Here is a 72,089-nt window from a genome sequence, read left to right as displayed (position 1 = left end):
GGTTAGTAGAAGACAAATAATGGTGGATTTCTATGTTCGCTGTCAATCTAATCTTATGCATAGCTGTGGTTCAATGGCTTCTTGGAATTTATCATCAATTAGAATTCACCCTCCCTGGCTAGTCAGGGGATTAATGCAACAGGCAGTAATTCTATGTCAGAGACACCAGAACTGGCTCACCAATTTTGGGTTATGGGTAATTGGCTGTTGCCGGTACCCCAGAGAATGGGCACAATTTCTTTAGGAACTCACCAGGCACAAATGACAATTGACAACATGCTTAAAAATGAGTATACAGATATATTTCTTTTTTACTTTAGGGAGTTAGAAAAAAGGAGCAGGACAAGCTGGGTGAGGAGCAAAAGGAAAAGATAAAAAAGCAAAAGTGGACCAGAATTGGGGTAATTGGATCACTTGCTACATGATTTACGCAGGGATGCTCATTAATACATATACAGCTTGGGCTTGCTTATTCCCTTTTCCAGTACATGAACATTATTTACATCACCTATGTAAATTTTACAGGGAATGCCTGACCGTTGTATGATTAAAGGTTCAGATTTGCCACATACCCAACATTGCGCTGGGACCTTTTTGACAGCCAACTGTGGATGGAGGTTATGACTCCTGCTTGTGCAGTTTCTGGGGAGAAAGCGGACTGTGGGCATACTATCCAGAATGTTAAAAGTGGGCAGTCCTTTCGTCAGTCAGCCCCACAGCGGTTTTCCACTTTTGTTTGGGGTCCTCTGCTCCTAACCTCAATGAATGTGTGCAATCAGGATAGCTCACGACAATATGTTGTCAGGAAAATTCATCCGCACTCCTTCCTTCCCACCATCTGATGTACTGGGAAGATTTCAGCTATGCTTAGTGGGAGCATGGAAGCTCCACAGGATGCATATGATGCTAAATCTCTGATAATAAAAACTGCCACAGCTATTGAGTAGAGATACTGGCAAAATAAACATATGCATTGAATGAAATGATGGGTCTGTCTTAGCTTCAACCATTAAGGCTGTGATAATCTAACTTCAGTGCTGATGTAGCTTTAAAAAAACCTATATGCAACATCACAGGAAATTTTCAAAACATATCCATAAGTATCACATTTGACATTGAATTAGACCTTATATTTCTCATTCTATACAAACAAGGGGCCAGCTACAGATAACTGCGGTCTTTCTAATAAGCCCCCCAAATAAATCACTGGTTCAATGCTATAGCGTTTGCATTTTTCTCTCCCAAAGAGGTGGAGCAGAATCACAAAGCCAACAAGTAAGAAATGGCTAGACATGTATCTCTAATGTTGCTTATCAGTTTTAGAAATTCAAGTGTAGAATTAACAGAAGAATTGGAAGCCTTGCTTAATTTCCTGATCATTTATATCTAGTGCTTTAACCTTATTTTGCAGAAAGAAAAGAGCAACCAATTAGGCCAACAAATACAGTGAGTACTTGGCCAATATAGTGGAGATTTCCAGAGTTTTGGAGCAAAGGGCAAGGCTGACCGCACGACTCATTTGCACACAAGTGATGAATCAAGACCCACATCACCCTCTCCTTTGTGTTGCTCAAATCCTTGCCTTTAGGTAGGTTCAACTTATTTGATGCAATGGTGAAATTGACGCATTCACCAACGAGCTCTTCTTTGGTCATGTTGGGCTGCAGAAGCAAGGAACAGTTGGGATAATAAAGTCCATCTGGGAAAATCTTCAGGTTTGCCTTGTAATAGACTTTGTCATTTGGCTCGAGGTCCATATTGTCAATCATTTGACCACCACGACAAAGATTTCCTTGGAAGGTTGTGGCTGTGGTTGAGCTTTGAAGTTTGGGAGCACTTGTGGTGGTGGAAGTCTTCTTATTCCGCCTATTTGCAGATCCGCTCACTCGCCGACAGAGACAGACCTCGCTCCATAGGGCTGTCAAAAGGATGGCTACTACCAGAGGTCTCTGCATCATGGTATCTTAAAATGAGAAAAGACATAGTGTTTAGTTCACATCGGATCTTGAAAAGCCAAATCATTCTAAAGGCCAGAAGTGATGCCGCACTGTTTACATGAACTTAAACACAATGTTCATTTAGATTGCATGAACATTGACATTATGTCTTTCAATATTATAATAGGTAACACACAAGAGCGGTCCTACAAAAATCTGAGAAACCAAAAATCACTTACCCTTTTTTGAAGATTGTTTCTGGGGGGCTTTGGCAAGCTCTCTTCCTTTAAAGGGCAGCTTTCTTCATGTGCTCTAAAGTCCACTGTTCTCCCAATTTATAGTGGTCTGTAGGGCCAATCATTTCCCTCGGAACACATTCCATCTCTGTAGTGTGTTAGGTAAAATAAGCATTCCCAGGAGCTTTCTTGCAATGTGGAAAAAAAAAGAGAACAGAACCAAAAAACCCAACAGGAGCCTCATCAAAGGAGCACAGACTTCTGCTAAAAGCCACGGATTCCACTTTAGTTTCTCTGTTTCATTTGCTAATTAGTTTTAGAAACCACAATTGATGCAAAGGGCAATGTGTGATCATGAGGAGAAACGCTGAATATGTTTTTGTGAAATCTATAGAAGTCTAGATAATTCAGAATGAGTCCATAATAGTTCTAGGTAGGAAAGTGGCAAGGAAAGGTGCAGGATGGAATCCTATAAGGAATTCATGGACGCTAAAGTGCTATAGTTGCCGTACTATGCAGTAAATCCCAGTGCCCTCACCCCAATCACTACTTCAGAGAGGGTCTACTTCCCCATCACTTAGAAAGCACTTGGCTGACATTCCCACCCACTCCCATGAGCCATCCCCAATGTGGCAAGCAGAAGCCGGGCTGTGGCGCAGCTGGCTAGTAACCAGCTGCAATAAATCACTACTGACCGAGGGGTCATGAGTTCGATGCCCGGGTCGGGTTAAGTCTCCAACCATTAAATAGCCCGGCTTGCTGTTTACCTAAGCAGCCAGAAAGACAGTTGCATCTGTCAACTAGGAAATTTAGGTACACTTTATGTGGGAGGCTAATTTAACTAATTTACAACACCATAAAACTGCCAGCAGCATCCGGAAAGGAATGAGGAAGTACAGCACTCGGTGTCACTCGTGGATGATGAAGCAACAGCTTCCCCTGTGGCGAGAATCGAGCATACCCTCATGAAGCTGGAAATGTTAAATTGCCTCTGTGTCTATACCAGTGATTCCCAAAGTGGGCACTACTGCCCCCTGGTGGGCGTTGCAGTGATCCAGGGGGCGGTGATGGCACCTATTAGGACACGAGGGCGGGGCCAGGGGAGGGGCGGGGCCTCTTCCCAAGTGCTGGAGACAGGGCTGAGCACCTGAGGTGCCTGTTAGGACATGGGGCGGGGCTAGAGGAGTGGGCGTGGCTTCTTCCCAAGAGCCCGAGACAGGGCTGAGAATCTATAACTCTCCTGAAGCGCTTGTTGGGACACAGAGGGCGGAGCTAGGGAAGGGGGAGAGGCCTCCTTCCAAGAGCCTGAGACAGGGCCGAGCCTCTATATTTCTCCTGAGAGGCCTTTTAGGACTAACGGGCGGAGCTAGGGAAGGGGGCAGGGCCTTCTTCCAAGAGCATGAGACAGGGCTGAGCCTCTATATTTCTCCTGAGAGGCCTTTTAGGACTAAAGGGCAGGGCTGGGGTGGGGGTGGGGCATCTTCCCAAGAGCGTGAGACCGGACTGAGCATCTGAATACCTCCCCTGAGGCACTTGTTAGAACACAGGGGCGGGGTATAGAGGTTCAGCCTCATCAAGCACTTGGGAAGAGGCCACGCTCCCTCCTCTAGCCCCACCTCCTGTGTCCTGGGAGGTGTCACAGGACAGGGATAGAAGCTCAGCCCTGCCTCAGTGCTCGTAACTCTGCCCATCCCAGTCCTGGCTGCCCATTTGTGGCCCCGCCCACCTCCCCCTCCCCCTCGCAGCCCTGCATCTTGGATTAGGGGAGAGGCTCAGCCCCGCCCTCTTGAGCAGGGGCCATTCCCACCCCTCTAAGCCACGCCCCCTTTCCAGGGGGAGCTGAGTCATATTTTTTCTGGAAAGGGGGCGGCAGGCCAAATAAGTTTGCGAAGCACTGGCCTATACTGTATGTTGTTTGTCTGATGGCATTGAATGTTTGCCATATTATATGTTCATTGTAATCCGTCCTGAGTCCCCTTCAGGGTGAGAAGGCTGGAATATAAATACTGTAAATAAGCAAAGCCTCACAATTGCGCCTTACACATTGGACAGCTGCTTCCCAATCTACAGGGGAACAGATGCTGCTGCCTGGTGAGTGGGAACTGGAGGGCTTTACAGTCCTTCTTAAGCCCGATACAGCAAAGCTGCCACTGTAACAGCTGGGAGACCCTTCCCACTTCCATTACAGCATTGGCTTTGATGGAATTGGACTTAGGAGGAATTCATACAGGATGGAATGTTTAAGTACAGTATACGTGTCTGTTCCCAATTGCAATGAATGTGCAATGCTTTCTTTTCCAGATGAGCAACTACAACTTGTAATAATAAAAATAATAAAACTTTATTTATATACCACCCCATCTCCTTGAGAGGACTCAGGGCGGTTTCTAACGTGAACATGAAAACATTCAGTTGTCAAAAAACACCATACAACAAAGTTAAACATAATAAACATAACAAACAACATCACAAGACATAACCAAAACAGCATTTGCAATACATACTTGCATGCATACTTGGACTTGTATATACAGTATGTAGATGATATATGTGTGTGTGATGTCTATTGTGAGAATTAAATGCATTGCCTTTCGGAAAGCCTGCAAAACCTTGCTCTTCCGACAAGCTTTCAATGGGTGAAAAACTCGGGGCCATGTCTGTTTTTATTGTTGCTTTTATTGTTGTTTTTATTGTTATTTTAAAGCCAAGTGTATTGTTTTAATCTATTTCTGTAAACCAAACTGGGAGCCAAACTGGGAGTAGCGGTATACAAGTTTAATAAATAAATAAAAATAAATAAATTCTTATTCAGTTTAAGGGGAAAGAGGGGAAGCGGATGGGACAGAGGAGCAAGAACACTTTACCCTCCTTTACAGTCAACCTGAAGTCTATTTTCCTTGGCATAAAACCTCTTGATTTATTTATTTATTTATCTACCCAAAAAACTAATACAAATGGAAGAATCTACACTATTGGGAAAACCTAAACAGAGGGAACTAAAGCAGAGGAGAGGAAAAGGCAGGCGCAGAGCCAAGATTTCACAGATGGTGAGGAGTCGTAAAGTGCCAGCAGTAGTCCATGTCTTAGAAAGATAATTGGCATCTGGCGTTAGGGTATTTAAAACCCTAATGAGTGATAGTTAGGCCAGCAGCTACAGAGGGAAGCCACGGCTGCAGCAATGACATTGATCAGTAGATGATGTCAAGAGCACTTGCAGGAGCCAGAAGAATGACAGACAGTAATGTGCTGCAAACAGAATGGCGGCCAGGGCCTGGTCTCTTCCCTTTTCTCGGTGATCGCTATTGAAGTTGCAAGATATAGTCTGCTCTTAGCTTCAATGGGCTCCAGGTGGGTGTCCCAGGAGGAATAGGAGCCCCAGGTGTTAAAAGATGTTAAAAGGTGTCATGATTTGCAAAGGCACTGTGCTGTATGTGTTAACTTGGAAAATGAAGTGCATGAAGCCAATTGGATGAGCCTGCAAAGATCTGGGGATTGATTTGATACTGTTTCTGTTTTGCTGCTGCAAAACCTGTTTGGACAAGTTTTCAGTGCTGATTGAGTACTGCTGGTGAAAAGAAAGCAGTGTACTCAGAGAGGCCTTACTCTTTTGAGGCCTGTTTGCTGCTGAGAAAAGAGGGAGAAGAACGAGGACTGTATTCTTCTCTGATGCAGATTTGTGGACTGAGAAAGGACTATTTATAACTGTAGATATCTGTAAGTGATCAGAGGGATCATTGTAAATACTACTGTTTTTTTATTTCTTGTATCAGTAAAGTTCCTGTATGTTAGTTTTGCAAACCTGAGTGGCATACTATTGTTCTGCGGGTGACTCTGGATCGTGGGCACACGTAAGAGCTTTTATTTATTATCATCAAACCACTACAAAAGGGACCTCCAGAGTTCCAGATACTCATTGGGGAGCATCTGGCCAAGATGGCATGGTGGCAGAAGTGACACTCAACCTCTCTTGAAGGACAAGTGACTGTGTTAGTTGATTAAAACCATTTCTGTTCAAAACTTCAGTCCAGTTAATGGGTTTGAAATGTCACTTTAAAGGCTGTCTAGATGCTAAAGAATGCTCAAACTTCTGTACAGTGGCCCTTATTTCCCATGCCAGTAAGGTAATGCTCAAGATCCTGCAAGGAAGACTCCAGCAATACATGGAGCAAGAGTTGCCAGATGTCCAAGCTGGGTTCAGAAAAGGCAGAGGAACCAGAGACCAAATTGCCAATATCCACTGGATAATGGAGGAAGCCAGGGAGTTTCAGAAAACATCTACTTCTGCTTTATTGACTACTAGGCTTGATCGATCCACGAAAAATTTGATTCTAAACTCGTTTCAAAACTAGAGGGGGGCAGCTTTTCGTTTCTGATGGTATTTCTGAATTTGTCCCCCCCAAAAATTCGAAATTAACGAAAATTCGTTATTTTCTAAATTAATTCGTTAATGGCGGACGCGCATGCGCAATTCCTAAAAACAGCACAGAGGGAGAGGACTTTACAGGACTCTCCCACCCTCATTTTTTGAGTGATCTTCTTCCAACTTGGTACAGTGGTAGAACACATTTAACACTGATAGCTCACCAACATTTGGAACGTTTCCCTTATCCTCTGATTTTTGGCGAATTTTCATAGCTTTTATAATAAACCATTTTTTAATAATTGCAGAAATCTGTTCCTGGTTTGAAAGTCTTATTTCCTGTTAAATTGGGTTGTCTTTACTGTGAAAGTCATTGTTCTACTTCAGAAACTTTGTTTTTGTGGCTGAAACTTTGTTAAATTGGTGTGTGTGTGATATATACTGTGTGTATATATATAATATATATATAGTCCCTGCATAATGTGTGTGTGTGTGTGTGTGTGTGTGTATAGGTAAAGGTAAAGGTATCCCTTGACGTTAAGTTCAGTCATGTCTGACTCTGGGGGACTGCTCATCTCCATTTCTAAGCCCAAGAGCCAGTGTTGTCCATAGACACCTCCAAGGTCATGTGGCCGGCATGACTACATGGAGTGCCATTACCTTCCCGCCACAGCGGTACCTATTGATCTACTCACATTGGCATGTTTTCAAGCTGCTAGGTTGGCAGAAGCTGGAGCTAACAGCGGGCACTCACTCTGCTCCCGGGATTTGAACCTGGGACCTTTCGGTCTGCAAGTTCAGCAGCTCAGTGCTTTAACACACTTCGCCATCGGGGCTCATGTATATATAATATACATACACATACACACAATGTGGAGAATATGTGGAAAGGTAGATAGATAGATAAGTTGGGAGCCACAGCGAAGGCACCTTCCTGGGAGCAAGGTCTAATAATAATAATAATAATAATAATAATAATAATAATAATAATAATAATAATAAATCCCTTACAATATCCAAGATGGCTCACTGCTACAGAATCTTGGGAGGTTTAGTTTGATATGGTACCATTATTGGCAGAGAAAGCTAAGCTGTAGGAGTTGAAATCCAATCATTTATCCTCCCTATAGAATCAATTTTATATGCATTTTTAGCTACAGAAAAGCTAAAATCAGGACAGTAAAAGAACAACACCCAGAAAATGGCAATTCCAGACAGGAAACAATCAGGGCCAGCTAATACCTCCCAACAAAGGATTCCCCCAGGTAGGAAGCAGCCAGGCTTTGAAGCTGCAAGGCTATTCAATGCTAATCAAGGTGACCAATTGCAACATTCACACTTGCCTCCCACAGACAAGAGTTCTTTCTCCCACCCTGGACCTTCCACAGATATATAAACCCCACTTGCCTAGCTTCGCACAGACGTCAAAACCTCACCACCGGGCCCCTCTCTGTCTCTCTCGGTCTCTCCATTCCCGGCTCCATCTGCCGCCTTCCCGCCTCACAGAGAGACACCAGGCCTGAGCTGAGGCGAGGCGGCGGCGGCGGCGGCCATTTCCCCCCTCCGTCTTCCTCCTCCTCCTCGGCCTCCTTCCCCCTCGCCCCCTCCCATTGGCTGAGCCCTTTTGCTGAGGGGCAAAAGGAAAGGGCCTGAATGGTGGGAGTTTGGGTGATTTGCAAAAGCTTTTTTTTCCTAACGAAAAAAACGACGACATAACGAAAAACGGCCTCTCGCGATTCGAAACCGCGATATCCAGACGTGTGGACAACCAATGCTTCAAAATTGCTTCAAAACAAACGAAAATAACGAATTAATAACGGTTAACGGGGAAAACGAATTATTTGAGCAAGCCTATTGACTATTAGCTTGGGGACCCGGCAGTGCCCGGGTTATTGGAAAAAGGCATTATTTGTCTTTGAATGTTATGTATTCTGTTTAGACTGTGTGGATCATAATAAACTATGGCATGTTCTTGGTGGTATGGGGATACCAAGTCACCTTGTCTGTCTCCTGAGAAATCTGTATAAAGACCAAGTAGCCACAGTAAGAACAGATCACGGAACAGGAGACTGGTTCAAGATTGGGAAAGGAGTGCGGCAGGGCTGTATAGTATACTATCGCCCTCCCTATTCAACTTGTATGCAGAACACATCATGCGACATGCGGGGCTTGAGGAATCCAAGGCCGGAGTTAAAATTGCTGGAAGAAACATTAACAACCTTCGGTATGCAGATGATACCACTCTGATGGCTGAAAGCGAGGAAGAGCTGAGGAGCCTTATCACCAAGGGGAAAGAGGAAAGTGCAAAAGCCGGGCTGCAGTTAAACGTCAGGAAAACCAAGATCATGGCAACCACACCTATTGATAACTGGCAAATAGAGGGAGAAAACGTGGAGGCAGTGACAGAATTTATATTTCTAGGCACAAAGATCACTGCAGATGCAGACTGTAGCCAGGAAATCAGAAGACGTTTACTTCTTGGGAGGAGAGCAATGGCCAACCTTGACAAAATAGTGAAGAGCAGAGACATCATACTGGCAATGAAGGTCCACATAGTCACAGCAATAGTATTCCCCATAGTAACCTATGGATGTGAGAGCTGGACCATAAGGAAGGCTGAGCGAAGGAAGATAGACGCTTTTGAACTCTGGTGCTGGAGGAAAATCCTGAGAGTGCCTTGGACCTTGGCAAGAAGATCCAACCAGTCCATTCTCCAGGAAATAATGCCCAATGGCTGCTCACTGGAGGGAAGGATAGTAGAGGCAAAGATGAAGTATTTTGGCCACATCATGAGGAGACAGAAAAGCTTGGAAAAGATCACGATGCTGGGGAAAATGGAAGGAAAAAGGAAGAGAGGCCGACCAAGGGCAAGACGGATGAACGGTATCCTTGAAGTGACTGGGTTGACCTTGAAGGAACTGGAGGCGGTGACGGCTGACAGGGAGCTCTGGCGTGGACTGGTCCATGCGGTCACGAAGAGTCGGAGACGACTAAAGGACTGAGCAGCAGATGCAGAAATTATTGCATTTTAAAGATGTCTTAGAATCACTATGAACACTAGGGGGTGTTGCAAACCAGAGGAGGCGTCCTTTTACAAGCCTGCCATTATTTTTCTGTATTTTGTATAGCATTGCATTGCCTTAGTTATATCTTGGCCTTTCCCCTAAACTGGGATGAAAAGAAGCTTGCAAGATACAAAGGCGTACAAGGAAAAACAAACATAGATAAAACATATACAGTAGTATGGGTCAAATGGTACGGAGCAGTCTATAGAACTGAAATCATTTAGTTCAGGCATGGGCTTAAGCGGTTGAGGGGGAAAAGGAAGGGACCTGAGGCTGTTAGGAATGGTGGGAGTTGCAGTTGAAAACACCTGGAGGGCCAAAGTTTGCCCATGCCTGATTTATTGTAACACATTAGGAACAGCAGAGCCCCTGGTGGTGCAGTGGGTTAAACCACTGAGCTGCTGAACTTGCTGACCAAAAGGTCGGAGGTTCGAATCTGGGGAGCGGGGTGAGTGCCCACTGTCAGCCCCAGCTTCTGCCAACCTAGCAGTTTGAAAACATGCAAATGTGAATAGATCAGTAGGTACTGCTCCGGCGGGAAGGTAATAGCGCTCCATGCAGTCATGCTGGCCACATGACCTAGATGACAAATACCGGCGGAGCAGTTACCACCAGTATTGAAGGTGTCTATGGACAATGCAGGCTCTGCAGCTTAGAAATGGAGATGAGCACCAAGCCCCAGAGTTGGACACGACTGGACTTAATGTCAGGGGAAAACCTTTACTTATTAGAAACACCTCTCCTCTCGCAAAACAGTCAGTTCTGATCAGAATAATGGGTCCACCTATTGCTTTAAAAATACTCCAAGGTTTGTAAAAAAATTAAATGTATTAAATTGAATTATTACATCTTTCATTCTCAGAGCAGATGTGGAAAGCTGAGATGTTGCCTGGCTTCTGAGGTTTCTGGTTTTTCTCCAAGGTGCTTTTTGGAACATCTCATTTCCTAATCCATTAGCAGAATGAGAGGCCGGATTCTTCAGCGGCTTCTTAAACATTGGATGCTGTGAGATAAGAATAACAAGTCGAGATATTCGTCATGGTCTGAATGTGCCCCACCTCTTATTCCACTGTGAGAGGATTTTCAGATGCTCAAGAAGAGAGCCTCCAAAAAGACTCCCTGATAACTGTAAGTTACACTTGTGTATATTATGATCACATGGAAAATGTTTAAACTGAAGCATTTTGTGGGGCATATCTGGACGTTTTGGGTCTATATTCAACTACCAGAACAAGCAAGAAGGAAGCTGACAAACAGAAAGGGGGAAAGCCAGTCTTACAATATAACCTTTAATAGTGGATTGAACCATAGATCTTTTTGTAGTAGGCCAGAGAAGCATAAGCAAATTGTACAAATGTCAATATTTACAAATGAATATTGCTAACGGTCAGTGATGCTCTTTTGGGCGTGTCTGCTGTTGTTTTCCCTTTGCTTTGCCGCTCTGCTTTTGTCTCACTGTTTGCAGAGCAAATGTAAGCACGATTTATTACAGGAGACATCCAATATCAAAAACCGCTAAAAAAAAGCCCATTATGGATTTAAACGAGATAAGAACTGAGGAAAGTCAGGTCTCCATTACAAGAGAAAGAGACTTTTTGAGGAGATGAAATGCAAAACTCTGCTTCCCCACTGTTGTTGTTTATTGTTCAGTCGCTTCTGACTCTTCGTGACCTCATGGACCAGCCCACGCCAGAGCTCCCTGTCGGCCGTGGCCATCCCCAGCTCCTTCAAGGTCAAGCCAGTCACTTCAAGGATAAGATCCATCCATCTTACCCTTGGTCGACTCTTTTTCCTTCTATTTTACCAGCATCATTCTCTTCTCCACTACCTTTAGCATAATGGGGAAAGCTGACACCAGCAATGGGAAATATACAGATGTGAAATGTGTTGTCAAAGGCTTTCATGGACGGAATCACTGGGTTGCTGTGGGTTTTCAAGGCTGTATGGCCATGTTCCAGACATTTCACCCACATCTATGGAAGGCATCCTCAGAGGTTGTGAGGTCTGTTGGAAACTAGGCAAGTGGGGTTTATATGTGGAATGTCCAGGGTGGGAGAAATAACTCTTGTCTGCTTGTTGCAAGTGTAAATGTTGCAATTCGCCACATTGATTAGCACTGAATGGCCTTTCAGCTTCAAAGCCTGGCTTCTTCCTGCCTGGGAGAATCTTTGTTGAGCGGTGTTAGCTGGCCCTGATTGTTTCATGCCTGGAATTCCCCTGTTTTCTGAGTGTTGTTCTTTATTTATGGTCCTGATTTTAGAGGTTTTTTTTTAATAACAGTAGCCATATTTTATTAATGTTCATGGTTTCCTCCTTTCTGCTGAAATTGTCCACATGCTTGTGGATTTCAGTGGCTTCTCTATGTAGTCTGACATGGTGGTTGTTAGAGTGCTCCAGCATTTCTGTGCTCTCAAATAATAGTCTGTGTCCAGGTTGGTTCATCAGGTGCTCTGCTATGGCTGACTCCTCTGGTTGACTTAGTCTGCAGTGCCTTTCGTGTTCCTTGATTCGTGTCTGGTGGTCCCTATGTAGGCTTGTCCATAGCTGCATGGTATATGGTAGACTTCTGCAGAGGTGAGAGGATCCCTCTTGTCCTTTGCTGAACATAGCATTTGTTTGATTTTCTGAATGAGTCTATAGATAGTTTGTAGGTTTTGTTTTCAGCAACCCAGAAATGTGGTCCCCCCCCCCCCCAAACCTGCTGGTGTCTCACACTTTGTCAAATTAATAGTTCTGTTGGGATTCTTGAATTTGGATGGGAGAAAACTTACTGTCAGTTGTGATCTTTTCTTTGAGAATGGCATTCTGTACATTCCTGTGATGGTTACAACAACTGCTATTTAATTACACTGATAGGCTCTAAGGACTAAAATTTGCAGCTTTGGAACCCTCTACAATGTAGAATTAATGCAGGTTGTTGACGCTACTTTAACGGCCTTGGCTCATTGCTGTGAAATCATAAGTGTTGTAATTTGGTGAGGCACCAGCTCTCTTAATAACAACAACAACAATAATAAAAATAATAATACACTTTATTTATATTCCGCACTTCTTCCCTAGGGGTGAATTACAACATTTACAGCAGACATAAGCAAACATTCAATGCCTTGCAATCACATACAATGAGACATACAAACACAGGCAAGCCAAAGGCTTCTCCTTTCATTTCCGGCTTCTGAAGGAAACTCCGTTGTCACCTCCTGGTTGTGGGCCGAAAAGACTGCTTGGAGCATCTCTTTGACTTTTCCTGCCAAAGCGATACCTATTTATCTACTCATATTTGCATGTTTTTGAACTGCTAGTTTGGCAGGATCTAGGGCTAACAGCGGAAGCTCACCCCGTCCCACAGATTCGAACTGCCGACCTTCAGGTCAGCAGTTCAGCAGCACAAGGGTTTAGCCCATTGCGCCACTGTGGCTCCATAGACAGAGAAGACTAATAACATGGTTGCCTGCTTTCAAATGTTCCTCTTGGCGTCTTTTTTGTTTCCTTTTTGATGAAACCATGCCACTCTTGTGTTTTACAGGACAACCATGGAGAGGAAGTATGTGGTCCAATGCTCAATAGCATTTGTCTTGATTCTTCTTCAGGTTGATGTCATTGATTCACGAGGATCAAGGGGTGGATCTCGTTCAGGATCTTCAAAAATTAATTTTTGGAGTTCTTCATCCCGATCTGGCAGTTCTCGTTCTACTTCTAGTTCTAGTTCTCATAAGATCAAATCTCACTCTGATTCAAGCCGTTCTGGCTCTTCTTTTAGCAACGGCTCAGGAAAGAGATATTGGTCATATAACAGCCCTGCAGGAAGTTCCACCAGTTATCGCCGACCTACACAGGAACCAAACCTTTACTCTCAAAACTATAGATATTCTTCACGATATCCCTGGGATTCATATGATGCCAAACCATGGAGGCCGAAGCCACCCAAAGCTAAACTAAAGGATGTGGCTGGAGAGGTCATTGTGGGAGCTGCCGGGGGCTTCCTTCTTGGCGGCTCCTTGTCCCACATGGAATTGTATTTTTGGGACCCAAAGGAGGAACGGTGGTGGTACGAACACCGCGATAGCTATCCCGACATGGTTTATTTTCGAAATTACGACCAGCGTCCTGCTCCATTCATGACCTTTATAGAAGACTGTGTGAATATCACTGTGAGTAAGTTTATTGTGAACCAAACCGATGAGATGGAAATCAAGGTTGTGCCACATGTGGTGCGCCAAATGTGCAAAGAGGAGTATATTGAAAATCTATTTAGACCTTCAAGAGAACGCAAACCTGGGGAGATAGCCAAGATGACAAATACCGGCGGAGCAGTTATCACCAGTTTTGAAGGAATCAGTAGTGGTCATGATATGGTTGTGGCTCTAGACACCTCATTTTTGGTGATGCTTTTCTTCCTAACAAAGCTCCTCTGTTATTGATCACTTGTAGATCATGGGCCGCCTGCTACCCTGAGGTTATACACTTCCATACAAGCCTCTGCTTTGTTGTCGATCTCATGATATCTCTTTAAATAATTGCTGTATCTTGGAAGGAAAAACTCTAAAGGGCAAAATATGAGAGTGGGTCCTGATCAGGAGGGGACTAAATGCAAGCTTTGTGTAAGAAGGAAATTAGGGTGAAGAGCTCTCAGATGAAAGATGAGAAAGTGATGGCAAACACAATCATGTTGGAGGATTTCATCTGACGCCACAGGAACCACAGTAGGAAGACCCCAATTTGCCTGCTTCTGTCTTGGATAAAGTGAACATTATTGATGTATTCAAATTGCTAAATTAAAAAAAATCTAGCATAATAAAGACCCTGGAATCTCTGTGTAATGTGATTGATCTAGCAAACATTGAGAAACAACTGGTTCCGACACAACAGATATTCTTGCCCTTGTTTTTCTCACGAAGTGTTTCCCAATGTGCCGAATGTGAACTCTTGCTCTTTTCAAGTCATTTCTGGCACCGTCTTCTGCCAAAGAAGCTCAAAGGCGGTTTTGTGCTAAAGAGACCAAACCACCGTGAAAGCATTTCTCATTCATATTGTGTAAATCCTAATTTAACAGAACGTAATCATGAAAATATAATTGAGAGACTGGAAAATGTCTCTCTTGGTAGCCAATTCTCATTGCACATTTTCTTCCGGGAAACCTCATTTAGCTTGGAGAAAATATGATAATGCTGTAATGGTAAGGAGAGAAAGAAGAACACTTGGATCCTATGTGACCCATTTCTGCATAACTTTATGTGTAGTGAGTTACGCAGCAAAAGAGCTAAGGGACACTTTGCTGCTTTGTGAAGATCCAGAACAGGACACCAGCATGAGCATCTGATGTCCATGACAATGGATGAGCATTGTGCACTTATGTGCAGTTGTGCATGAGTGCACATTGCACCCAGTTCTACATGGAACACTATACATTGCATACTGATATGCATAGGTGTGCACCATGGTACACTGGATACCGATGTGCATTAGGCATCATTGAGTATTGGCAACTTCGCTGGGAATGTATACCTTCCTGTTCTCAGCTCAGCAGAGGGACAAGGAGAGAAGAATCTTACCCTTCTCAGTAGACCCAAGTAAAAGCAAAGTGCTGCAGCCTCCCTCATTCATAACGTTGGCCATCTAGACCACACCCTGATATTTCTTGGCATTCTGGTTTTCATCTCCAAAATGCTGGTAGATTATGATTATTATTTATTTACAGTATGTATACCCCACCCCTTTCACCCCAAAAAGGACTCAGAGCGGCTTGCAGAACACACATACGGCAAACATTCAATGCTGATTATACACTTAACCAGGACAGACAGCACAAACAGAGGTAGAAACAGTTTTTACCATCTTATTCCCAGCATCTTGAAGGCTGTGGTTGACTCCGGCCATGGAGGGTACTGTCGCTCCATTTTCCATGCCGAGGAGCTTTCCTCTGATCGATGTCCTTAAGTAAAGGTAAAGGTTTCCCCTGACGTTAAGTCCAGTCATGTCTGACTCTGGGGTTTGGTGCTCATCTCCATTTCTAAGCTAAAGAGCCAGTGTTGTCCGTAGACACATCCAAGGTCATGTGGCCAGCATGACTTCATGGAGTGCCATTACCTTCCCGCCAGAGCGGTACCTATTGATCTACTCACATGTGCATGTTTTTGAACTGATAGGTTGGCAGAAGCTGGGGCTAATAGCAGGCACTCATTCCGCTCCCCTGATTCAAACCTGCAACCTCTTGGTCCACAATTTCAGGAGCTCAGCACTTTAACACACACTGCTCCACCGGAGGCCCTTTATTACCTCTCTGCTAAAAGTGATATCTATTTATCTACTGCATTTCTGCTTTCGACCTGCTAGGTGGGCAGGTGAGCTGGGGCTAGCAGTGGGTTCTCACCCTGACCTGGGCCCGAACTGCCGACCTTTCAATTGGCAGGATTTTTCTGCAGCACAGAGGTTTGGCCTGCCGTGCTAAACTTGGCCCATTATTTTATTGTATGACACAGCAAACAAGATAGATATGCAGGATTTTGTTTCACAAAATCACAAGTCGAACACTTCCCAAGTGTCTAGGACTGTGTGATGTATTTTCGGATGATGCGTGCAGATCCCAGTAGGGTGGCCTTTTGCAGTTGACAGATCATAATTTTGTCAATGTCTATTGTTTCCATCATTATCATCATCATCATCATCATTTAAGACTGCATGCAGTCAATTGTGTTGAAAGAGGAAGAGAAATGTTCAAACTCCACTTTGGAGTCAAGTAAATAATGCATTGGAAATTGTTTCTGTTGTAAATGGATGAAAGAGAGTCTTAAGTAATGCAAAAAAAAAAGAAATCAAGGATATTAAATGATTCAGTAAATGAGGAAGTTCTAATTCCTTCTTAAATTATGGCGTAATAATGTACAGAGATTCTGTTCCTTCTCTAATAAAGCTGAAACAACAAAAAGGCAAACCGTGACACCAATTCTGGTGGAAAGAGCATGCCTTCACAAATACAGTGATCATGTGGTGAAGATAACTGTACCAAAATAGACTGGTGAGAAGGGGGTCTAAATACGGTAATCCCTACTGTTGTCCTGGGTCTTCTCCTGGGTTTTCTCCCCAATTCTTTCTCTTTTTTGTGTCAGGAGTGACTTGAGAAACTGCAAGTCACTTCTAGTGTGAGAGAATTGGTCGTCTGCAAGGACGTTGCCCAGGGGATGCCCGGATGTTTTGATGTTTTAACCATCCTTGTGGGAGGCTTCTCTCAGCTGGTGCTGATCATAGTATCATAGAATAGTAGAGTTGGAAGAGACCTCATGGGCCATCCAGTCCAACCCCCTGCTAAGAAGCAGGAAATCGCATTCAAAGCACCCCCGACAGATGGCCATCCAGCCTCTGCTTAAAAGCCTCCAAACAAGGAGCCTCCACCACGGCCCAGGGGAGAGAGTTCCACTGTTGAACAGCCCTTCTCACAGTGAGGAAGTTCTTCCTGATGTTCAGGTGGAATCTCCTTTCCTGTAGTTTGAAGCCATTGTTCCGCGTCCTAGTCTGCAGGGCAGCAGAAAATAAGCTTGCTCCCTCCTCCCTATGACTTCCCTTCACGTATTTGTACATGGCTATCATGTCTCCTCTCAGCCTTCTCTTCTGCAGGCTAAACATGCCCAGCTCTTTAAGCCGCTCCTCATAGGGCTTGTTCTCCAGACCCTTAATCATTTTAGTCGCCCTCCTCTGGACGCTTTCCAGCTTGTCAACATCTCCCTTCAACTGCGGTGCCCAAAATTGGACACAGTATTCCAGGTGTGGTCTGACCAAGGCAGAATAGAGGGGGAGCATGACTTCTCTGGATCTAGACGCTATTCCCCTATTGATGCAGGCCAGAATCCCATTGGCTTTTTTAGCAGCCGCATCACATTGTTGGCTCATGTTTAACTTGTTGTCCACGAGGACTCCAAGGTCTTTTTCGCACACACTGCTGTCAAGCCAGGCGTCCCCCATTCTGTATCTCTGATTTCCATTTTTTCTACCAAAGTGAAGTATCTTGCATTTGTCCCTGTTGAACTTCATTTTGTTAGTTTCAGCCCACCTCTCTAGTCTGTCAAGATCGTTTTGAATTCTGCTCCTGTCTCCTGGAGTGTTGGCTCTCCCTCCCAGTTTGGTGTCGTCTGCAAACTTGATGATCGTGCCTTCTAACCCTTCGTCTAAGTCGTTAATAAAGATGTTGAACAGAACCGGGCCCAGGACGGAGCCCTGTGGCACTCCACTCATGACTTCTTTCCATGATGAAGACGATGCATTGGTGAGCACCCTTTGGGTTCGTTCGCTTAGCCAATTACAGATCCACCTAACCGTAGTTTTGTCTAGCCCACATTTTACTAGTTTGTTTGCCAGAAGGTCGTGGGGGACCATCCATAGTATTCCCTGTATCGACCCAACTCATAACTCTATCGAAAAAAGAGATCAGATGAGTCTGGCATGACTTGTTTTTGGTAAATCCATGTTGACTATTAGCAATTACCGCATTTGTTTCTAAGTGTTCACAGACCACTTCCTTAATGATCTTTTCCAGAATCTTGCCTGGTATCGATGTGAGGCTGACCGGACGGTAATTGTTTGGGTCGTTCTTTTTTCCCTTCTTGAAGATAGGGACCACATTCGCCCTCCTCCAATCTGCTGGGACTTCTCCCGTTCTCCAAGAACTCTCGAAGATAATTGCCAGTGGTTCTGAAATAACTTCCGCTAGTTCCTTCAATACTCTTGGATGTAGCTGATCTGGCCCTGGGGACTTGAATTCGTTTAGAGTGGCCAGATAGAGGGAGCTCATCCGTGCTCTCCCCAGGTTGGATTTGAACCTGACAGCTTCAGGTCAGCAACCCAACCTTCAAGTCACAAGGCTTTAACCCACTACACCACCGATATAGATCTTGAGGTTATCATCCAGGGATGACTGCAGATTAGATTCTAACACTCGGCAGGACTCTTTGACATGAGAGTAAGTCTTAATCTAGAAATTTGGTGGGATGAGTATTACCTACAATATTTCCTCTCCTATGATAGGTTTCCTTCAGAGATATTTGGGACTTTATCACATGAAGCTGCTATTCCGTTGCTGACACACAATTACAGATAGCAGATATATATTGGGATGGATATCTTTGATACTGCATGACTTCCATACATGCAGTCCCACTATTTTACCATTCCATGGGTCCTGCGATGGTTCCTTCCACATTCCTTTGTAAATCCAACTTCTTGCATTTCCGCCGCTCTGATGCATAACACAAGTTAGGGATGAACTGGAGAATCCAAATAGGGAATATTCTGGAGGAAGGCACATCTGACTGGCCAGAGCAGTGAATTGGGGCACTGTGCACAGCCACATTTTGTTCCAAGTTTCTTGACTCGCCAAGCTTTTCTTTGTGTTTGTGTCTTCCTTTCTAAGCCTTAACAAGAACAGTTTTCTGAATAGCCAGACTTTTGTAGTTAGCTGTTATAGCCCAATAACTATTTTCTTGAACTGCTTACAAAGAAGTAGAATGAATGTTTGTCATCTATATTTCCATTTACAAATACATAGCTTGTTTAGAAAACCTAAACAATAATATTTAATGGTAATACAGAGCATTTTCCCCATCACACAAAAAGGAGCTGCAGATAGAACTGCTGGGCTTTTGTTTCCAAGGGCTCCCCAAACCCAAGTATACACATACGCTCAGACATTAAAGAAACAAACATTTTGAGAACTGAAACTGTTGGTAATTCCACAAATGACTAAGTGTTTCTTTAATAAATAAAAAGGGGTAAGTGCTTTTTTTTCTTTCTAATTACAAACTTTCCAAGTTTCACAAAAACACAATTTGGATACATTAGCTGTTGTTGTTCCAAATTAGCAGGATGTGCATTACTTAATGGGTTAGGGAAAAATACTGACAACGAAAGATTGCAAATTAAATCTCAAATTGTATTTTTAAGGGCATTTTGAAAGAATCATTTGTCTTGAAAGGAAGACGAGAGATTCCAAACTGTATTGTTTTTTAAACACAAAGATTTCAACCATGTTATTTTAATAAAACTTTGGGGAACTTGGCATTGGAATTTATGAAGTTATGTTTTTTTTTATTTTAAAAATAGTACCTTAAATAAAAATTAAAATAAAATCAATTCTTATAGAAATGTTACATTACGTCATGATTATCTTTATTTAACTGGCTTTTAATTACTGTATTTCAGTATTAATGTCAAGACCATACAGGGTATATAGTGTGCTTTGTATGGGGTATAGTATTAATTCAGGCTGTTTTTAATAGTAACTCACAAGGAACCAGCGTCGACTAATTCCGATAGGTGCTGGTTAACCTACCTCAAGCTGTGAGGAGAGGTGGGTAAGAAATAAAATTATTTATTATTATTATTTTTATTATTAACAACAGAGGCTCCTTTGTCATATAATCCAGATTATCAAAGTAGACAATGTATGTGTTGTCAAAGGCTTTCATGGCTTGAATCACTGGGTTGATGTGAGTTTTCTGGGCTGCTATTTGCTTTGAACTGGATTATATGTGTCTACATTGCTTAAGGCCTCTTCTACACTGCCATATAATCTAGATTAGGGGTCCCCAAACTTTTTAAAATGGGGGCCAGTTCACGGTCCCTCAGACCATTGGAGGGACGGACAATAGTTGAAAAAAACCCTATAAACAAATTCCTATGCGCACTGCACATATCTTATTTTGAAGTAAAACAAAACAAAACAAACGGGAACAAATACAGCCTCAATGTTAATAATAATCATAATCATATTAAAAACAATAAAGAGGGTTGGAAGAGACCCCTTGGGCCATTTAGTCCAAACCCCTTCTGCCTTTGTGCACCAAAAGCTCTAGCAAAGCACCGCTTAATAATTAATTATTAATTAAATAATAATTAAAATACCATTATAAACAAGCAAAGCTTTGGAAGGCGCACACCAGGCGAGGGAGCAGGTGGGAAAGGTGCGCGCCTTTCCCTCCCTTGCGCCGCATGCGCCTTCCTCAATGGAGGAGGAGGGAGCTGTCACCGTGGCGGGGGCCAGATAAAGGGCTTCAATGGGCCGCATGTGGCCCCCGGGCCTTAGTTTGGGGACCCCTGATCTAGAATATCAAAGCAGACAATCCACATTATCTGCTTTGAATCAGATCATATGAGACTACACTGCCAGATAATCCAGTTCAAAGCAGATAATCTGGATTTTATATGGTGGCATAGAAGGGACCTAAGATTCTATTGTATTCCAGTTTGTAGAATCAGTGGCTATAATATGGTACTTTAAAATGCCTCTCCACCGTGGGCACATTCTTCAGTTACATCGGCAAAACTTATATATTGAATGCACAGTTTTTACTTGAAGCTTGTGTCTAGCTGGAAAGATTTCTGCTTTCTCCTCCAACGTCTGGAAATGACCCCATGACTATCTAATTTTCTAATCCATTTAGAAGATGGTGCGATGGCTCGGGGGCTGCTTTGAAACGGCTGCATCTGCCAAGACAAACAACTGGCCATTTTAGGTAGTGAACATGCCCCACCTACTGCTTCATATTTGGAGAGAGGCAGACTTTGGAACACAGAAAGAGTTTCCTCTCCCAGAGAAGGGAGCCTTGGAAAGCACACCAGAAAATCGGCCGAATAAGGGTAAGTGAATGCCGCCTTTATTAAATCTCATTAAATTAAGTTAAGCGTTTACGGCTGCTATGTTACATAAATCATCATAGCTAATGCCTGGCACTTTCTATTTCTTTTCAACTTGCTTTGAATGGAAACATTGTTTGTTAGGAAGTCTTACATAAAGAAGGCATCCTGCGTTCACATCATTCTGGTTTAGGATGTGCGAATTATCCCAGAGGACTGAATTTCTAGGCTGTGGTCATATTCAAGGGTTGTGACACCAATTTTATTTTTCATGACTAATCATCAATCTGGTTCATCTTTTGCAAAGGATCCACATACATCCTGGCAACAGTAGCAAATTTATATTACTTGTAATATTACTAATAATATTGCAATATAGTCGTATAGTACAATATAATAATATATAATGCTTATATAGTGCTTATATTGTGCTATACTAATATTATAATATATTGTATGTATATATAACTTGTAAGCCACCCTGAGTCCCCTTCGGGGTGAGAAGGGCGGGATATAAATGTCAATAATAATAATAATAATAATAATAATAATAATAATAAATGACATGACTTTGTTTTTTGCCCTTGAGGATGTTCCAGTTCATGAGATCATTATATAATGTAAGAAATACATGGCATCTTGCTGGTTTTGCCCATGACAGCTCTGCATTTAGAACGAATCCTACTGTTAGTGAGCAACAAGGATTTTTCAATGGCTGTAGCAACATAGTGAAATCTGCGTTGTCTGTCCCAACTATTCAAAACAGAGTGTGAAATTCCCAAGAAGAGGGGGAACAGGTTGTTTTGTTGGATCAATGGGAGTGGGAGGCTAGGCATTTGGAAACAAGGCATGCCTAGGACGCAGGCTTCCCAGCAAACAGAAACTCCTTTCCCAGCAACTGCAGTTGGAAGACAGAAAAGAGCAGGAGCCAAGAGATATAAATAATTCTGAGTAATGTGCCCGCTCTTAAGATTCTGTTCATTTCCATTTCCAAAAGCTGCCAACTGCGCTGCTTCTAAGCTATAGAAAAAGGGAGGGAAAAAAACATATTTTTCTCAGAAGGCATGTCTTTGCACATAGGAAGGGGGAAATGATTCATACTGATGGGAAAACAGTAGCTCTGTTCAAATGATTTGGTGTTACAAGGTAGCAAGCAGCCACCCTGAGCCCAGCAATAGCATGACTCATGTTGTGCTACATATTTAGAGAAGCAGGCTTTGGAATAAATCCAACGTGAATGTCTTTCTCTCTCTTTCCGCTAGCCCTGTGTGAAGGACCATTCTGCCCATTAATGGTGGATTTGTGAATATGAAAGAAAGCTGGCATCAGCACCATCTTCCATGGTCTGAATGGTAGAGCGACACATGACTGTTTTATTGCCAAATTGTGTTTTATGCACTGTAACGGACACTGATGTAGTTTTATTTATTTATCACGTCAGAAGCGAATTGAGGATACAATTATAATGTATTTAAAAACACAAACAAAGTTAAAAACTTGACATTATACTAGATTCCTTTTGACCAGAAGTTGGCCACTTGGAGTGTCTCTGGTGTCGCTATGAGAAGGTCTTCCCTCCATTGTGCATGTGGCAGGGCTTAGGTTGTATTGTAGTGAGTGGTCTGTGGTTTGCTCCTCTCCACATGTAGTGAACTCCACTTTGTAGCCCCACTTTTTAAGATTGGCTCTGCATCTTGTGGAGCGAGAGTGCAGTCTGTTCAGTGCCTTCCAAATCACCCAGTTTCCTGTGTGCCCAGGAGGGAGTTTCTCACCTGGCATCAGCCACTGATTGAGGTTCAGGGTTTTAGCCTGCCACTTTTGGACTCTCACTTGCTGAGGTGTTCCTGCAAGTATCTCTGTGGATCTTAGGAAGCTGTTTCTTGGTTTAAGGCGTTGGCATGCTGGCTGATATCCAAATAGAGGATGAGCTGGAGATATCCATGCCTTGGTCCTTTCATTACAGGCTGCTACTTCCTGACAGATGTAGATATACCAGTGTAGATACAAGTCCTTGTGTATATATGATGCTATATCATAGATGCCACATTCCTGTTGTCCTATCTTACATGAAATGGGCACCCATAATTTTCTGGGATAGTGTCCTTTGACTCTTTGACTCCATATTACAGTAGAGTCTCACTTATCCAACATAAATGGGCTGGCAGAACATTGGATAAGTGAATATGTTGGATAATAAGGAGGGATTAAGGAAAATCCTATTAAACATCAAATTACATTATGATTTTACAAATTAAGCACCAAAACATCACGTTTTACAACAAATTTGACAGAAAAAGCAGTTCAATACCAGCAATGCTATGTAGTAATTACTGTATTTATGAATTTAGTACCAAAACATCACAATGTATTGAAAAGTTTGACTACGAAAACCTTGACTACTAAAAGGTAGACTACGTTGGATAATCCAGAACATTGGATAAGAGAATGTTGGATAACTGAGACTCTATTGTATCTCTGTTTTAGGACTGTATCTGAATAGTAGTCAACCTTTGAGAATGTCAGTTACCATGAAAGTTGAATAGAAATCCTTGACATTTCCCTGAGCAATATAGGGAACATGGTTTATTGATCTCCCCTCGTCCTCTGTAGGTCAGGTTTGCTCTTCAAGAACACGCTCTCCACAGCCTGGTCTTCTCCTTAGGGTGAGATATATATATATATATATATATATATATATATATATATATATATATGCAGAGTTCAGTTCTATCGTAAACAGAAATCTATTTGTTTCTGTTGCTCACAGAAGCATATTTTAAGGTAAAGACAGGCAGGCCCATCTCATCCTTCTCTGGATACCTTCCCCTGTTGCATAATGAAATATTAGTGCTCCAGATTGGAGCTTATGGAGAAAGGTTTTAGTATTTGTTTTTTTAATGCAGAGTTTTTTCTTCTTCTGGAAGCCAACTTGCAATGTGCCGATGACAGCCGGAATCTGATATCACTTTATGTATAAGTAATAAGAAACCTTGTTAGTGAATGGTGAAGATGTGTATTGGGACAATAATACCAGTGAGATCCAATGTGCATTGGTGCTAATGTGCATTTGGTGTCCAGTGCGTATTGGTGCCAATGTGCTTCAGTCCCATCCAGGCCTGTAGCAAGGGGGGGGGGGTTTAGGGGTTCAACCCCCCCCCGAAATTTTTCAAGTTATAAAAAAAATCTCGTTTACTCATGAATTTTAACTGGTTAACCAAATCCCCATGCTAAGTCTATGAGATGCAAAACATTAAGAGTCCCTCCAGGCACTATCTGGAGGCACCCAAGCAGATATTGACAGGTTTGTAGCGGGGAGTGGTATGTGCTAGGGGTTCAACCCCCCCCCCCGAAATTTTCAAAACCCCTCCCGAATTTTTTTTCTGGCTACGGCCCTGGTCCCATCATACATCAATTCCGTTGTGTAACACTCCTTTCAACAGTTTTACTATGTAATAATGTAACAGCTGCCCTCTACTGAATACTACTGCCCAATTCTAATTATTATTGTATTTATAAGTCCATTCCCATACAGGATTCTGGTCTTACTCTTGCAAGCAATCTCATATTGAAAAATACATTTGGATGGAAATTCTTTTAAAAAAAACACCATGAAACTCTCAGTATCATGTAACCTAAGTGGTTAAACAAAGCTCTAGCCCTCTCTGATCTTTTTTGCTCAGTCAAATCTATAATTTGGATATGGAAGGCTGGGTGGGGTTTTCTCCACCGTGATACAAAACATAAGAACTTTTGTGGTTTGACCAATGAGAAGGAGCATCTCTCTTTAAAGGAAAAGGCCTGGCACTTGCATTTTCTTCAATAGGTGTGTTATTTACTGATGTGGAGGCTTACGTTCGAATCCAAAATGGGACTTGCAGACTCGGCTGCTTTGCTTGGCAGCCGGCCACTTGTTATGCTTTCCTCCCATGATGCCTCCAAGAGCTCAGAGCTGTAAACAAGGGCTGGGTTTACAGCGAAATCCAGAAAATCCTAATTGGCATTTCTGGTTCTGCATGTTCTGAGAGCATTAAGGGTTTGCATTGACAGCTTGATTATTATTGCCATGAAAGGCGTACATTGAAAAAAGCAAATATTTACACAAGATTTTAAAAACCACCAGATAAAAGAACTAAACAACAATAATCAGGAAACCACAGATTAAAATCTTGTAAACACAGGACTTGTGGCAGCCTATAAGTCCTGTTTCATGATAGAAGAGCCATAGGAAGCTATGCCCATCATAAGTTGCCCATCAGTTGATTGAGCAGTCAGAGAGAGGGTCAAAGTCTTTTTCTTTATGGTGAGATGTATTGCATTCGTTTTTCCAAATAGCCATTTATACACAGTTAACAAAGCCTTTGACATTTTTTTCAACGTATTTTGTACTTTCCCACCCTCTCTCCTCATCTGCTGTCTAGAAGGAAGGTTTTTAAGCATCATCAGCACTAAGGGGATGGAGAAATACAGACTTTCAGGGTTGAGTTCCAGCAAGGTGCCTAAAGTGAATATAGTGGGTCCTTGCTATTCGTTGGGGTTTAGTTTCCCGCAGATACCAAAACCTATGGATTCCCAAGTCCCATTTTATACAGCAGCATGGTAAAATGATGCCCCTGATGTAAAAAAGCAAAAGCAAGCTGGGGAAGCTGTTTTTGAATATTTTCAAGATATGAATGGGCCGGGCTGTGGCGCCGCTGGTTAGTACCCAGCTGCAATAAATCACTATGACCAAGAGGTCATGAGTTCGAGGCCAGCCCGTGTTGGAGTGAGCACCCGACCATTAAAAATAGCCCTGCTCATTGTTGACATAAGCAACCCGAAAGATAATTGCATCTATCAAGTAGGAAATTTAGGTACCGCTTGGGCCCCTGGTGGCACAGTGTGTTAAAGCGCTGAGCTGCTGAACTTGTGAACTGAAAGGTGCCAGGTTCAAATTCCGGGAGCGGAATGAGTGCCCGCTGTTAGCCCCAGCTCCTGCCAACCTAGTTCGAAAACATGCAAATGTGAGTAGATCAATAGGTACCGCTCTGGTGGGAAGGTAACGGCGCTCCATGCAGTCATGCCGGCCACATGACCTGGAGTTGTCTATGGACAATGACGGCTCTTCGGCTTAGAAATGGAGATGAGCACCAACCCCCAGAGTCGGTCACGACTGGACTTAACGTCAGGGGAAAACCTTTACCTATGCAAGGAGGCTAATTTAACTAATTTACGACACCATAAAAATTGTCCAGCAGCATTTGGAATGAGGAAGTATCCATCAAGGACTCAGTGTCACAGTGGATTATGATGTGGCTGCTCCCCCTGTGGCCAGAAATGAGGATACCCTCAGTAAGCTGGAAGCTGGAGAAAGTTAAATTGCCTCTGTGTAGCTGTCTGTCTCTATGTTCATATGGCATTGAATGTTTGCCTTGTATGTGTACAATATTATCCGCCCTGAGTCCCCTTCGGGGTGAGAAGGGCGGAATATAAATTCTGTAATGAAATAAATAAATAAATAAGAATCTGTGGATCCAGAATCCGTAAGTATGGAGGACCTACTGCAATGTGATAAAGCTTCAGTAAGAAGACGAGAGACTGATACATTTTAAAAGCAAAAAAAGCAAAAGTGGGATTCATCAGTGTTGTCCCTTTGAGATCAGGACTCCCCAACATAAAGATCCTCCTGCAGCCTTATTAATGCAACACTGAGGATATTGTCATGGATGATAGGAGGTCTCCTTTGGGTTGCTATAACTTCAGCACTGTCACAAACGAAGCAAAGACCCATTTTGCTGTGTCAGAAAAAGGTCACACACTTGAGATAAGCAACTCTAAACTAAACTGTAGCTGTTCCATACTAGATCAAATTGTTTTTCCCCCTTCGGAGGCATTACAGACTGTTGTACAGTCATGCAGTTTGAATGTAACTAAAGCATGTCCTGTCCTGTCATACTCAGACCTACCTTGTTAAAGGCATCCGGGCATTGTGAAAACACAGGTGGCTAAGAATTACATTATGTAACAAAATTTGAAAAAAAAAATCATGTTCCTGGTTTGAAAGTGTTATTTCTGAGGTACTTACTTTCAAATTAGTTATTCTACTCCAGAAATTTTGTTTATGTGGCTGCTACAAACTATGTTGAATTGCTAGAGATATTCATTGAAAAACTATAGCAGAATGTGTTGCAGGGTGTCCCACAAAAACATAGTTCCCCATGTTTTTAATGATAGAACCAATTAGAAAATGACATTTATAATCCAAGAATGAAAATCGTATTACATAGTATTATGGGAAGAAAAGCAAGGGGCCTGAGGCTGTTAGGAATGGTAGGAGTTGAAGTCCAAAACACCTGAAGGGCCAAAGTTTGCTAATGCCTGGGCTGTAATCTATGTTCCAGTTTTCTGTAGTTTATAAACATTGATTTCCCCCTTCATTTTTGGAATGAGAAAGAATTTTGGTGTTTTATAAAGTGGAATGTAGGGATCCGTAAGCAGATGAATTCATCCACCCAGTATGGATTATTTCATGTGTTTGTTTTTGAAGAATTTTGGAGAACATGCTGTATTTTAAAAATGTTTAGGATGGAAAAAAATGATTCCAAGTTTCACTGAAGGAGATTGTGAAACTGGCATATACCCTTGGCTGTAGTCAGCAAAACCAAATTAAAGTATATGCCTCCCAAGCAGTATCTTCTCAAGCTCACCTGCATCATGGGAACCTTTTTCATATGATGCTGGGTATTTGCCAGATGATTCCTAATATTGTGAAATCCAGTTGCATAGATCCTAATGCTTCACATGTGAAATTAGAGAAAGACTTCCAAATCCATTCCCTTCCCTGTTACTGCAATCTGTCTGATATGATGGATTACTGCCAGAGCAGCTCCACCCATTTTTACATATCGTTGAAGGCTATACATAATATGAGGCCCCCGGTGGCACAGCGAGTTAACCGTTGAGCTGCTGAACTTGCTGATTGAGAGGTTGGCGGTTCGAATCTGGGGAGCAGAATGAGCTCCTGTTGTTAACCCCAGCTTCTGCCAATCTAGCAGTTCAAAAACATGAAATGTGAGTAGATCAATAGGTACCACTCTGGTCAGGGCCGTAGCCAGAAAAAATTTCGGGAGGGGTTTTGAAAATTTCGGGGGGGGGGGGGTTGAACCCCTAGCACACACACCTCCCCGCTACAAACCTGTCAATATCTGCTTGAGATAGTGCCTGGAGGGACTCTTAATGTTTTGCATCTCATAGACTTAGCATGGGGATTTGGTTAACCAGTTAAAATTCATGAGTAAACCAGATTTTTTACAACCTGAAAAATTTGGGGGGGGGGGTGTTGAACCCCTAAAACCACCCCCTCGCTACAGGCCTGGCTCTGGTACATGCAGTCATGCCGGCCACATGACCTTGGAGGTGTCTGTGGACAATGTTGGCTCTTCGGCTTAGAAATGGAGATGAACACCAACCCCCCAGAGTCAGACACAACTAAACGTAATGTCAAGGGAAAACCTTTACCTACCTATACACAATATATTACATTATACTCACTTAATGTTCAACGTTCTGTTGTACTGCTCCTGTTTTCAAAGCTAGGGTGCTTGTTCTTGAGACTGCACATGTGAAATTATTTAGTTTGCAAATGTGGAGACATATATGGCAGGAGGTACATGGAGGCGAAAGCATGTACATCAATCCTAGGAATGCCACCGAAAAGTAGCAGATGGAGGAAAGGAAAGAGCAAGTCGCTTCCTCTGTGTTGCTTGCATTGTTACCTTGCAGATCTTTAACATTGTTTCTACTTTGCTTTCTAAGCCTTATTTTTTTCCTTCTGGAACATCTTTCTCTTGCTTTTTCTGGGCAACGTCTGAGCAGCAAGGCAGGTGACGCTGTTAGGAAAGAAGAGCATTAGTGAAATGCAGCACAGCATATCCATGAGACTAGTATCCATGGTTTCATCCATCCACATCTGACAAACAACCTTTTATTTGCAGAGCATAGGTCATCCTCTTGTTTAATATTCATTGCAAAATATAGCACCTTTTTCATTTCTAAAATTTCCTCAATACATACAGAAGAACAATTGCATGTTCATGATGCACTCCCTCTCATGATACAAAGAATTAAGCATAGGCAACACAATATGAAACAAAGAGCCCACCATTTGATTGTTTACAGTTATATCAACCAATTGGCTTGTTGATCAATGAGCTTTATGCTATATTCTGCTGCTGGAGCTGTGATAACTGTGATAAATCATGTAGGACCAAGGCCCCAAGTAATAGCTTTCTCTGCCACCAAAATGTGCCTGATCCTGAGATCGGGGCCAGATTTACCTCCACCACACATACATGCAAGACCTGTTATTAATACACATGGAGCACTGTTAATCCCCCAGCCACCCCCAGAGTTGTAACAATGCAAGAAGCAGACACAGTAAATATACACATACAATACAATAACAAACCATGATGCAAGGAAGGTAGGTGAGATGGTGATCCATAAGTGATTGCTGATTGGGTTGCTGTGAGTTTTCTGGGCTGTATGGCCATGTTCCAGAAGCATTCTCTCCTGAAGTTTTGCCCACATCTATGGCAGGCATCCTCAGGGGTTGTGATTGCTGATTGTTCACTTGAGCAGTCACATGCCACTGCAGGGAGGAAATGGAAACCATTATGCTCTGGACTGCCCAGTTTGGCAACTCTTGAGTCATGCAAGGTTGTTTTAGAAATTCTATTATTGCCTGTTTGCAGAGATGTATTTTACACTGTCTTCTTTTTTCTTATTTGTCTTCAGTTTTAATGAGATTTTTTCACTCTTTTGTTTTTCAGAACAGTCAACATGGGAAAGTACCTGGTGCTTTGCTCAATAGCGATCCTCTTTATTCTGCTTCAGACAGAAGTTAGCATGTCCCTTTCCAGAAGAGGAAGCAGCAGACCCAGTGGTGGCGGTAACAGGGGGAGTCACCACAAGCCCAGCCGGCCTGCACATCAGCCTAGTAAACCCAGCAGGCCAGTCCATCAACCTAGCAAACCGAGCAGGCCTGTGCATCAACCTAGCAAGCCAAGCAGGCCTGTGCTTCAACCTAGTAAACCTGGCAATCCTGTACACAAACCTATAAAACCTGTACAAAACCCTGTAAAACCTGTACAGGAAGTACCGGTCCAGTCTGCACGACAACCAGTCCAGCCTGTGCAAAATCCCATGGTGCCACAAAACAAACCCGCAAATAACCCTCCACCATATAACCCTGCATACCAGCCACATAATCCTGCCAACCCTGCACAAAACCCTGCATACCCGCCACATAATCCTGCCAACCCTGCACAAAACCCTGCATACCCTCCACATAATCCTGCCAACCCTGCATACCCTCCTCATAATCCTGCCAACCCCGCACAAAACCCTGCATACCCTCCACATAATCCTGCTAACCCTGCATACCCTCCTCATAATCCTGCCAACCCTGCATACCCTCCTCATAATCCTGCCAACCCTGCATACCCTCCTCATAATCCTGCCAACCCCGCACAAAACCCTGCCTACCCTCCACATAATCCTGCCAACCCTGCATACCCTCCACATAATCCTGCCAACCCTGCACAAAATCCTGCTTATCCACATAATCCTGCCAACCCTGCGTACCCACCGCAACATCCTGCCAACCCCGCACAAAACCCTGCTTACCCACCACATAATCCTGGCTACCCTCAACACAACCCTGCCTACCCAGCCCCAAATCCTGGCTACCCCCATAACCCTAATTACCCACAAAACCCTAGCTATCCCCACCCTAACCCTGGCTACCCACAGAATCCTAATTACCCCCAGAATCCAAAATGGGGTCACTATGATGCTAAACCATGGAAGCCAAAGCCTCCCAAGACCAATTTGAAGCATATGGCAGGAGCCGCTGCTGTGGGAGCCCTTGGTGGCTTCTTTTTAGGTCGCGCCATGTCCAACATGCACTTCAATTTTAGAAACCCCGCGGAGGAACAGTGGTGGTATGAAAATCGCAATCGCTATTCTGATCACGTCTACTATCCAAAGTATGAACAACCTGTTCCAGCGGATGTCTTTGTGAGGGACTGTTGGAACATCACAGTGAGAGAATTCATTGAGCCCAGTGGGAATGAAACAGCAGATGAGATGGAGAGCAGAGTTGTGGCCCAAGTGGTACATGAAATGTGTGTTCAACAGTACCGTAGCTATTCTGGGCAAGCAGAAGGAGGAAGCATAATCCACAATACCAACATTCAGGTGCCTAACCCAGCTAACCCTGCGATAAAGCACACACAAGGAGAAGCTGTCGCAGGTACTGCAGTGGAAAACAGTGAGATCAGCTTTGGTGGCCCAATGGGCAATATGCAGTTTCAGTTTAATGGCAGCGAGGAGCAACAGTGGTGGAATGAAAACCGCTATCGTTTAATGGGCCGTATTTTCCAGCCAAACTACAGCTATCCTGTTCCGATTGATGTTTTTGTGAATGACTGCGTGAATGCCACGATGGGCGAGTACATGAAGCTGAGCAGAAATGAAACGGCCATTGAGACAGAAACCAGAGTTCTGAAACGACTGGTACCCGAAATGTGCACGAAGCTATACCATAACTACTCCAGAAATAGTGAAAAAGAAATGGCTTACAACAGCAACGAGAAGCTGGAAGAATCGATTATACCTGTCAAACTTGCACTAGAGGACAGGGCTTCAGCACCTGCCAACCCCCCCGCAGGAAACAGTGCAATGTCTATGCATTTTCATTTTACAGATGCCGTCCTCCTCCCTTCCATGCTCTTGGGCACCGTGTTATCCACACGTTTCCTGATACCTTGAGGCAAATCATTCCCATAAGCTTGTATTTGTTGATGTAGCAAATGTCCAGAAGACAAATCCATATAATTTTGTAGTTTTGTCGAGAATGCACTCTTACATCTTGTTTATTGAAGTGTCTTTAAGAACTGTGTAAATGATCTCAAGCTGCTATCTACACTTTTTCATCTAGGGCTATCTTTGCTGTTTCAGAACAGTTTCTAAGTAAAGATGTTAACAAGTTAGTTTGAATATTTCCACACTCTTGCCATAACCTCATCACACTAGAGCATGAAACCACTTTAAATCCGGCTTCTGCCTCCTGCAGAATTCTGGGATTTGTAGTTTGGTGAAGCTCAGAACCTGTCTGGCCGAGCTGTTTAAAGCCCCCTCCCTAAAGTGGAGTTCAAGTGGATCCAAGCTCTAGTGTGATAAGGAGGGTGCATTTATACTTTTTGGTGCAACTTTAAGAACCATAGCTCAATATTATGGAGCCGTACTGGTGCCTCACCATGATTCCTTAGCACTGCGTTATGGCAGCTAAAGTGGTATCAAGCTGCATTAATTCTACAGTGCAGACGCAGCCTTTGTCTGAATACTAACCATACTGGAAATATTAGAAAACATCTTATTTGACAGCCTATACCCATTGACACAGGACTGCATGTTTTATTTTGTAATATGGCATTTTACATTGAATAAAGTCTGTTTTAGGGAGAAAGGAGCAATCCTCCCTCTTAATCTTTGCTGAAAGAACATCCTCCAACAGTCTAGATTTAGTAGGGACCGTTCTGATTACTCCTCCGTTGTCCTGCATTTTGTATCTGCTTTCAAAATGTCCCCATTCCTACTTCAATTCCTACAAAGTGAGTTCAAGGAGCAAAGTTTGCACTGAATTAACTTAACACAGGGGAGAACAAAGGAGGATGCCGAATCTTGCCTTTCCCAGTAGACTTAGGCAAAAGCAAACCGCTGCAGTGATGTCTCACTTGTGTGTCGTTCCATAATCTCATGTTGCTTAGCTACTTGTTCTGTCTGTGAAATGTTGGAGTGTATGTGGAAGTGGTTTATGGTGTTACATAACTTAGGGGAAGACCGGAAACGCAAGCATCTTATGCTTCCTGCTGTCCAAAATACAACTCCACGTGACGTTTCCATACCCATTTCTTCAGTGAGTCACATGAGTCTCATCACAATGGAAGAAAATGGGGCATAAAAGTTACACTTCAGGCGTTGTGGAAAGATGCCATGAACCCCTTTGGTGTTGTAAATCGAGTTGAGGGTCTGATTCATTCCTGAAGGGAATGAAAACAAAACATTAATGGAACAAGGACAAGGAAATGCAAGTTTCCTCTTATAGCAATGTGAAACATCCTTTGGATGTTTCTTGTTTGAAGAAAAGTTCATACAGAGATCCATTTTCCAGGCAAAACATTATTCAAATTTCGGTATGGTGGCAAAGCAAAAGATGCCTGTTTCAAAAAGACAGCATTTTAGAGGCTTCACAAAGGTGGCTGTTTGGAGAGATGAAGGACGCTCTGTGTTTTCTGCTTTTGCCACAGGGCTTATGGGGATGCGGTTCACTAAAATACTCCCCAAAGAGCCCTAGGAATATTTAGAGGAATGTGCTTCTTGCATGGTACACTTCACTGTAGTACTTTCACATATGGATTGTGAAAATCAGTTTTCTGTGAAACCCAATCCTTGCTTCTGGCAGTTTATGTCCATTCTGCAAGATCATGAGTCCTTTCTATCTTGTTGAGTCAGTCTTTTTTTGTGCTGAGGAAGTGGACCAGGATGGAAATTCTCTTCAATTAGTTAGCTCTAGATGCATAATTGGTGAGGTTCAGGGTGCTCTCTGGTTGTAGGTTGAACTACAACTCCCACTATGGTGAGTCAGTTCCCTCAAACCCCTTTACTAGGTTGAGTTACTCATGGGGGTTCTGTGGGCTAAGTTTGGACCAGGTCCATCATTGGTGGGGGTTGCAGTTTCTCCGGTTGTGGGTGAACTACAACTCCCAGAAAGGAAGGTCAGTTTTCCCCAAACCCCTCCAGTAATCAAATTTTGGCACATTAGGTATGTGTGCCATGATTGATCCAGATCTATCAGTGTTTGGGTTCATAGTGCGCTTTGGATGTAGGTGAACTACAACTCCTATAAGTCCCTCCAAAGACCACCAATAATTTTTGTTGGTCATGGGGTTCTGTGTGCCAAGTTAGTCCCAGGTCCATTGTTGGTGTTCAGAATGCTCTTAGATTGCAAGTGAACTATACATTCCAATACCTACAAACCTCCCCAAATCTCTCTAGTATGTTCAGGTGCTGATAAATTCCTTTGTTTGCTGTGGGCTATAGAAAATAACAGGAAAGGGTTATGGGAGAGGCAGTGGGCGGAGTCATGCAAATTCCACACCAATGGAGAGAGTAAGGAACACTGGGATGTCTGTGGTGGAGGAAAAACAGAAAATCTAGGATGAAATTGTCCCCATACGAAAGTCTTCACTTCAGTGGTTGTCAGTATGGTGTTTGTGGAGGACATTGGCAGGACTTTTGTGCATGTTCATGGCGCTCACTATAACCTGCAATGTCATTGGAGGGAGGACCATTGATGTCTCCTGAGTAGTGGGAGCTATAGCTCTTTGAAGAGGCAGGAGCTTGCCTGTGTAAGTGGACACCCCAGCCACACACATGCATACATATTTTCACTTTTATTATATGTACAGTAGAGTCTCACTTATCCAACATAAACGGGCCGGCAGAACGTTGGATAAGCGAATATGTTGGATAATAAGGAGAGATTAAGAAAAAGCCTATTAAACATCCAATTAGGTTATGATTTTACAAATTAAGCACCAAAACATCATGTTATACAACAAATTTAACAGAAAAAGTAGTTCAATACGCAGTAATGTTATGTTGTAATTACTGTATTTACAAAATTAGCACCAAAATATCACGTTATATTGAAAACATTGACTACAAAAATGCGTTGGATAATCCAGAACATTGGATAAGCGAGTGTTGGGAAAATCTCTAAAGGGAAAATATTGCTTTTCAGATATGCATGGTTACAGAGGCCTATGTAATTGGGAATTATTGCAAAACTATTTGGAGTTTTGCAGCTATATTCAGATGAATGTAGCTGCAGTTCCCCGAATCCAATTATTCTGGCAAACTTGGAAAGGTCATGGCTACAGAGAAAGGGTTGCAGAGTCCCTTGGACACTGAACAGGGTTTCATTGTATATCTTATGTTTGAGTGTCCAACTGATGAACTTCAGCATTCTAGTATTGTAGCACAGCATTATAGAAAAAACAATAACATGCACATCCGTTTTATTCTTAATAAAAAGTGATTTCCTCCCATCAAAATCTCTCTTGTTTTCTAGCTCTGACCATAATGACCTATGATATTTCTATTTTTCAGAGGTGGGCAGTCATTAATCTCCATACAAATGAACTACACTGGCCCCAAATATGTCCTGCCGTGTACAAGAACTGACTGGGTTGTGGTATAGATGCAACCTAAGAGTCACTGGCAGGGTTTCGTCCTGGGCCCGGTTCTGTTCAACATCTTTATTAATGACTTAGTCGAAGGGTTAGAAGGCACGATCATCAAGTTTGCAGATGAGACCAAACTGGGAGGGATAGCTAACACTCCAGAAGACAGGAGCAGAATTCAAAACTATCTTAACAGATTAGAGAGATGGGCCAAAACTAACAAAATGAAGTTCAACAGGGACAAGATACTCCACTTAGGAAGAAAAAATGAAATGCAAAGAGACAGAATGGGGGACGCCTGGCTCAACAGCAGGACGTGTGAAAAAGACCTTGGAGTTGTCACTGACAAGCTAAATATGAGCCAACAATGTGATGCGACAGCTAAAAAAGCCAATGGGATTCTGGCCTGCATAAATAGGACTCGAGTGTCCAGATCCAGGGAAGTCATGCTCCCCCTCTATTCTGCCTTGGTCAGACCACACCTGGAATCACACTGTGTCCAATTCTGGGCACCACAGTTGAAGGGAGATGTTGACAAGCTGGAAAGCGTCCAGAGGAGGGCGACTAAAATGATCAAAGGTCTGGAGAACAAGCCCTCTGAGGAGCGGCTTAAAGAACTGGGCATGTTTAGCCTGCAGAAAAGCAGGCTGAGAGGAGACATGATAGCCATGTACAAATATGTGAGGGGAAGTCATAGGGAGGAGGGAGCAAGCTTGTTTTCTGCTGCCCTTCAGACTAGGATGCGGAACAATGGCTTCAAACTACAGGAAAGGAGATTCCACTGAACATCAGGAAGAACTTCCTCACTGAGAGGGCTGTTCGACAGTGGAACTCTCTGCCCCGGACTGTGGTGGAGGCTCCTTCTTTGGAGGCTTTTAAGCAGAGGCTGGATGGCCATCTGTCGAGGGTGCTTTGAATGACTGGATGGCCCATGAGGTCTCTTCCAACTCTATTATTCTATGATTCTATGACTCTATGAATGTGAATGGCACTTTTCCCGTAATGCGGAGTACCAAGAATATGTCACCAGTACCATTAAAAGTTATATGGCTAAAAACAAATTTCCACAGACAAACATATTTTTATCACATTTTATTTATTTATTTACTAGATATCAAACATATATATATATATATATATATATATATATATATATATATACATTGGAAACTCAATATTAAGCACATGCAAAATTACAAAGTTAGCCAGTATTTCCAGGACAGCATTTGTATCACTGCAGAGCCCTCGTGGTACATTTTCTTTCGCTTGTACCATATTTAAAGCTGGTTTGAATCACAATCATTTAGCAAAATGTACAGCATATATTAAGATACATACTCGGAAAGGTACCTGTATGTGCTTTGCATTTTAATTTCACTTACAAATCTATATTCCATACAATGCAGTGTCGCCGTCAGCAAGTACGAAAATACAGACAAGCCTTTATTAATACAACTTTGTCCTGACTCTTTATAATGACAACAGGCCATAAGCGGTAAGACAGACGGAATAGGTACAGTCCAACACGTAGGTCGCATCTATCAGTTCAAGGGCTGGCTATTACCCACCTCAACACAAATAGCCCACTTATATACAAAATAGAAAATAAACAAGTTCAGTGAATAATTTGAATATTAAGCTAGTTATACTGTTCGAATTCACAGTAATCACAAACAATGTTGTACGGATATTGTACAACCACTTTGAAATAGTATCAGCGCCGTATATTCTTGTGCCGAGTTGAACATGAATCAGCCGCACCATGACTTTGTAAGTACCTTGAAATGTGTTTTTAATCTGTGATGGTTAATGGCTATATTTGTAGCATATGTTGATGTACCATATATACTCGAATATAAGCCAACCTGAATATAAGCTGAGGCACCTAATTTTATCACAAAACTGGGAATACCTATTGACTCGAGTATAAGACGAGGGTGGGAAATGGAGCAGCTACTGGCAAATTTCAAAAATAAAAATAAATATAGATATTAATAAAATTACATTATTTGAGGCATCAATAGGTTAAATGTTTTTGAATGTTTACATAAAATTGTAATTTATGAAAATAATAATAAGACTTTAATAAGATAAGACTGTCTAAGTCTTATTACCTATATACTTGAGTATAAACGACCAGAACATAAGCCAGCCAGGATCCTCACTGGAGTATAAGCCAAGGGGAGCTTTTTCAGCCCTAAAAAAGGGCTGAAAAACTAGGCTTATACTTGAGTATATACAGTATATAATAATTTCAGACCAGTAGAGTAAGGCTGATACCAGTCATGGTAGGAGCCCCCAGATGGCGTAGTGGACTAAGTGACTTGAAGGTTGGATTGCTGACCTGAAAGCTGCCAGGTTCGAATCCCACCCGGGGAGAGTGCAGATGAGCTCCCTCTATCAGCTCCAGCTCCATGCGGCGGGGACATGAGAAAAGCCTTCCACAAGGATGGTAAAAACATCAAAACATCCAGGTGTCCCATGGGCAACGTCCTTTTAGACGGCCAATTCTCTCACACCAGAAGCGACTCAAGTTGCTCCTGACATGAAAAAACAAAACAAAAAAAAAACAAAACAAAACAAAAAAAACAGTAGTGGTGCGCCTGATTCATGTTCAACTTGGCACAAGAATACACGGGGCCGATACTATTTCAAAGTACAAAATCCATACAACATTGTTTGTGATTACTGTGAATTTGAACAGTATAACTAGTTTAATATTCATATTATTCACTGAACATGTTTATTTTCTATTTTGTATATAAGTGGGCTATTTGTGTTGAGTTTACCTACCCAGGAACCCATTCATATTGTATTACCCACCTCATCCCACCATGGTTGGGATGTCTGGGGGGTGGGATGAAACCAGTAATGCCATTGTAGCATTATCCATGAAGCACCAAAGAGCTCCTGGTTGCTGCTGGGCACTATTGCCAATGACACAAAGGTGCCCGTGCGACTTGGAGAAGGAGGGAAGGGGAACAGCTAGGTGATCCCATGATCTCCCCAAGGCATACGGCTACCTTTGATGACATTGGCAAGGGTGCTGAGAGATAAAGAGTTCTGCGAGTGCTGCTATGTATGGTTACCAAAAACAAACATAGATAAGAGCCACCCCTTTCCCCCCATGCCATGGGGCACAGGGAAAGTGGGATGGTGACAGTGACCCAACTGTTCACACCACACTGAAGTCTAAGGCTGCTCTGGAGCTTTGGAAAAGCTCCGCAGCATTCTCTGACTATTCCCAATGCATTAGGCAACGTTGCCCTGTATTGGGGGGAAAGATGACCTCCTGTTTAATGTAAATACTATAGAGAAGATCCTCTCTTACTTCAGGGTATATTCCCTGTGTAGATGCACCTAACGTCTTCCTTTAGAATATCTGCCTTAAGAGCTCACATATACCATGTTCAAATCAGATAAACGATTGAAATGGATAAATTCTACTAGCGATGGATGCATTCCTGACAGCCCAATGCCAAGGCCTGCTCTGTAAATCAAAATGCACAAAATGAAGCACAGCAAGTGTGAGGCATGCAAAAACAGGTGAGGATATGATATAGGAGCAGGAAGCCGTATGGCTGTATGGCTCCCCACCTAAACCGATGCCGTCTATCAACAGGACCTTACACATGCCGACTTGAAAGCAACTTTTTTGAACTCAAGATAATTTTGCATATGTGTTTAGGATTCCAGTTCACATTGCTCACATCATTATTCTAGAAATGCTTAACAAATACTATGCTTACTATGTTGAAGACAAAGGGAGTGTTTCATGTTGCTTATCTGTTCTTATGTCAATATTGCAAGGACCAGTTTAGATGTTTTTGGCCACTTATGCAGAATTTGATTCCCCAAAGATTCAAGGGCTCTTCTGAATGTCAAATTACTATCTGTAAGTCCTATTTGTTCATGAATAGATGCAATATTTGGATGATTAAGAGTCAGTTGCAGACTCCTATAGGGACCAAGGACAGAAAGCACAAGTCATTACTCCATACTTCCCATTGTAAACTGGAAACCATTCTTAGTGAAAGTTGACGACAACAAAGCCAGTCTTCGGTAGTATGAGGAAATGGCTTACTCTTCCGAGAAGTAATAGGAGCAGGAGTAGCCAGAGAAAATGCAGAAATATGTGGAATCATATACATATTTTTGCATGAAGTTAAGCTCAATGATCTATTAAGACGGATGCCACTTGATGGATGGCCAGCTCCCTGCATTGTAACAAAAAATAACCCTTCATCTTCTTCCCTTATAAAATTATTTTGTACCACTACAAACAGAAACAGGGATAGCTATAAAAGAAGTGTGTGAGGAGGAAGCCTGTGTTATCCATTAATACACAGCAGGTGTGACAGCTCTTGAAGACACGCTACCCAAGAGGTGCAATATGAAGACTGTACTCTTCCACAAAACTGTAGCTTTATGTAGATCTCTTTCCTTCTCCACCACTGGGATGTTAGCGAGGTGGAGGCTCAAGGAGGGCAACCTCAGTGTATCAAGAAACACAGGGCTAATGTGATGGTAAAGACCAGAGAAGGGTTGGCAAGAAGGCTGAGAGCTACTCCTGAGAGCAACCGGTATTGTTCTGTGCACATTTCACGCACCACAAGTGGCACCACTCTCATTTCCACTTCATCCGCGGTCTGATTCCCAGTGGGCTGGATGTACTCCGTCACCGTGACATTCACACAGTCTCTCACGAAGACTTCCCTCGAAACAGAAGGGTTGTAGGGAGGATGGTATACTTGGTCAGAGTAACGGTCACGGTTTTGATACCACCAGCGTTCATCATACTGGTTGGGAAAACCAAACTGCATGTTGGACATGGATCTGCCCAAGAGGTAGCCACCAAGGGCTCCGACTGCAGCTCCCCCGACAGCTGCTCCTGCCACGTGCTTCAGGTTGGTCTTGGGTGGTTTGGGCTTCCATGGCTTGCCACCATATGGATTGCTTCCATAGCCTCCACCATACCCCCCACCGTAGCCTCCTCCATAGCCCCCACCGTAGCCAGGTTGTTGGGGGTAGCCAGGATTGCGTTGGGGATAACCAGGTTGTTGAGGATAGCCAGGTTGTTGAGGATAGCCGGGGTTGCGGGGATAGCCAGGCTGTTGGGGGTAGCCGGGTTGTCGCTGCCCCCCTGTATTCCAGCCACCACCACTGGGTTTGGGCTTCTTTTTAGCAAGGGAAACATTAGCCTGTATCAACAGAAGAAAAATGGCAAGCCAGCAAGTCATCTGGTGCTTCCCCATCGTGACTGTTCTGTAAAATAAAAACAAAGATGCAATCTTGTTCAATACGTTTTCTTTAAATGGCATGCAACTATACTGTATACTGAGCAAACACGTGCTAGCATTAACAATGTGAATATTAAACCATGTATTGGACTGAGATTAAAAATGGCATAGCCCAATCGTAAGATGAAACGAAATCCCACCACAACTGGCAACAATGTATGTATGTATGTATGTATGTGTGTATATGTATGTATGTATGTATGTGTGTGTGTGTGTGTGTGTGTGTATACACACACACACACACATGTGGTTATGCAAAATACAACTCCATGGGAAGTAAGTTGTAAACAAGCACACTGCAGCACATAATTTCTGATCATGGGGTACACTTCTTAAGTATGAGCCTTAGCTTCCAATTTCCTGGCTTTGTAGATCCTGAGCGAACATGAGATAGCTTTAACCTTGGTCTTAAAACAATAAGTGATTCATGGCAGAGTGTTGTTTTGTCGTTGTTGCAGTAGTACTGGATAGCCTTTGGGGTCTCTTCCAACTCTGTGATTCTATTTTTTATACCACTGAATTCTTGTAATATCTTGCTATGTCTCGCAACTTGGTCCACTATGTTGAAAACTAGACTGTAAGGACTGGTGTTTACAGGGAAGTTAAGACATTTTGCTGATTCTGATAGAACTTTTCTATAGTTCATGATTTGAGTGCAGATGTGATTGATGCACACTTTCGTATGTATGCGTTTCAGAAGGGTAATTAAACATAGTCTGGATTTACACCTAGGAACAAAAAGTTCTGGGAATGCATTGTCGAACATGCTAGCATTCTTGAGAACACAATGGGATGTTTAAACAGAACTAGCCCTATACTCCAATGTGCTCCATGGCAATCAACCAGGTGTCTCTCCAGACTGAGATCACCGTACAAAAGGCAGCATCTGTTGAAGCATGTCACTGCTTGTATTACTTCTCGAGAACATATCTATCCGCTTTTAGAATGAACTTACAGTAGGCTCTCCACATTTGCTGGGGTTAGGGGTGCAGGACCCCTTGCAAAAGTGGGGAAAAAATGAGTAAAAGCACATTACAGATCCTTAGATCCTCCACGGTGCCTCTATTGTTATCCAGCAAAGCTGACCACAGAGCTGCACTGGAAAACTTAGAAATTCCTAGAGATATGAATTAATCAAATCTGTGAATAATCAAATCTGCAAAAGTCAAACTCGCAAGTAAAGAGGGCTAACTGTAGTGTATGGTTGTTCAACCCTCTTTTGAAAATAGGGCATGAATATAACCGCACCCTCCCACACCTCCTTAGTGAATCCATGCACCAATGCCTGATATATATACAGATATATTCCTATATATCTGTAGTGAGTAGCACAGGAGTGCCAGGCTCCAAGTGTAGGCTCTTTAAGGCAGAGATAAAAAAACTTGGTGTACTCCCAGAAGCAGCAGCGGCATAATGCAAATGTCTGCAATACTTCCAAACAAAACAAATGTTACACCGGAGAGCCATTCTTTCACTTTTGTCCAGCTGGGTTGAAACCATATTTAGTGACTTCTTCCTGGAGAGTTGCTATAGTAGGCTCTCAGTTTACTGTGGCACTCTTGGGAATTGGGGGGGGGGGGGGTGCAGATAAATGTAGTTTCTGGCCACTTGAGAGTTACTATGACAAATAGGCCTAATTCATACTATGCACCATATAACACCATATACAATAGAGTCTCTTATCCAACATAAACGGGCCGGCAGAACGTTGGATAAGCGGATATGTTGGATAATAGGGAGAAATTAAGAAAAAGCCTATTAAACATCTGTCCATTCCTGGAAGGAACACAAAAATAGGCTCACACAGCTGGTCGCTATGGAAAACTTTATTGAATCCACCTTGCCAAGATGACTGCAAAAGCTTTTACTGCCCCTCTTCCGCTCTTCCCCTCGGTATATTGGGTTGTTGCCTCCCCCCTCCCTTCTTCTCCATCCACACCTCCCTTTCCTTTTGTCCTTTCCCACGTTTGAAGACCAGACCCTGTCATAAATCTTCCTTCCCCGCCAAATGGTCTTCTTCCTCTGTCTTCTTGTAGTCAGGTGCGAAAAGAACAGCTTTGAGGATGCTGGTCTTTCTTGCATCCTGACACATCAAAATAGGTTATGATTTTACAAATTAAGCACCAAAACATCATGTTATACAACAAATTTGACAGAAAAAGTACTACATTAATGCTATGTAGTAATTACTGTATTTACGAATTTAGCACCAAAATATCACAATGCATTGAAAACATTGACTACAAAAATGCGTTGGATAATCCAGAACGTTGGATAAGTGAATGCTGGATAAGTGAGACTCTACTGTAACACCAAAACCACAATAAAACTATTTATATAAAAATACTATGCACCATACCATACCATACCATACCATACCATACCATACCATAAATTCTGCATTGACTCAGTAGTAATATTGAAATATAGTAATTAAAAACAAAAGAACTGTTCCATTATCTGGCGGAGGCCACTAGGGGGTGCTAGAGAGTGAATTATAGTCCATTTTAAGGGGGGGGGAGCTGAAGGAGGAAAACCATTTCCTCCATTTTGCTGGTTATCCCCCCTCCTTACTTTCTTTATCATAAACAAGGGTTGTTTCCACCACGGAGACATGGGTGGGTGAAATAACAGGAAAACAAGGGGAAATGATTTTCCTCCTTCAGTCCACCCTCCACCCGCATAAAATGGACTATCCTTCTCTCTCTAGTGCCCTCTAGTGGCCTCCGCCTGGATAATGACACAGGACCAAATCGAATTAAGACAAATAAAGATAAATTTAACTTAAAGTAACAATTTTACTGTATTGGAAAAACAGCTTTGTGAATGCAGTATGCAATATTAGTTAAATAGCATCAATAAATATTTCAACTTAATTTATTTATTTCGTGTCAAAAGCATTGTACATTTCAAATAATGGAAATAAATATAAAAAATTTTAAAAAAGAAAAAAAGAAATCACAAGCAACTAAATAGTTTTGGACCAAAAGCGGGCGACAGCAACCGCATTGTCTGTAGCTTTAAACAACTCCTCCTCCGTACATGAGGCAGGGCATTGTGGGCAAGCATACATATGCTGAGTTGTTTGTTCAGCTCCACAGTCACACAAGGTGGAGGATTCCTCCAGGTAGTGCCACCTTGCCAAGTTGTCTTTAGATCTGCCCACTCCACTTCTGAGTCTGTTCAGGGACTTCCAAGTTGCCCATTCTTGGTTTGCCCCTGGAGGAAGACCCTCATGGGGGGCCATCCAGTTAGCATTGCCAGGTTTAGCTGCCCAGAGGGACACCCTTGCTGCTGCTGGAGGAACATCAAGAGGAGTGGTGGTTCTCATGAAGCCCTTCCTTGATTTGAGTCTGGTGGGAGGAGGCTGATAGTCATGCAGTGGGTGGCTTTCACAATGTTCGACCTTTTTTCTCTCACCATTAGCAGCAACTTCCCGTCGCATGTCAGGAGGGGCAATGCCAGCTAACTTGTAGAGTTTATCAACAGGTGTAGGTTTAAGGCATCCCGTGATGATCCTGCATGTTTCATTCAGTGCTATGTCCACCTGCTTTGCATGGGCAGACTTGTGCCAAACAGGACAGGCATACTCTGCAGTTGAGAAAGACAAGGCCAGGGCTGATGTTCTTATTACTTGTGGGTCTGCACCCCATGCGCTGCCAGTCAGTTTCCGCAGGATGTTATTGCGTGCAGCTACTTTGTGCTTAGTGTTCATGCAGTGTTTCCTATATGTTAGTGTTCGGTCTAAGGTGACACCAAGGTATTTAGGATGGAAACAGTGTTCGAGCTCTTGGCCTTCCCAAGTAACTTTCAGTTTCCTGTTGGCTTCGCGGTTACGTAGATGGAAAGCACACACTTGTGTCTTGGCAGGGTTCGGCTTCAGGTGGTTCTCTTTGTAGTAGCTGGAGAGATCTTTCAAGGCATTGGTGAGTTGCTTTTCAACTGTTTCAAAATCTTTTGCTTGTGTTGTAAGGCCAAGGTCATCAGCATATATAAAGCTCTTTGTGAGTGGAGGTTGTGGCTGATCGTTCGTGAAGATATTAAATAAGGTCGGTGCAAAAACGCTGCCTTGGGGTAAACCATTCCTCCATCTGCTTTTCTGGCCCTGAAACTCCACATAGAAGCTGCGGTTTTCTAAGAGGGTCTGGACAGTTTTTGTAAAGTCAAAGTCCCGGGTGATATGGTAGACTTTATGCAGCATTTTTCTATGTTGCACCATGTCATAGGCTGCCGTAAGGTCCACAAAGACTGTTCCCGTGATGCAGCCTTTCTCATAGCCTTCCTCGATATGTTCAGTCAGATGAAGAATTTGACTTGTACAGTTTTTCCCTGGTCTGAAACCTGCTTGTTGTGCAATAAGCTTGGGTTCGATAACAGGTCCTAGTCGATTTAATAGCATCCTCTCATAGACTAGAAAGATGGGCCAAAACTAACAAAATGAAGTTCAACAGGGACAAATGCAAGATACTTCACTTCGGCAGAAAAAATGGAAATCAAAGATACAGAATGGGGGACGCCTGGCTTGACAGCAGTGTGTGCGAAAAAGACCTTGGAGTCCTCGTGGACAACAAGTTAAACATGAGCCAACAATGTGATGCGGCTGCTAAAAAAGCCAATGGGATTCTGGCCTGCATCAATAGGGGAATAGCGTCTAGATCCAGGGAAGTCATGCTCCCCCTCTATTCTGCCTTGGTCAGACCACACCTGGAATACTGTGTCCAATTTTGGGCACCACAGTTGAAGGGAGATGTTGACAAGCTGGAAAGCGTCCAGAGGAGGGCGACTAAAATGATTAAGGGTCTGGAGAACAAGCCCTATGAGGAGCGGCTTAAAGAGCTGGGCATGTTTAGCCTGCAAAAGAGAAGGCAGAGAGGAGACATGATAGCCATGTACAAATACGTGAGGGGAAGTCATAGGGAGGAGGGAGCAAGCTTGTTTTCTGCTGCCCTGCAGACTAGGACACGGAACAATGGCTTCAAACTACAGGAAAGGAGATTCCACCTGAACATCAGGAAGAACTTCCTCACTGTGAGAGCTGTTCGACAGTGGAACTCTCTCCCCGGGGCCGTGGTGGAGGCTCCTTCCTTGGAGGCTTTTAAGCAGAGGCTGGATGGCCATCTGTCGGGGGTGCTTTGAATGCGATTTCCTGCTTCTTAGCAGGGGGTTGGACTAGATGGCCCATGTGGTCTCTTCCAACTCTACTATTCTATGATTCTATGATTCTATGATTCTATGACTTTATATAGATGACATAAGAGGGAGATTGGTCGATAGTTCCTGGCATTGGAGGAAAGAACCTGAAAGAACTCAGAGAAGCCATCAAGCGATGTAAGACTGGTAAAGCACCTGGCCTAGATGACCTGATGATGGAGCAAATCAAACACTTGGGCCCCAAAGCTGAAAACTGGCTTTTGAAATTCTACAATCAATGCCTGGCACACAAACATTTCAACTTAATGAATTTCACAAACATAATTTTAATAATTCTAACATTGCTGCTAAATATTGATTTTATTTTATGTAAAGTATAAAAAATTGCCAGTTGCTTGAGAATTCCAGTTGCTTGAATTTTAGTTATCTGAGAGTTTACTGAATATGTAGGGCCATGGCAAAGAAAGAACCTCGCTCTATTCATTCAATGTGCCATTAAACTTAACAGGACAGAGCAGAATCTAATTAATCAATTACTTTACTATATTTTTACCCCACCCTTCTTGCCCTGAAGGGGACTCAGAGCGGCTTCCAAGTTGGCAATATTCAATGCCATATAACAACAAACAAATACAATATTAAAAAACCCCATTAAAAGTAAAAAAAAAATCAAAGCATATCAATACATTAAAATCCACTATTAAAACCACACAAATCCAAAGTCATAATCTGCATAACCACTAATGGCTTAAAGGGCCAGATACCTCCTCTTGAAATGGCTTTTTCAAAAGGCCTGAAAGCAACACCTCTCCGTAAGCAGATTGCTGAACAAACCTTCCAAGCTCAGTTTTCCTTTTCTAGGGAACGATAGTGTGTGTTGTTGCATAATGGAGGGGCGTTCCTGCAGAGGAATTATCTCTGCCTGCAAATGCATGGTACACAATGTATGGCTAAATATAAAGACACCCTTATCTGTTGTCTAAAGCATGGAGGGAACAATTTAAAGCTTTGCTGGGACAAAGCTTTCATTCCTCGGAGCGATTAAAAATCGGTCCTGTGACATGATGTGTTTTGTGACAGGCAGAAAAAAAAACCCAGCTAACAAAACAGATGTTTGCTAGTAAGCTCCCAAGGCATGTGTCTTAGTTGGGTTTTACTAACAAAGCTTTTGTGTTGTCGAAGGCTTTCATGGCCGGAATCACTGGGTTGCTGTCAGTTTTCCGGGCTATACGGCCACGTTCCAGAAGCATTCTCTCCCGGTGTTTTACTCACATCTATGGCAGACCTCTTCAGTGGTTGTGAGGTCTGTTGGAAACTAGGCAAGTGGGGTTTATATATCTGTGCAAGGAAGAATTCCCCCAGGCAGGAAGAAGCAAAGCTTTGAAGCTGCAAGGCTACTCAGTGCTAACCAATGTGGCCAATTACTCCATTCATACTTGCCTCAAGCAGATAAGAGTTCTTTCTCCCACCCTGGACCTTCCACAGATATATAAACCCCTCTTGCCTAGTTTCGAACAGACCTCACAACCTCTGAGGATGCCTGCCACAGATGTTGGTGAAACGTCAGGAGAGAATGCTTCTGGAACATGGCCATACAGCCTAGAAAACTCACAGCAACCCAACAAAGCTTTTCTTTATCAGCAATTATGCAGAAACACACACATACCGAGGAATATTTATCTACCTCAAAATACCAGCCTGGTTTATAAGAACACCACAAAATAATAAACAAAATACAATGATCTACACTACAGAATTACTTTCACTGCTGCGACTCAATGCTATGGAATCTTGGGAGTTGTCGTTTGCTGAGTGCCCGGCTCTGAGTTTGAGCAGAGAAAGCTAAAGCTAAAGAGATAACAGAGGGCTGAATTCAGAAAATGAGAAAGGAAGAGGTGCCAAGAGCCATATGGCTCAGTGGTGAGGACATGCAGAGAAAGATTAAATGATACATTCCATTAATCAGATCTATTGGACTAGGAAATGACCTTTAATTAAAATGCCCAGATTATATAAAATCAATCTACCGAGACTTCAATTTATCTGCATTTATCTAGAAGCACACTTTTAAGGAAACATGCATACCTTGCCACTACAAAACAAACAGCTCACTGCCCCCTGCAAAAAAACAACAACAATTAAAACGTGCCTTGGGTTTCTCAGAAAACAGGGCACTTCCAGACAGGAAACAATCAGAGCCAGTTAACACCTCCCAACAAAGGAGGTAAGAAGCAGTCAGGAAGCAACCAGGCTTTGAAGTTGCAAGGCTATTCAATGCTTATCAAGCTGGTCAACTGCAACATTGACACTTGCTGACAAGAGTTCTTTCTCCCACCCTGGACATTAATCCACAGATATATAAACCACACTTGCCTAGTTTCCAACAGACCTCACAACCTCTGAGGATGCCTGCCCTAGATGTGGGCGAAACGTCAGGAGAGAATGCTTCTGGAACATGGTCATACAGCCTGGAAAACTCACAGCAACCCAGTGATTCCAGCCATGAATGCCTTGACAAAATGTGCCTTTCTTACACATGAAAGCAAAAAAATGCATGCTAACTAGGCCCCATCTACACTGCCATATAAAATCTAGATTATCTAATTTGATAACCTGGTTTATATGGCAAATGTAGAAGGGGCCTAGGGACTCAGCATTCAAATATAAACTTGCAATATTTGTATTGTTGCGGGTTGAATTTGTCTCCTTATATAACCTGGTGGAAGTTGGTCCAAGAGTTGCACTGAAGGACCTAGCTAATATTAAACAAATTTATGAATAATCAAATCCACAAGAATACTATTTATTTATTTATTTATTTATTTCCTGCCTTTATCCTCCCATTTTAAACTCATAACAAAGTAGGGATTGTGTATTTCACATCTAAGCAATGAAGTCTAGTTTTCCCAATCCCTTTCCAATATTGAAATGGGGGAACATTTGGTTCTGGACTTATTTTGGTCTACACCTTCCATAATTCCCATGGATGTTAAAGGGTAAAGGACCCTGAGAGCTGCAGTTATAATACGTGAGCAGCCAAGGGCTCCCTCCTCTTCTATAGCAGCATATTACCGTATATACTCGGCTTATAATCGGGTCAAGGCCGGCAATGGAGCCTGCAGGCTATTGCTTGCAATATGTGATCTATTTCTCTCTTCTCCTCTCTTATCAGTGTGTTTTCTTTTGCAAAGCCTCCCTCGCTCTTTGCAGGTCTTTGCAAATTCTTTATACAAATAGATCCATGTACCTATGTATCTGTAGCCGTACATATACATTATTTTTATATATGAATTTACCCTCATATGTTTGCAAGTCTCTGCAAATATCTATATAAAGAGAGATGTCTGGATAGATATTCTTACCTACCTATATATAGGGCTTGCAAATATTGCAGGGGGGAAATGCACATACACACACACAGAGGGATTTGCAAACGTTTCAGGGGGAAATGCATATGTGAAATTAGTATCTATAATTATAGATCTATATCTAGCTCTGCATTGTTTGTATAAGCATTGAATGTTTGCCTGTTACTATGTTGGAAGCCAGCCTGAGTCACCATGGGGAGATAGGGTGGGATCCAAATGAAGTTTTTATTATTATTATTATTATTATTATTATTATTATTATTATTACTACTACTACTACTACTACTATGTTATTGTTGATACCATATTGTTTTTGTTGCCCCTACTTTCTCACTTATAGAGCTAGTTTATTGTTTTTCTTTGAAATATGGTAAATATACAAAAACATTTAACCTACTGATGCCTCGATTAATGAAATTTTTATAGGTATCTATTTTTATTTTGAAATTTACCCAAAGCTGCTGCATTTCCCACCTTAGGCTTATACTCAAGTCAATAAGTTTTCCCAGTTTTTTTGTGGTAAAATTAGTTGCCTCAGCTTATATTTGAGTTGGCTTATACTCAAGTATATACGGTAGTTCTGCTAAATTAATGGAGCATATTTCAGATAAAGAAGTATACAGACTAGGCTCTGTATCTCCCTTCCATCTGGACAGTTTGGTTTGAAAGACCACGTTTCAAATCCGTAATGTAAATCCATTACTTAATGGACCCATTTGATTATAGAATCATAGAATCATAGAATCATAGAATAGTAGAGTTGGAAGAGACCTCAAGGGCCATCTAGTCCAACCCCCCGCTAAGAAGCAGGAAATCGCATTCAAAGCACCCCCGACAGATGGCCATCCAGCCTCTGCTTAAAAGCCTCCAAAGAAGGAGCCTCCACCACGGCCCCGGGGAGAGAGTTCCACTGCCGAACAGCCCTCACAGTGAGGAAGTTCTTCCTGATGTTCAGGTGGAATCTCCTTTCCTGTAGTTTGAAGCCATTGTTCCGTGTCCTAGTCTGCAGGGCAGCAGAAAATAAGCTTGCTCCCTCCTCCCTATGACTTCCCCTCACATATTTGTACATGGCTATCATGTCTCCTCTCAGCCTTCTCTTCTGCAGGCTAAACATGCCCAGCTCTTTAAGCCTCTCCTCATAGGGCTTGTTCTCCAGACCCTTAATCATTTTAGTTGCCCTCCTCTGGACGCTTTCCAGCTTGTCAGCATCTCCCTTCATCTGCGGTGCCCAAAACTGGACACAGTATTCCAGGTGTGGTCTGACCAAGGCAGAATAGAGGGGGAGCATGACTTCCCTGGATCTAGACGTTATTCCCCTATTGATGCAGGCCAAAATCCCATTGGCTTTTTTAGCTGCCGCATCACATTGTAGGCTCATGTTTAACTTGTTGTCCACGAGGACTCCAAGATCTTTTTCGCACACACTGCTGTCAAGCCAGGCGTCCCCCATTCTGTATCTTTGATTTCCATTTTTTCTGCCGAAGTGAAGTATCTTGCATTTGTCCCTGTTGAACTTCATTTTGTTAGTTTCGGCCCATCTCTCTAGTCTGTCAAGATCGTTTTGAATTCTGCTCCTGTCTTCTGGAGTGTTAGCTATCCCTCCGAGTTTGGTGTCATCTGCAAACTTGATGATCGTGCCTTCTAACCCTTCGTCTAAGTCGTTAATAAAGATGTTGAACAGAACCGGGCCCAGGACGGAGCCCTGCGGCACTCCACTTGTCACTTCTTTCCATGATGAAGACGACGCATTGGTGAGCACCCTTTGGGTTCGTTCGCTTAGCCAATTACAGATCCACCTAACCGTAGTTTTGTCTAGCCCACATTTTACTAGTTTGTTTGCCAGAAGGTCGTGGGGGACTTTGTCGAAGGCCTTACTGAAATCTAGATATGCTACATCCACGGCATTCCCTGTATCGACCCAACTCGTAACTCTATCGAAAAAAGAGATCAGATTAGTCTGGCATGACTTGTTTTTGGTAAATCCGTGTTGACTATTAGCAATTACCGCATTTGTTTCTAAGTGTTTGCAGACCACTTCCTTAATGATCTTTTCCAGAATCTTGCCTGGTATTGATGTGAGGCTGACCGGACGGTAATTGTTTGGGTCGTTCTTTTTTCCCTTCTTGAAGATAGGGACCACATTCGCCCTCCTCCAATCTGCTGGGACTTCTCCTGTTCTCCAAGAACTCTCGAAGATGATTGCCAGTGGTTCTGAAATAACTTCCGCTAGTTCCTTCAATACTCTTGGATGTAGCTGATCTGGCCCTGGGGACTTGAATTCGTTTAGAGTGGCCAGGTGTTCCTGGACAACTTGTTTCCCTATTTGGGGTTGGATTTCCCCCAATCCTTCGTCCATTCCGTGTTGCTGAGGTTGAAGCTGGCTTTCTTTTTGTGAGAAGACCGAGGCAAAGAAGGCATTAAGCAGTTCTGCCTTTTCCCTATCCCCTGTCACCATCACCCCATCTACTCCTTGCAGTGGCCCTATCGCCTCCTTTTTCTTCCTTTTTCTACCAACATAAGCAAAAAACCTTTTTTGTTGTTTTTTATGTCCCTGGCAAGCCTGAGCTCATTTTGCGCTTTAGCCTTGCGAACCTTTTCCCTACAGGAGTTGGCTATACGTTTGAATTCTTCTTTGGTGATTTCTCCCCTTTTCCACTTCTTGTGCATGTCACTTTTGAGCTTTAGCTCAGTTAGAAGTTCTTTGGACATCCATTCTGGCTTCTTTGCACTTGTCTTATTTTTCTTCTTTGTTGGCACTGTTTGCATTTGCGCCTTGAGTATTTCACTTTTGAAAAACTCCCATCCATCCTTAACCCCCTTGTTTTTTAATATCGGCGTCCATGGAATGCCGCTCAGTAATTCCTTCATTTTTTGGAAGTCAGCTCTCTTAAAGTCCAGAATGCGTGTTTGACTTGTCTTAGTTTCAGCATTCCTTTGTATTGCAAACTGCAGGAGCACATGGTCACTTGCCCCTAAGGATCCAACCACTTCAACTGTATTGATCAGGTCTTCCACATTTGTTAAGATTAGATCAAGAGTTGCTGATCCCCTTGTTGCCTCTTCTACCTTCTGGACCATAAAATTATCTGCAAGGCAAGTGAGGAATTTGTTGGACTTTGTACTCTTGGCTGAGTTTGTTTTCCAGCAGATATCGGGATAATTGAAATCGCCCATGACTACTATATCTCTTCTTTGTGCCTGTTTGGTCAGCTGTTGACAGAAGGCTTCATCAAGTCCTTCATCCTGACTCGGAGGTCTGTAGTAGACACCCACGACAAGATCTTTTTGAGTCCCGGTTCCCTTGATTCTTATCCAGATGCTTTCAAGCTGGTTTCCCGGATTACAGTCTTGCATTTCTTCTGCAACGTAACTGTTTTTGACATATAAAGCTACTCCCCCTCCTCTCCCCTTTGTTCTATTTATGTGAAAGAGGTTATAGCCCTCAATGGTTAAATTCCAGTGATGGGAGTCATCCCACCAGGTTTCAGTGATGCCTATGACATCGTATGTGTGGTGCTGTGCTAGGAGTTGGAGTTCGTCTTGCTTATTTCCCATGCTCTGAGCATTAGTGTAAAGACATGTAAGCCCCTGTGACCTCCCCTCGAACTGTTTATTTGGGATTATTGTGCTCTCTGTACTTGGTCCTTGCTGTGTTTGTGCAGCCCTCCGTTTAGCCTTACGGCGGTTCCCTGTGGTCGTGGGTAATATAGTGTTCGCCAGGCTGTTGTTCCCCTCCCCCAGTGGATTTAGTTTAAAGTGCGCCTGATGAGGTTTGTGAGTCTGTGTGCAAAAAGATGTTTTCCTACTTGTGTGAGATGTACCCCATCGCTTGCCAGTAGTCCATCCTCTTGGAAGAGTAGACCATGGTCAAGGAAGCCAAAATGCTCCTCTTGACACCATTTTCTGAGCCAGTTATTGACCTGTACTATTTTTCCGGCCCTTGTAGAGCCATGTCCTACAACGGGGAGGAGGGATGAAAAGATCACATGTACATTATACAGTTTTAGCTTTGTTCCCAGAGCTCGAAAATCATTTGTGATCTTTTGAAAAGTATGCCTAGCGGTGTCATTGGTACCTACATGAATCAACATAAGGTGGGGAGGGTGATGGGGCTTTAGGAGCCTGCTGAGCCTCTGAGTGATATGGTGTATTTTTGCCCCCGGGAGGCAGCATGTTTCTCGAGCCATCCCATCCGGTCTGGAAATGATGGCTTCCGTTCCTCTAAGGAGGGAGTCACCTACTACCAAGACCTGTTTCCTTTGAGGATTGACAGGGTCCCTTTTGTGCAAGACAGTGTGTATGTCCCCTGAAGAGTGTTCCTGTTGAAGTGAATCATGTAGGTGTAAAGTGTTGTCCTCCTCCTCAACATCCCCAGTGCATTCATCAATGACAATCCATTGAGATACATCCGAGAGCCCATTACTCTCCCAAGGATGTTCCTGTTGCTCCTGGTCTATGATTGGGGATGGAGCATTTGCATGATTACATAAGTGTGACTGTGGTGATGCACTGTCCCTGTCAGGGCTATCCCCTGCGCATTGATCCAGGATGGTCCACTGAGTGGTATCTAAGAAACTGTGGTCCTCCACAAGATGTGTTTCCTGATTGTATGTTAATGATGTAAGAATTTCAAATCTGTTGTGTAAATGCAGCTGAGCAGAGGAGTTCTGTGGAGGCTGCCTGGTCCTGCGTCTCCTTCTATGGGTGACCTCCTTCCAAGCCTGAGGGTTGTCTACCTTTGAGTTGATCTCCCCATAAGGTTCCTGATCATGGTCTTGGTGGTGTTGGTGTGATGCAGGCTGCTGATCTACAGCAGCGTGTTGTGCAGTGTCCAAGAAGAGCTCGAGTGCCTGAATGTCCTTAAGGGTCTTAATACGGTGCTCGAGCTGTTGGATCCTCTGCTCCATCAGAGTCATCTGTTTGCATTTGGAGCAGATGTAGTTGTCTAGTTTTTGTGTGAAAAAGCGGAACATGCCACAGCTGGTGCATGTGATGGGAATGTTTTGCTTTTGTTGCATCTCTTGGTGAGCGTGGTGGCCAAGTGGGATCTTTGTACAGTTAAGTAATATGCACGCACTTTATGTGCAGACTGCAACAAACCACGTCTTTGTGTATTTGTTTATGTTGCTTTGTTTCCTGTATGTACTGCAAAGGATAGTTAGTAAAGGTGCCTTTTTCACACAACAGTCACACAACAGTTAGACTTTGACCACAGGAGCCAAGCCCACACTCAGTTTAAAATCTTAGCCAAATCTTAGCCAAATCCTACCTGAAGCCAGGGAGCAAAAATGTCCTCCTGCTTCCTCTGCTTCTGCGAGAACCAACTGCCCTTCTGGGATCAGGCTCTGGCAGAAACTCACACTGGCAAATAAAGCTTTCCCAGAAACTCAATTAACAGGGGACAATGCCTGCTTTCAATCAACTTAAGTACCTGGCTCTCTTTCAACACAACAGTCACACAACAGTTAGACTTTGACCACAGGAGCCAAGCCCAAACTCAGTTTAAAATCTTAGCCAAATCTTAGCCAAATCCTACCTGAAGCCAGGGAGCAAAAATGTCCTCCTGCTTCCTCTGCTTCTGCGAGAACCAACTGCCCTTCTGGGATCAGGCTCTGGCAGAAACTCACACTGGCAAATAAAGCTTTCCCAGAAACTCAATTAACAGGGGACAATGCCTGCTGTCAATCAACTTAAGTACCTGGCTCTCTTTCAACACAACAGTCACACAACAGTTAGACTTTGACCACAGGAGCCAAGCCCAAACTCAGTTTAAAATCTTAGCCAAATCTTAGCCAAATCCTACCTGAAGCCAGGGAGCAAAAATGTCCTCCTGCTTCCTCTGCTTCTGCGAGAATAGATTCAACGCTTGTTTTCAAACAAAGCTTATCTGTGGCAGCAGGAGAGTGTTCTAGCAAATGCAAAGGGATGTTCTCTAGAGAAGCCTTGTGTAATAAACATGGAGAGCGGCCCCCATTTATTGAGTTCCTAAGGATGGAGAGTACAATGAAAAGTTTGGAATTGAGTGTCATATTAATCTTGCAGTTCCTAGCTTCTCTTGCCGAGAGAAATGGAAAAGCATGATGGAAAGCAAAGGCTTTGCATGAGCATGTCATCCCTGGATGGGCATGCAATGAATCCAGGTTCCCACTAAATATATCATAACAAGAACATGTGGTGGCCCATTTGGATTTTATGTTATTATATAATTTTGTTTGACTACATGTAGTTTAATTTACTGATGTTAGGCTTTAATTTGATGTTAGGGTTTAATGTTATTTTTATATGCGGGGTTTCTCTGGGATTTTATGTTTACAGAGACATCGAATGTTTGCCATTGTATGTTGGAATCCGCTCTGAGTCCCCTCGGGGAGATAATAATAATAATAATAATAATAATAATAATAATAATAATAATAATAATTTATTTTTCTATCCCGCCACCATCTCCCCGAAGGGACTCGGGGCGGCTAACATGGGGCGATGCCCAAAACAAAACAGAATAAAGCAATTACAATGAATATCAAAACAAAAACAGTAATAACATAAATCAAATAAAATAAACAATTTAAACATTTTTAAAATACAATAAAACACATAAAATCAGAACAAATGAGTAATAATACAGCATCAGCCACTGGAGATAAAAGGGGTTGGGCATATAAAACACAATAGCCAAAGCTTTAATAAAGTGCATAAACAAGTGTCAGAGAGTCAACTGGGATAATATGGGATAAGGTAAGGTAGGAAGGGATTAAAGTGCTAAGAAGTAATGTCTCGGTGAAAGAGATAGGGTGGAATACAAATAAAGTTTTATTATTATATTATTATTATTGAAGTTTACTGTGCCACAATCTCTGGGTGCATCCACACTGTAGAATGAGTATAGTTTGACACCATTTTAACTGTCATTGAAGCCTGGGAGTTATAGTTTTACATGGTCCTAAACCTTCTCTCAAAGCATGCTGGTGCCTCACCCAGTTACAAATCTCAAGAATCCATAGTATTATCATGGTAGCCAAAGTGGTGTCAAACTGCATTTGATGAAGGTGTATTGGGAAAATATAATACTTGTATTGGAAACTATATATTGAATGTAATCATGTTAAGAAACAGAAATAGGAAAATATGTAATCACCAGCAGATTGTGTGCATAAAGCTTTAAAATATATTCTGCCCTGGCGAATAGATCTCTCCCCATAGCAAAGACTAAAGTTCACTTAAAGAGGCCTCAAACATGCAGAAACATCTGTTAAGTGTCAACAAGAATAGATAAGCTAATGGACAAAAAACAAATTTAGGCTTTTGGGATGTCAAGATAAGACCTGGCACCGTGTATGAGTGCTAATGGCTCCCTAAAAGCTAAGATAGGGGGAAATTCCTTAATTAATGAGAACGCCTGAGAGCCTAGATAGGAAATTCCAGAGATAAGGCCTAATAGAGGGTCAGAGGTCTTGAAAGAGCCTATATTTTAGGAAAATGCAAAAGTAGCTTTTTAGTTAAGTGCCGAGTAAGACTTTTTTTGACACTAATTGGTGATGGATAATGCCTAGATGACGTAGGAAAAGGGTATATAAGAACCTGTGTTTCTTTGTTTGGGACCTTTGCTTTCCTGATTACAGGAGAAGGTCCTTTTTCTTATTGCTTATTCTTTCTGGCCACTGAGAACGTCTTTTTTTCTATAGCCGTCGGAACTCCCTTTGTCTCATTGCCTCAAACCTTTGTCTGCCATTTCACTTTCACTTGACAGTGTAGATGCACTCCAGGTTAGACAACATCCAACCTGTAGGGATATACTTTGAATTGGATTATATGAGTCCACACTGCCATATCATCCAATTCAAAGCGGACAATCTGCATTTTAGATGGTAGTGTAGAAAGGGACAGAATTGCTCTAAAACAACAGCACGTTAACAACATGAAGATCTTAAACAGGATGCAGCAATAAAGCCCAAGGCAAATGGAAACTGAGTTCATGATATTTAGCTCATCAAAGCAATCCTTTGTCACATTTGGTCTTTTCTGGCATCCCAATGAACCAGTTTCCTAGCCTGGGCTATAACTAAATGCACCATGTTTCCTTCACAAGATGAAATGGGCCATCTGATCTTTCTTGGTCTTTAAATATCTCTTCTCTTATGTTTTAGGAGATGCTGCTGACATCCTCAAAGGCAAAAGAGATGCTTGTGAGATTACACCATCTTCACTAACAAAGGAAGAGCTAAGATGAAAGCATTTTCATCTGTTCTTTCAGTGTGGGCAGAACGCTCACTGATGGTTAGAGAAATTGCAACTTTTGAAAGCAGGCTGCTATTATTATTATTATTATTATTATTATTATTATTATTTTATTATATTATGACACAGCAAACAAGATAGATATGCTGGATTTCGTATCACAAAATCACAAGTGGAACACTTCCCAAGTGTCTAGGACTGTGTGATGTATTTTTGGATGATACGTGCAGATCCCAGTAGGGTGGCCTTTTGCAGTTGTCAATGTAATTTTGTCAATGTCTTATTATTATTATTATTATTATTATTATTATTATTATTATTATTGATAGATTACGTAGCAGATGCCCAGTTACTTTGTTAGGAATCGCTTCAGCACATGAACTGCATAAAGGGTAAACATAAGAGCCATCTAATCACTCCTTGTCCATTTTTCTGGAATCATCAATCCCTCATGATTTTTGACCATTTACATCAGTTTTCGGTGAGTTTTCTGGGCGGTATGGCCATGTTCCAGAAGCATTTTCTCCTGATGTTTCGCCCACGTCTATGATAGGCATCCTCAGAGGTTGTGAGGTCTGTTGGAAACTAGGAAAGTGGGGTTTATATATCTGTGTCCAGGGTGGGAGAAAGAACTCTTGTGTGAATGTTGCAAATGGCCACCTTGATTAGCATTGAATAGCCTTGCAGCTTCAAAGCCTGGCTGCAATTATCTACAGGTCCACTAAGAAAATCGAACAAACGCTACGTTCAGCAAAGGACAAGAGGGATCCTCTCACCTCTGTTAGGAGTCTACCATATACCATGCAGCTGTGGACAAGTCTACATAGAGACCACCACGGATCAAGGAACATGAAAGATACTGCAGACTAATTCAATCAGAGAAGTCAGCCATAGCGGAGCACTTGATGAACCAACCTGAACACAGCATATTATTCAAGAACATAGAAATGCTGGATCACTCTGACAACCACCATGTCAGACTACACAAAGAAGCCATTGAAATCTACAAGCATGTGGGCATTTCAACAGAAAGGAGGAAACTATGAAAATGAACAATATCTGGCTACCGGTATTAAAAAAAACCCCCTCTAAAATCAGGACAGTAAATAAAGAACAACACTCAGAAAATAGAGGAATTCCAGACAGGAAACAATCGGGGGAGCCAACACCTCCCTACAAAGGATTCCCCTAGGTAGGAAGCAGCCAGGCTTTGAAGCTGCAAGGGTTTTCAATACTACTCAAGGTGGCCAATTGCACTATTCACACTTGCCTCAGTCAGACAAGAGTTCTTTCTTCCATCCTGGACATTCCACAGATATATAAACCCCACTTGCATAGTTTTCCAACAGAGCTCACAATCTCTGAGGATGCCTGCCATAGTTGTGGGTGAAATGTCAGGAGAGAATGCTTCTGGAACATGGCCATACAGCCCAGAAAAATCACAGCAACTGGATTATGTGTTTATTTATGTTTTAGAAATGTTGTAACCTGTCTCGAGCCATGAAGAGGAGGCGCGAAGAAAAACAAAGTATTATTATTATTTAACAAGCTTTGACCTGACAAGATGCCATAATCACTTAGATCGTTTTTAAATGCTTATTTGTGTTTTGTGATTGCTTATTATGTTCTATATTTGCAATTTGATTCTGCTGATTTTGTATTGTACTTTTACTGTCTTAACACTGAGTCCCTTTGTGGGAGAAAAGCGGGATAGAAATAAAGATTTAATAATAATATAATAATAATAATAATAATAATAATAATAATAATAATAATAATAATAACCTTGCATGGAAAGTTCCTTGACAAAATTGAAGGAAAAGCTGACAAGGAGAAGACCTGGCTATGGCTCACGAATGGGACCCTGAAGAAGGAGACAGAAGGCCTGATCCTTGCAGCCCAGGAGCAAGACATCAGAACAAAGGCAATTAAGGCCAAGATCGAAAAATCAGCTGATGACCCAAAATGCAGACTGTGCAAGGAAATCGATGAAACCATTGATCATCTCCTCAGCTGCTGTAAGAAAATTGCACAGACAGACTACAAACAGAGGCACAACTACGTGGCCCAAATGATTCATTGGAACTTATTCCTCAAGTACCACCTCCCAGCAGCAAAGAACTGGAGGGATCACAAACCTGCAAAAGTATTGGAAAATGAGCACGCAAAGATAACGTGGGACTTCCAAATCCAGACTGACAAAGTTCTGGAACACAACACACCAGACATCACAGTTGTGGAAAAGAAAAAGGTTTGGATCATTGATGTTGCCATTCCAGGTGACAGTCGCATTGATGAAAAACAACAGGAAAAACTTAGTTGCTATCAGGACCTCAAGATTGAACTTCAAAGACTCTGGCAGAAACCAGTGCAGGTGATCGGCACACTGGGTGCCATGCCAAAAGATCTCAGCCAGCATTTGGAAACAATAGACATTGACAAAATTACGATCTGCCAACTGCAAAAGGCCACCCTACTGGGATCTGCGCTCATCATCCGAAAATACATCACACAGTCCTAGACACTTGGGAAGTGTTCGACTTGTGATTTTGTGATATGAAATCCAGCATATCTATTTTGTTTGCTGTGTCATAATAAAATAATAATAATAATAATAATAATAATAATAATAATAATAATAATAATGGTTTGTACTGTACAGTAGAGTTTCACTTATCCAAGACTTGCTTATCCAATGTTCTGGATTATCCAACGCATTTTTGTAATCAATGTTTTCAATACATTGTGATATTTTGGTGCTAAATTCGTAAATACAGTAATTACTACATAGCATTACTGCGTATTGAACTACTTTTTCTGTCAGATTTGTTGTATAACATGATGTTTTGGTGCTTAATTTGTAAAATCATAATCTAATTTGATGTTTAATAGGCTTTCCCTTAATCCCTCCTTATTATCCAACATATTTGCTTTTCCAACATTCTGCCGACCCGTTTATGTTCGATAAATGAGACTCTACTGTATTTTGTCTTAAATTTCTTCATTTTATTTTATTGTTATGTTATGTTATGTTATTTATTTATTTTCAGTATTTATTTTCCGCCCTTCTCACCCTGAAGGGGATTCAGGGTGGATCACATTATATACATATAGGGCAAATATTCAATGCCCATAAACACATCAAACCGAGACAGAGACAGACATGTTATGTTGATTTTATTTATACTGTTTTTAACTTCTTACATTTTGTTCTGTTCTGGGCTTGGCCCCATGTTAGCTGCCCCAAGTCCCTTCGGGGAGATGGAGGTTAGATAGAAAAATAAAGTATTATTATTGCAAAAAAAGAATTTAAATCCGTCTTGATTTTTGCCATATTATATAAGAGACACCATTTTACTACATGGCTGTGTATAATGTTCCATAGGTTTGGCTGGATTTGGATATTCATGGGGATCTTGGCAGCAATCTTGAGGATACCAAGAACCCATTGTGCTAGCAAGAACCAGTAGCCATATGGCTATGGCTAATACCCGTCATTCTTGATTAATTAAGTCATCTTCCTGAGACAGGAGGCAGGTGGGAGATCCACTGAGAAGAAGCTCAGACCTTTAGCAGAGATGCCATCCGTCTTTGTGCTCAAAATATTGAGTGCATGTCATTGTTATTCCACTGTATTAAGGCACTGAATGCTTCCCTATCTGTAATTATCTGAGTCCCCTTGGGGAGATAGAGCAGAATATAAATAAAGTGTATTATTGTTGTTTACAAAGGGGGTTGGGGTGGCATTTTCTTTAGAGCCACTCTCGTTGTGTTAATCACACCACTGCTGGGACCTCAATCTGTGAAGACTGTGTGTTGACCAGCCGTGCACCGACCTCCACACATTAAAAAAAATCACACACAGGCGTTTTCCAAGAAATGGAGGACTGACATCCTCGTATTACAAGGGATCGCCTAAGAGAAGAATCTATAGTCCCAATGCCCTGCTGAGACCCCGGCACTTCCAGAAGCTGCCAGGCGTTTGCTTGCCTTTCCCTTCCCAGCCCTGACTATATATACAGACAACAGTTCTTTCTTCTACCCTGGTCATTCCACAGATATATAAACCCCACTTGCTTTCGTTACAACACATTTCACAACCTCTGAGGATGCCTGCCATACATACAGGCAAAACATCAGGAGAGAATACATTTCGAACATGACCAGGCAGACCACAGAACTCAGAGCAACCCAATACAAAGAGAAACAAAAATAATAAAATAAATATAAAAAAATACATGAAAAATAAAATACAACAATACAATTAAAAAACATAAATAAAAATAATATAACCAAATAATAAAATATAATACATAAAAATAATAAAAAACAAATAATAAAAGAATAAAAATAAAATACATACAAATAATACAATAAAATAAAAAACACTAAAATAATTAAAAACACTTAAAATCAATACAATAAAATACTATAACAGAAAATAACTAAAAATAATAAAACAAAATAATAAAATATAATACAGTAGAGTCTCACTTATCCAAGCTAAACGGGCTGGCAGAAGCTTGGATAAGCAAATATCTTGGATAATAAGGAGGGATTAAGGAAAAGCCTATTAAACATCAAATTAGGTTATGATTTTACAAATTTAGCACCAAAACATCATGTTTTACAACGAATTTGACAGAAAAAGCAGTTCAATACACAGCAATGTTATGTTGTAATTACTGTATTTACGATTTTAGCACCAAAATATCATGATATATTGAAAACATTGACTACAAAAATGGCTTGGATTATCCAGAAGCTTGGATAAGTGAGACCCTACTGTAAATAAAAAAGATAAGTTACAATAAAATTAATTTAAAAAATACAAATAACATCAAATAAAAATTCCACAACAATTTTTAACCAATACCACCATCACTTTGCCACAGCAATGCATGGCCGGGCACAGCTAGTATACATATACAGTAGAGTCTCACTTACCCAAGCTAAACGGGCCGGCAGAATGTTAGATAAGTGAATATGTTGGATAATAGGGAGGGATTAAGGAAAAGCCTATTAAACATCAAATTAGGTTATGATTTTACAAATTAAGCACCAAAACATCATGTTATACAACAAATTTGACAGAAAAAGTAGTTCAATATGCAGTAATGCTATGTAGTAATTAATGTATTTACGAATTTAGCACCAAAATATCACAATGCATTGAAAACATTGACTACAAAAATGCGTTGGATAATCCAAAACGTTGGATAAGCGAGTGTTGGATAAGTGAGACTCTACTGTACGTCAAATAAAAATTCCACAACAATTTTTAACCAATACCACCACCACTTTGCCACAGCAACGCGTGGCTGGGCACAGCTAGAATATATATATATCCCAGTGACAAAGGACTCTTACCACACCCTGAACTCTACACAGATATATATTCTTTCCTTTCCTTACTTAGTTTCTCCATACCTCACAACCTCTGAGGATGCTTGCCATAGATGTGGGCGAAACGTCAGGAGAGAATACTTCTGGAACATGGCCACACAGCCCGAAAGACATACAACAACCCAGTTTACAGTATGTTGGTTAAAATTATTTTTATTTTTAAATATTGTATTGTTCTTTCATTTACTAATATTGTAAATGAAATATTGTAAATGAATGATATGGTAATAATATAATATATTGTGTATACATATAATATTGATAATAATATATTGTAATATGATATAATACTAATAATATAATATAATAATATTAATTATATATTATATTTTACATGTCATATTGCTAATAATATTACAATATATTGATACAGTACAATATAGTAATTTATTACCGGTATTGTACTATGCTAATATAATATTGTATGTAAATTTAATTTGTAAGCCGCTCTGAGTCCCCTTTGGGGTGAGAAGGGCAGCATATAAATGTAGCAAATAAATAAATAAATGAATAAATATTATTATAATGTAACTAGCTTTGCCCAGCCACGCGTTGCTGTGGCTTATGCTTTCAGAGTGTTGTTCTTTATTTTCTGTCCTGATTTTAGAGATTATATTGTATATATATATAGGGCGGCCCCCGGGAAGGTATTTTTAGCCAGCTCCACAATAAGAGCATTGAGTCTGGCTGAGCGGATTCCGGCGCGCAGGCTGTTTTCTTTCCAGGCGATGCCAGCGCCAGCCTTCCCCTTGCCTGTGTCAGCTGTGGCAACCCATCCAATGGGGGCCGGCGCCTTGGAGGACCCTCTCGCTAGGAGAAGGGGCCGCTTGCCTTGTTCCCTGGCCCTTCGTTTCGCCTTGGAGCCCCTTCCTCACCCGCAGCCCCCCGACACACTCACCTTCGGGTCTTCTCTTAGGGTCCAGGCTCTCGCGGGGCAACAAAACACGCAGGGAAGCGTTGGATCTGCTCTGAGTGGTACCCAGGGAGGCGGGAGGGAGACTGCCAGGCGAGGAAGAGGAGGAGGAGGAAGACGAGGGGGAGGAGCCTCAGAGCCTGTCAATCTTCCAGTCCTCTCCGCCACTGGCCGCAGGTGAGCCACACCAGCATCACAAGCATCCTCTTCGTCATGGTGACGTCGCAGCTCTTTGGACCTCCTCCTGCCACATTTTGGGGACCATTCCTCCCAAGGTCCCCCTTCCCATCCCTTTCACCCCCCGGAGCCCCCAGATGGCGTAGTGGACTAAGTGACTTGAAGGTTGGATTGCTGACCTGAAAGCTGCCAGGTTCGAATCCCACCTGGGGAGAGTGCGGTTGAGCTCCCTCTATCAGCTCCAGCTCCATGCGGGGACATGAGAGAAGCCTCCCACAAGGATGGTAAAAACATCAAAAACATCCTGGCGTCCCCTGGGCAACGTCCTTGCAGACGGCCAATTCTCTCACTCCAGAAGCGACTCAAGTTGCTCCTGACACGAAAACAAAACAAAACAAAAAAACAAAAACAAAAAAGCCTTCTCATCTTTCCAGCTGCTTTTGCAAGTCTTCTCCCTTTCCTTCCCCGCCTCCCTTTGTTTTTCTCCCCCTTCCCTGCCACACAATCTTTCCAAAACACAATCTCCTAAACCAGGATGCGGCCCTCCAAGGCCATTGACCTGGCCCCCGCCTCAGTTTTAGACTTAGGCTCGCCCAAAGTCTGAAATGACTTGAAGGCACAACAACAACAATCCTACTTGATTATCTCATTGGCCAGAAGCAGGCCCACACTTCCCACTGAAATCCTGATAAGCAGGCCTGTAGCGAGGGGGCGGTTTTAGGGGCTCAACCCCCCCCCCCCCGAAAATTTTCAGGTTATAAAAAAACCTGGTTTACTCATGAGTTTTAACTGGTTAACCAAATCCCCATGCTAAGTCTATGAGACACAAAACATTAAGAGTTCCTCCAGGCACTATCTCAAGCAGATATTGACAGGTTTGTAGCAGGGAGGGGTGTGTGCTAGGGGTTAACCCCCCCCCCCCCAAATTTTCAAAACCCCTCCCGAAATTTTTTTCTGGCTACGGCCCTGCTGATAAGTTTACAACTGAAACATTAATGCTGGCTCCCAGTGACAAAGGACTCTTACCACACCCTGAACTCTACACAGATATATATTCTTTCCTTTCCTTACTTAGTTTCTCCATACCTCACAACCTCTGAGGATGCTTGCCATAGATGTGGGCGAAACGTCAGGAGAGAATACTTCTGGAACATGGCCACACAGCCCGAAAGACATACAACAACCCAGTTTACAGTATGTTGGTTAAAATTATTTTTATTTTTAAATATTGTATTGTTCTTTCATTTACTAATATTGTAAATGAAATATTGTAAATGAATGATATGGTAGTAATATAATATATTGTGTATACATATAATATTGATAATAATATATTGTAATATGATATAATACTAATAATATAATATAATATTAATTATATATTATATTTTACATGTCATATTACTAATAATATTACAATATATTGATACAGTACAATATAGTAATTTATTACCGGTATTGTACTATGCTAATATAATATTGTATGTAAATTTAATTTGCAAGCCGCTCTGAGTCCCCTTTGGGACAGCATATAAATGTAGCAAATAAAGGGCAGCATATAAATGTAGCAAATAAATAAATAAATAAGGGCAGTGTCAGCTCACCACAGCCGCTCCTGAATGAACACACAAGACTCTCTGTGATATCACCAGAAACTTTTACTGTAGGAAACATGAACATCAGAAAAGCCAAGAATGGGATACTACGGCCAACCCTCCTTTATATACCCTCCCCCTCATTTGAACAGTCTCTTCCCGCTCAGTAAAACCCCGCGCAAATTCCCCGCCAAGTCCAGCAGCCGTTTCTTCTCCAAGTCCTGAGCCGCAGGTGTCTTATCAATGTCAGTGACCCTGAAACTCAGAGCCACATCCAGGCTCTAGTAGCAGGGTTCTGACATGGCGTCCTCCTCCCCTTCATCCTGGAAGGAAAAGATTAAACACAACTATTGTTCTCCGCCGTCCAGAGTTCCTTTATACTTTTTTAACAGGCTGCAATGGAATACCGGGTGTACCTTTCCTAGGTCCTTGGGTAGCCTCAGCTCATAGGTCACTTCGTTTATTCTTTTTGCTACCCTGAATGGTCCTATATAGCGTGGAGCCAATTTCTTGGATGGGAATCCCAATTTTAGGTTTTTTGTGCTCAGCCAAACCAGATCTCCTTCGCCCAATTTGTCCCCCTCTCGGCGCCTACGATCCGCAAAGAGCTTGTACTTCTTTTGTGTTTCCCGCAATGCCTCCACCACGTTCTGCCACCCTTGCTTAATTTTGGCCGGCCATTCCTTGTCGGTCTGGCCCTCTCCTTCCTTCCACTCGGGTAGCCTGGGGAAAGGTGCCACCTCCTGTCCGTATACTATTTCGAATGGGGCACGACCTGTGGCCGAATGTACGGCCCCGTTAAAAGCCATCTCAGCAAACGGTAGAAGGTCCGCCCAATCATCCTGTCTATAATTGGTGTACATCCTTAAGAATTGGCACAGTGTCTGTTGGGTACGTTCGACCCCCCCGTTGGTCGCGGGATGAAAGGCCGAGCTCAGGTTCCTTTCTGCTCCTAACAGCTGTAAGAATTTTCCCCAAAATTTTGCAGTAAATTGGACTCCCCGGTCGCTAATTATTTTGTCGGGACACCCATGTAGGCGATATACATGCTTCACATACAAATCAGCAAGTTTTTCAGCTGAAGGGAGTTTTGGCAGGGCCACAAAGTGTGCCTGTTTTGAGAATAGGTCCAATATTGTCCAAATGTATCTGTGGCCTCTGCTGGGGGGTAGTTCGCCTACAAAATCCATGGCTACGCATTCCCATGGCCTCATGGGCTCCACCACCTTCTGCAATAGCCCCTGGGGCTTCCCCGGTGGTGTTTTTCCCTCTGCACATAATTCACACTGCGTGACGTACCCCCTGGCGTCTTTCCTCATTCCGGGCCACCAGCATTGTTTGGCCAACAGTTTAATAGTCCTGGTGGGGCCTAGATGACCCGCACCTTTGTTATCATGGTACTTCCTTAACATTTCTCGTCTTAAACATTCAGGGATATACAATTTCTTATTTACAAACACCAAATCCCCACACAATTCTCCCTTTTCTTTGTTAGTTTGTAACCATTTGTCCATTCCATACGCTCGCTTCAACTCTTCCTCCCATATTTCTCCTCCCCCCGTGGAAATGGCAGTACGTTTGTTTTCTTTGGCCGCTTGTGCTCGAGTTAGTACTGCCAGGCCCCATTGCTTATCTAGGAATAGGCTCCCTTCAGATTCCTGAATTCCTCCCCCGTGCTGAGGCATCCGAGAGAGAGCGTCAGCGAGTATGTTATGTTTCCCCTGGAAGAATCTGAGTCTGAAATCAAAACGGCTGAAATATTGGGCCCATCTAATTTGCTTCGCCGATAGTTTACAAGGGGATCTTAGATACTGTAAATTTCTATGATCAGTCCACACCTCAAACGGTGTTCCACTTCCTTCCAGAAAGTGTCTCCAGCACTCTAGTGCTTTTAGAATAGCTAAGGCTTCTCTCTCCCAAATTGGCCAGTTTTTTTCTGTATCGCTAAACTTTTTTGACAGATAGCCACATGGCTTCAGGTTCCCCCCCTCGTCTTTCTGTAGCAGAACTGCCCCATATGCCCGGTCTGACGCATCGCAATGTAATACAAAGGCTTTAGACATATCAGGGTGCTGTAGGACAGGCTCCTCAGTAAAACGCTTTTTAAGGGCTTCGAAAGCTTCCTGGCATTCTATTGTCCAGGTCAGTTTGGCCCCTGGGGCCTTCACTTTGGCTGTTTCTCCCCTGCCTTTAGTCTTTAACAAATCCGTTAATGGCAAAGTGAGGCGCGCAAAGTCCTTGATAAATGTTCTATAGAAGTTTGCGAACCCTAGGAAGGATTGCAGCTGCTTCCGTGTTTTGGGGGCTTCCCACCCCCTCACGTCTTCTACCTTCGCAGGGTCCATCGCCACTCCCTGGGAGGAAATCCTATACCCCAGAAAGTCTATCTGGTCTTTATTGAACTCGCACTTGGCAAGCTTCGCATACAGTTTTGCTTCTCTCAACTTTTGCAGGACTTCCCTGACTAGTTCTATGTGTTGCTCCTTAGTCCGAGATATTATCAATATGTCATCTAAAAAAACAAAGACTCCCTTGTACAACAATGGATGCAACACTTCGTTGATTAATTGCATGAACGCGGCACCTCCGCCGCACAAACCGAAGGGGAGCACACGATAATTGAATAATCCGAATGCACAGGAGAAGGCTGTCTTCCACCTGTCCTCTGGTTTGATCTGCAATTTATGGTACGCTTCAATTAAGTCCAATTTAGTGAATATCTGTCCCTCCGATAACTGGGCGATCAAGTCCTTCACTAAGGGTAGGGGGTATTTATTTACAGAACTGATTGCATTCAGGCCCCTGTAGTCAATGCAGAGCCTCAGCGTTTGGTCCTTTTTCCGCCTGAACAACACAGGCGCCCCTAAAGGGGAATTTGAAGGCTCTATGAAACCCCTCGCTAGGTTTTTATCAATGTATTTTCTCAGTTCCTCCTTTTCCCTAGCCGACATTGGGTATATTTTTGCCTTGGGAAGCTCTGCTCCTGGGACTAGCTCTATCTTCACTTCAACTCTCCGCTTCGGTGGGAAACTGTCTGCTTCCTTCTCATCAAATACGTCCACAAAATCCCGATACTCTGGGGGTAATTTATCTGCCAGTTCTGCTATCCTGATAGAGTCTTCCTCCCCCCTTTTCCCCGGCTCCCTCTCCACTTCCTGGCTCCCTTCTTCCAACTTCATCCTGAAGATCATGCTCTTATCCTCCCAGTTGATTTGCGGGTTGGCCTGCCCCAGCCATGGCATGCCTAGTATAACATTATAGCTGGCTATTTGTGATATCACAAATGATACCTTTCCTTCCCAACTCCCTATCTTACACTTTACATCTTCGGCACTGTACTTAGCTAATGATCCCGATGCTGTGGATCCGTCCAACTGCGAAAAAGCTATTGGGGATTCTAGGTTCGTTCTTTCGCATCCCAATCCCTCGGCTAATTCAGGGGAGATGATGTTCCTGGAACATCCACAATCCACAAATGCTTTGCAGGTTGCTTGTTTGCTGCCACTTTCAAGCTGAATGGGGACCACTATCATGGCTTTGTCCTGACTTACCAACCCCCCCGAGTGGTGCCTCATCGGTGGTTCTTCCTCGGCGCGTTTCCCTGCCACGGCTCTTGGTTTGGGCGGGCCTCCGCCTTCCCCTTTTCTCTGCCAGCACTCGGCAGCCCTGTGGCCCAAACGGCCGCACACGAAGCAGCCCCTCCTGCTGGTGCTCACGTTCCCTGTCGGCTCCGTTCTCCTCCCGGCTGGGGTTGATCCCTCCTTCCGGCTCCCCTCTTTCATCTGCGGCCGCTGCTGTAGCCCTCCTCGGTGCCTCCTCGCCTGGGCCAGCGATGTCTCGATGCGCCCCGCCAGCTGAATCCATCCGCGCAGTGTGTCAGGCTCATCACGATGCACCGCCCAGGAGAGGATCTCCCGCCTGAGCCCCTCTTTGAAGAGTTCTATCTTTGTCACTGCAGACCATTCCGGCACCTTTTCAGCGAGGCATTGGAACTCCTCCGCATACTCAGATACCGATCTCTGCCCCTGGGAGACGGTCTTCAACTTCTCCCTCGCCCGGATCTGCTCCAGTGGATCTCGGAAACGGGTCTCCAGGGCCCCCATAAAGCGTCGGAGTGACCCCAGACATGGGTCGCGCCGCGCGTGCAGTTGAACGTACCAGCTGGCCGCTCCCTTCTTCAACACTGCACCAATGGCCCGTACCCGGCTGGATTCCGTTCTAAAAGTGTGAGCATTGTCCTCCATATAGCCCCTCACCGTGGTCAGGAAAAAATCCAGTTCAGAGGACTCTCCCCCAAACTCGATCCTTAGTTCCTCTCGTCTCGGTAGGGGTCCCTGTGGTGGCAATCCCCAATTCTCCGCCCGTCGCAAGCCCCCTTGCGGACCAGTGGGCCCCGCTGCTGCTTCTCTTGGCCCTTTGCCACGCCCGGCATTCGCCAGGGGCACCAGGGTCTCAGCTGGGAGCGTAGCCGGGATTCTCGGAGGCTTTTCCCCTTCGTCGTCACTCTCCTCCACCCGCGTCAGGCTTGTTTGGATCTTGGGCCGGGCACCGGGCTCCTTTCGCATTTCCCTTCCCTTCGGTGCTGGGAGGTCTGCAAAGCCCTGGCTGCTTCCCATGCTCACGTCCCACATTGAGCTAGCCCGAAGTTCCCTTCCTCTCTCCGGCTCCGCCAAAACCGCCAGGCGCTCCATCGCCCTCGACATCACTGCCAGGGTGGTCTCCATCGCCGACATCCTCTCCTCCAGAAACACCATCCTTTGCGGGCCTGGGGAAGGTGAACCTTCCTCTCCTCCGGTGCTATCTCCCCGCACCACTCCGCGCCTCTGGGTTACCCCATTTGGCTGGGCATAAGCGGTGGATGACGCCAGGGCCGCCAGCTGGTGGAACTCAGCGTCCGGCTCGGGAGTGGCCCTTTCCGACCTTCCTCCTCCTGCGCCCAAGAGCTCTTCATCCTCCACTTGCATGTTACACCTCACCGCTACAGCGGGATGGTGTCCGTATTCTTGGCTTAGTGTCAGCTCACCACAGCCGCTCCTGAATGAACACACAAGACTCTCTGTGATATCACCAGAAACTTTTACTGTAGGAAACATGAACATCAGAAAAGCCAAGAATGGGATACTACGGCCAACCCTCCTTTATATACCCTCCCCCTCATTTGAACAGTCTCTTCCCGCTCAGTAAAACCCCGCGCAAATTCCCCGCCAAGTCCAGCAGCCGTTTCTTCTCCAAGTCCTGAGCCGCAGGTGTCTTATCAATGTCAGTGACCCTGAAACTCAGAGCCACATCCAGGCTCTAGTAGCAGGGTTCTGACAGGCAGCATATAAATGTAGCAAATAAATAAATAAATAAATAATATTATAATGTAACTAGCTTTGCCCAGCCACGTGTTGCTGTGGCTTATGCTTTCAGAGTGTTGTTCTTTATTTTCTGTCCTGATTTTAGAGATTATATTGTTTTGTATTATTATATCACAGTAATTGTTACATATTATATTTATAATCTTATATTATCTGCTTAGAACTGGATTATATGAGGCCCCTTCTACACAGCTGTATAAAATGCACACTGAAGTGGATTATATGGCAGTGTGGAGTCCAGATAATTCAGTTTAAAACAGATAATATAAGATTATAAATGGGTTATATAGCTGTGTGGAAGGGCCTTGAGTCTACACTGCCATATACTGTAATCCAGTTAAAATCTGATAATCTGTATTTTATAGGCAGTGTGGAAGAGGCCTAAGTGAGGCCTAACTGCCTGTCCCCTGGGCTGAGTGGGTTGCTAGGAGACCAAGTGGGCGGAGCTTAGCCTTCTAAGTGGCGGCAATTGGATAAAAAACAATTATTCCTCTCCCTCTAATTAGGACTTTATTTTTCTTTTCTTTTTGTATGAACGTAGAGGCATGGATGAGGGTTGTGCTGCCAAGTTTAGTGTTTCTGGGATGTGTAGTTTTGTTGTTTTGTCCTCCGCCGAAATTTCATTACCCTTTTATATATATAGATACAATATAATATTTATTTATTTATTACAGTATTTCTACCCCACCCTTCTCACCCAATAGGGGACTCAGGGTGGCTAATAATACAATATAATAATATTGTATAATATAATAATATTATTTATATATTATATATTAAATGTAATATTACTAATAATATTACAGTATAATGGTATAGTACAATATAGTAATATATAATGCTAATATTGTGCTATGCTAATACTGTAATACTTGTAAGCCACTCTGAGTCCCCTTCGGGGTGAGAGATGGTGGAGTATAAATGTAGCAAATAAATAAATAATTGTTGCTGGGGTTTTTTTTTTTTGACACTACAAATAAGACGTGCAGTGAGCATAGGAATTTGTTCAGTTTTTTTTTCAAATGATAATTCGGCCCCTCAACAATCTGAGGTACCATGAATCAGCCCTCCACTTAAAA

General features: G+C 42.8%; 3 protein-coding genes across 3 annotated transcripts; 2 read left to right on the top strand and 1 right to left on the bottom strand.

Annotated features, from left to right (window-relative positions):
• Positions 1 to 5,322: 5,322 nt before the first annotated feature.
• On the top strand, positions 5,323 to 14,411 carry LOC103280486 (major prion protein homolog). The gene is made up of 3 exons (XM_008119677.3): positions 5,323 to 5,887; positions 10,461 to 10,726; positions 13,125 to 14,411. Exon 3 carries the CDS (start codon positions 13,132 to 13,134, stop codon positions 14,017 to 14,019), a length of 888 nt encoding a protein of 295 aa, XP_008117884.1. The 5' UTR covers positions 5,323 to 5,887; positions 10,461 to 10,726; positions 13,125 to 13,131; the 3' UTR covers positions 14,020 to 14,411.
• Positions 14,412 to 21,083: 6,672 nt separating this feature from the next.
• On the top strand, positions 21,084 to 35,376 carry LOC100555559 (uncharacterized). The gene is made up of 2 exons (XM_008119678.3): positions 21,084 to 21,223; positions 30,028 to 35,376. Exon 2 carries the CDS (start codon positions 30,038 to 30,040, stop codon positions 32,027 to 32,029), a length of 1,992 nt encoding a protein of 663 aa, XP_008117885.3. The 5' UTR covers positions 21,084 to 21,223; positions 30,028 to 30,037; the 3' UTR covers positions 32,030 to 35,376.
• A 1,206-nt stretch (positions 35,377 to 36,582) lies between these two features.
• Positions 36,583 to 64,022, bottom strand: LOC100555750 (major prion protein homolog). The gene is made up of 2 exons (XM_003226742.4): positions 63,864 to 64,022; positions 36,583 to 40,770 (listed from the first exon to the last, which is right to left on the bottom strand). The coding sequence occupies exon 2, from the start codon at positions 40,758 to 40,760 to the stop codon at positions 39,999 to 40,001; it is 762 nt and encodes a 253-aa protein (XP_003226790.1). The 5' UTR covers positions 40,761 to 40,770; positions 63,864 to 64,022; the 3' UTR covers positions 36,583 to 39,998.
• Between the last annotated feature and the right edge of the window lie 8,067 nt (positions 64,023 to 72,089).

This window comes from Anolis carolinensis, unplaced genomic scaffold (genome assembly GCF_035594765.1).
Source record: "Anolis carolinensis isolate JA03-04 unplaced genomic scaffold, rAnoCar3.1.pri scaffold_8, whole genome shotgun sequence".
Taxonomy (NCBI): domain Eukaryota; kingdom Metazoa; phylum Chordata; class Lepidosauria; order Squamata; family Dactyloidae; genus Anolis; species Anolis carolinensis.
The sequence above is the reverse complement of the archived record's forward strand: the minus strand, read 5'-3'. Positions and strand labels throughout refer to the sequence as shown.

Coding starts and splice junctions, on each gene's coding strand:
- LOC103280486 (XM_008119677.3), top strand. CDS start 13,132: ATGGAGAGGAAGTATGTGGTCCAATGCTCAATAGCATTTGTCTTGATT.
- LOC100555750 (XM_003226742.4), bottom strand. CDS start 40,760: ATGGGGAAGCACCAGATGACTTGCTGGCTTGCCATTTTTCTTCTGTTG.
- LOC100555559 (XM_008119678.3), top strand. CDS start 30,038: ATGGGAAAGTACCTGGTGCTTTGCTCAATAGCGATCCTCTTTATTCTG.